A 72,089-nucleotide genomic window follows, 5' to 3' on the forward strand; every position below is an offset into this window, starting at 1 on the left:
GGGAAATGGATGGCATTAGAGCAGATTATGCTAAGTGAAGCTAGCCAATCCCTAAAAAACAAATGCCAAATGTCTTCTTTGATATAAGGAGAGTAACTAAGAACAGAGTAGGGTCGAAGAGCATGAGAAGAAGATTAACATTAAACAGGGATGAGAGGTGGGAGGGAAAGGGAGAGAGAAGGGAAATTGCATGGAAATGGAAGGAGACCCTCAGAGTTTATACAAAAGTACATACAAGAGGAAGTGAGGGGAAAGGGAAAAATAATACAAGGGGGAGAAATGAATGACAGTAGAGGGGGCAGAGAGAGAAGAGGGTAGGGGAGGGGAGGGGAGGGGGGATAGTAGAGGATAGGAAAGGCAGCAGAACACAACAGACACTAGTATGGCAATATGTAAATCAATGGATGTGTAACTGATGTGATTCTGCAATCTGTATATGGGGTAAAAATGGGAGCTCATAACCCACTTGAATCAAAGTGAGAAATATGATATATCAAGAACTATGTAATGTTTTGAACAGCCAACAATAAAAAATTAAAAAAAAAAAAGAAAGAAAGTGCCTTTTTCTCTAAATGGTCTCAGTGGAGGGGTGGAGAAAATATATCCTGTTGAGAAATCTACTACTACTCACCCCCATATCCAAATACCTCATGATTTTTTTGCAAATTGGCACAGCACATGGAAGAGTTAATCACAAATGAAGAGGAAACGGCATCAGATCTTTCATGGGGGAGATGGTCTCTTCTTGTTTCCACCATGTCCTATGAGAAGGTTCCTAGTCTCTCCCAGGAGACATGTCAGTTTATAAGCTCAGCCCCATGTCCCAGACAAACAAAATCCACTTTAAGCTTCACACCAGACATCCTCACTTTAAGTACAGCCCATAGTGAGCATTTCTGTGCCTGGAGACCCGTGAGCTGCATGCATTATACAAATTTAGGCTCTATGATCTTCTCCTTCTTACAGGTGAAAAAAAATGGAACTTCAGAATGATTGAGCTATTTCAGGTGACATCCATTGTAAATAGTTTCACTGGACTGTATGTAGGGTTAGGTCAGTCCCAGACCATGCCTCTTTTTTCCAAATGAGGTAGTCCTTAGATCAAGCATTGACATTCCTATGTGTGCTTACTTAAATGTCTTTGTTATAGGGGACAAATCAGGGACCATTAATTTATCACATTTCATCTTCCATAAGATAACAAGCTGCATTCATAAGAAGTTTTCTATCACAGGTTCCTGTCTCAGGTGGGAGTGAATGGAGAAAGGAATGAAAAAAGGGATAATGAACAGTAAAGAAGAGAGAATTATCATAGGATTTTCAATTTTGCCTTAACCGGCCCTACTGAAGGCAATACTCGCTGCTAAGGAATTAGAGAGGTAAACTTCATCAAGATGAAGTTGAGAGATTCTAAGGGTTAACATCTATGTTTATTAGTTAAGGTAACTACTAGCCATTTAGATTTCAGGATATTTTGTTGTTGTTCTGCATTCAATAAACACAGAATACACATTTATTGAAGTGCAAATGGAACATTTACCAAACAGACCAGCTGCTTGGCCATAAAGTGACTCTCAACAAATCAAATCGCAAAGTATTGAAATCACATCAAGTATGTTCTCTGACGAGAGGAATTAAGTTAGAAATCAATTAAACAAAGAAGATGTGTAAAAATCCCAAGATATCTGGAAAGCAGGCTTTAAAAAATTTAGGTATAATTTACACACACTAAAATTTACCCCTTTCAGTGTTCAATCTGTAAGTATTAACAGATATATCCAAGTATGTGTCACCAGCATAATCAAGATAGGGGACAGTTTCATCGTCCCAAAGCCCCCCTGCACCTCTTTTTAGACAACTTGTCTCTACAAGCCCAGCCCCTGGTAATCAGTGGCCTGATTTCTATCCCCATATCTTTGCACTTCAAATCTGGTTTCCTTTAGTTGGGGTTGAAGTTCATTTCCGTTGTTAAATACATTCCTTTCTATTGCTTGATAGTATTCCACAGATGGATATGTTAGTGCGCTTATCTGTTCAGAAGACAAAAGGCATTTGTTTTGTTTTCAGTGTTTGGTCATTATGAGCAAAGTCAAGATAAACAGCCATATGTCAGTCAAATTGCTGCGTGTAAGTGTATACTTCACCTGATAAGAAATTGCTAACTTTCCCTAACGTAGCTGTCCCCTTTTTCTTTCTTGCTGCATTGTCCCACACCCTCATTTCTACGGACCAGTGTTAGTGACCTGTCTTCTGAGGTAGGAGCAGTTACATCTAATTTAACTTTAATTTGCATTTTGATAATTATTGATGATCTTTTCATGTCCTTTTGTATCATTGGCACACCTTCATTGGTGAAGATTTTGCTAAATTTTATTGCCCATTTTTTAAGTGGACTATGTATTTTTTTTAGTATTGTTATATCCATTTAACATTTTTTTAATTCCCATATTGTGACTTTTGTATAATAAGAAATCACTAACTACCACTAGGTTGTAAAGAATTTCTTTCCATTTTCTTACACAATCATATTCCAACCTTTTTCTTTCCATCTTTTATACTGTTGTTGTCATCAATTTTTATTTCTGCAAATGCTGTGAACACACATATTTTGCTAACCCTTTTTACTTTAGACAATGACCCTTTTATGCATAAATCTAAGTTGCTGCCTACTATAATGTTTCTTCTCTCCAAAGAACTTTTTAGCATTCCTTTTATGCAGTTTCCTCAGTAACCACTTCTCTCAATTCTTGTCTAAATGGCAAAAGTTCTTTATTTCCTCTTCATTATTAATAATTTGAGGGCAAATTCTGGGTGTAGTGGTCAAGGCTGACATTGATTTTTGGTTTTGTTTCTTTTCTTGGAGTACGTTAAAGATGTCATTTGATTTTCTTGTTGTGTGTGTAGTTTCAAACAACTTACATTCAAGTATGTTCTCCATTTTTTGCACGAGAACCCTTGTTATGTTATTAGTTTTTTTATATTTCCAGTGGTTTCAACATCTGAGTGATATTTTAGTCTTATTCTCCTGATTGTTAAATAAACATCATAAGCACATGTGTACAAGAATCTCATAAATACAGAAACTGAGGCTACCTAAGGCTAGATGAATAGCTCAAGACCATGCAGCTGAGAATGATCCTCTCCTGTGCTCTCCTATAACATGGACACAATAAAGGGCTGCTGAACAGATTGTTAATAGCCTGGAATTCTCAAGTGTACAAAACAGGTTCGACAGGGAACCCTAATCTTGGGGGGAGATGATGGAGAGGGAAACCATGAGAATCTTGTGCCCATGTTCTGCTAAACCATTACAGAAGACCAGACAAGAAGGTAGACGTGTTAGTGACTGTCACTGTGGTTAAGTGAAGAGTATGTTCATATCCAAGCTCGCTCATATGGCCCAAGTGGCACAGGATCTGGAGCAGTTGGAGGAATTGACCTTCATGACAACATTTGACATAAGTCATGTAGATCCTGAACTCACCCTCAGTCTTCACTGGGAGAATACTATTTGTTTCTTCATTGAATAATCCTTTGTAGCTTATAAAATAAGCCCTGTGATTTGTTTCTTCCCTTATTAAAACAAACAAAGCATGCAGCCCTGTTCTGTGCCACAAGCAGGATCCACTGGCTATCAGCCAACCTCACGATTCTAAAAATCAAGGCACTGGAATGAGCTGGGATGAGGCCTGGGTTTTTTCTAGTTCCAAAGACACAGCTGTCTACAGATTCTTCATGGATCAAGGAATTTAGGGAGAGGCTGGCACACATGGTCAATGGTCTTTGAATACTTTCTGCCCGTTCAAGCCCATAGACAGTATAGCACAAGGTAAAACCTTTTACATGAGGGTGCTTTGTCCTGGTTCAGGCATTGAATGAGACACATCATCTGAAAGAAGGTGAAGTACAGAAGAGAAGGGGGCCAGCCTCACAAGGTGTCCGAAAAATTCGTGAATGCTGTCAGGGCCAGTCTGCCTGCCATGGGGCACAGTTTTTGCGACATGAGTTCCAGCAGAGAGCAGCCACGGGTCCCACACTTAATTCTTCTGATTGGAAGATGCCCTTCATAGAGGGCTTCTGATGTCAGAAGTCTCAAGCAAGTATGCTTAAAATCTTCAGGTCTCTGACCTAATAAATATTATTCCTGAGAAAATAATTCAAATAAAGAATAAATGTGTGAAAATGTTACTAAGAGCAAACCGAGTTTGCCACAGAAGGAGGATGACATATTTAATGAACTCTCATGCAACAAAATTCTACTCTATATTTGAAGTTCTAGAAAAAAGAAAAACCAGAAGGAGTGAAAATATCAATCAAAACAGATGACAATTTCCCAGAGATAATAAAGGTCGTGAGTACTCATACTGAAAGTGTATGTTAAGTGTCTAATATAAGAAAGGAAATACGGGTATATTGCTATCTAAGTTCAAGAACTAAGCATAAATAGAAGCTCTAGAACCTTTCCCAGGGGCAGACTAATCACTTATGAAAGAACAAAATCAAACTGACTTCAAAATTCCCATCAGCAATACTGTATGCTCAGGGCTATGCTATCCTGAGACATTAGCACAGTGCAGAAGGCCCATAAGTTTCTTAAGTTATAGAAAAATGTTTTATAGAAGGGAAGGTTTATTACAGAGATATGCTTACTCTCTCTTTCTCAATAGATAGATAGATATGTATGCATATATGCATATATCTACATATAATATATGTGATACAATATATAGATAGATATAGGATATATTCTTGAGGTATAATTAAAAAATGTATTATATATCTGAAGAGAGAGAGAAAAAAAGAGATTTTTGTCTTTGCATGATGTTGCATATTATGTTGTGATAGTGCTTTGTAGTATGTTTCATATGACAAAAGGTGGGACCCCAAAACTGAGAGTACTTAAAATCTACAAAATCTACAACATTTACAAGACTTCTAAAAGTCTTGAAAATTTGCTAACTCTTGGCTCCATAACCTAATAATTACATTTACAAATAATTACAATTATAAAAGGAAGCATCCCCTTTTCCTATATTTGTTTCCCCAAATGAGCCATTAGTGAAGTGTATGGATAGAGTAAAGATGTTTGTAGATGTGGCAGAACTCAGAAATATTAAGTTAATTTTAAGTTTTCTGTTGGGATTTGAGTGGTAGGGATTAATTATACTTTTCATCTATCCCCCAAATTAACAACCAATTAAGAAATAGAAGCAAGAAGCTGAATGATGAAAAATTATCATTATTCTTGGTAGTGCTGAGCTGAATCCATGGCCGACTGGGTGTCTTACTAAATTTCAAATGGATCCTAAGACCATCCCACTAGAATCACTGCCTTCTCAGCATAGAGTTTAGAAGGGCCACCAGCTACACTTTAAAGTCAGGCTTGGTCCCTGGCCTATGCATGCTTCATTTTTTTGAAATAGATCCAGAATTCCAACAGCTATCCCAGGCCAACTTGAAACAGAAATCCTTGGACTGCTCATCCTCAGGTGTTGATGAGTTCCTTCTTTCTGCATTACTCACACACACAAAAAGCGAGACCTTCTTTACTGGGAACCAGGAAGTAAAGGAGACTGAGACAGAAACAGGCCAGAAGTATTTCTCCCGTTCACATCCTTTTTCTCTTAGCATAGGGGTTTGCTAAGTGTGGTCCCTGGACCAGCAACATCACTATATTACCTGGAAACTTCTTGGAAATGCAAATTCCGGAGCCCCAAGATGGAACCTTACCAAAGCAGAAACTCTGGAGAGGACCCCAAAGATCTGGGTCTTCATCAGCCCTCCAGGTGCTTGTGCTGCACAGTCATCTTGGAGAACCACTGTCCTAAATCATCTAATTCACTAACTTTTCTGAAAATTGAAGGCTAAGGAAAGCAGTCTCCACCCAGCAGCCTCTTGAGACTCTCTGCCTGAAAAATAAAGTCATAAAATGGGAAAGAAGTTTGTATGGGCATCTATTAAAGAGTAGCTGCGACCCAAGAGAGCATTTTCTGGAAGCCCCACAGTGACAGGTGTGGATTAGCCAGGAGCAGCCTGCCTCGAGTTGAGTAGGGGGGCGGGGGGGCCTGAGAAAGGAGCCTTTGACAGAGTGTTAGTGCAACTGGGAAAGGCTTCTGGGTCTACAATAAAGCAGGAAGGAAGGAAGGAGAGTGGAGTGGGGGGAGGGAAAGAAGGAGGGAATAGAAGGAGGAGAGAGAAAACAAGGAGGAAGAGAAGGAAAAGTGAAAGGGAGAGATGGTGGCAAAAAAGTACAGAAGTAGGGGAATCAGAAACCGCAAGCACAACAAAATATATCACAAAGGCCAGTGGGAATCAAAACTCAACATGGCCTGAGCCTGAGAAATCAGGGTTGTGTTCACAAGAAAGGAATCTCTATTTCTTCTGCAGTGCCATCAGGGTGGTGACATTGGAAACTTAGAGGAACAGTATTTGTCTCTGCTATGTCACGATAATATAAACATTGGTGTTGTTCTCCAACTTTTGGAATTAATACATAGGAAATGGAGGAAAAACTAAACCGTAGTTATAAAACATTTTTTTTTAATGTGGGCAATTGAGATGGTGCATAAAACAAAATACAACTAAAAAAGTCTGAGAGGTCCGAGGAGCAAATAGGCTGAAATGAGTGGAAACGCAAGCATCTCTTGATACCTGTGCAAGAGGAGTCAGTTCTAGGCAGGTTTTTCAATTTTTTAAATGTTAGTGGGGAAAAAAATGTATCAGAAGACATGGAACAGAAAGAGGCAGCAGGGTACTGCAGGAGCGCATGCACAGGTAACATGGGTAGTGTTGGTAAGCTTGCTATCTAGGCTTTTTACTTCTTGCATGGACTGATATGTCTCTGAGCAAAGATCTTAGTTACTCTCTGTGGGTTTCATTCAGTTAAATAACTATCAAGGCTAATTTGTCTCTTTGTGATAATCTGCAACGTTTAGAGATGTCAGAGGTACTACTTTGTCAATTTCCAAAACTGCTGCCATATTAGCCCAGAAGATAATGCTGTCGGCTCAAGCATCCTTTAATCCATCTGGTCTGTACTGGGGACACATGTGACGTTCAGGATGTATGCTACAGTTCCACTGTTTATTAGGGACATGTTTTGGTTACAAAAGAAAAGAAGGACACAGATTCTCCCAGACTTCTTCTACAAAGCCATTCTCAGACTAATTCCAACTAACCTGCCTCATTAAGTCTTTAAATTGCATAAGTATTTACAACATTTCAAAGCAAAGATCTGAAGGGAGAATTTACAAACTTTCATTAGACCATGCTACATAAATGGAATCTCTTAATTCTTACTAAATCCTAAATGACCAAATGTCCATGCCATGAATTTTGCGGGGAGATAGAACCATGGGAGTCATTAGCTAGCCACATGGGGATTTAGCTTTTTGACTCTGGTGGACTCTTACTGGCAAAGCATCCTCTGGATCCGAGCCCTTGAAGCCCTACTTCATTTCTTGTGTACGTCACGTTTTGTGAAACTCATCCCATGGAAGTTCCATCTGGATTCCTTGTTTACCAATACTGGATATGGACATATTTTTCCTTTTCTTTCTAGCATTAATAATCCGATAATATTGTATCAAGATCCGATCTTGCCCACAAAATGCATTCCTTGAATTCTTTTTTATTGAGTTGACCCTATAGTCTTCTTTCTCCTCCCTGGTTCTTGAAGTCTCCTGGTAATGGAAAGAAGTCCTAATATCTGGATTCAGGATTCCAGTCAGTATTCATTAAGAAATCTTGGGCAAATTTTCCTTTCTTTTGTAATTTTAAGAATTTGGATATGTTTTCAAATTTAAGCTGATTCACCCTTTTTTGATTTTATCATTTTTTGCTTTTTAAATTTTTTTTATTTGTTCTAATTATTTATACATGATAGTAGAATGGACTTTGATACATTATACATAGATGAAGTATAATTTCTCATTCTTCCACTTGTACATGATGTAAATAGAATCCCATGGCTGTATAGTTATTTATGTGTATAGAGTATAGTGTCTGATTCCTTCACTTCCCTTTACATAATCTAAAGTACCTCTATTCTTTCCTAGCCCCACCCCCTTATTGAGAATTAGAATACATATATCAGAGAAAACATTTGTTTTGGGGGGGACTGGCTTATTTCGCTTAACATAATATTCTCCAGTTACATCCATTTACTGGCAAATGCCATAAATGGGCTAAGAAACTGAACAGATAGATATTTCACAGAAGAAGAAATACTATCGATCAACAAATACATGAAAAAATGTTGGACATCTCTAGCCACTAGAGAAATGCAAATCAAAACAATCCTAAGACTTCATCTCACCCCAGTCAGAATGGCAATTATCAAGAATACAAGCACAATTAATGCTGCCGAGGATGTCAGGGAAAAGGCACACTCACACACTTTTAAAGAGGAAAAACCTATCCTGTTTGAGTTTCCAATTAAACTACGGAGATGAAAATACTATGACAACTTTAAAACCTTGAACAAATTCAGGGATGCAAGATGAAGTCACACAAAGGGTGGTTTAAGGGGAAACTTGTAGTAAAGGCGGTGAAAACAAGAGTCACAGCATCTCTTGGATGAGAATTTGTTACTGAAGTATCTGTGATATTCCTGTCCCCAGCCCCTCAGGAGGGGGAAGTTCAGCAAATGCTTCTAATTTGGTACCATGGGCTAGGCACCTCAGCTATGAGGAGAAATAGTCTCTTTCTGCCAAAAAAGCAGAACTTCTGGGAGGTAAGTCCTAGCCTGCCAACCACATGAAGGGTGCTTGTCCAGGCAACGCACGGTGTGTGAAGAGCCCCAAGCAACTCACTGGGCAAAGACAGAGAGCGCAAGAGGGCCCAGAAGCCTGGAGTAGGTTGGGAGTTGATTGATAAACAGAAAAGAGACTACTAAAAACCTTTGAGTCACACAGTTAAAACATTGTGGTATGTAAATTACATCACAGTATGGTTGTTTAAAACAAAGCAGATGGTGTGGGTCAAGAAGACCTTGTTTGTATGAAAAGGTCAAGGAATTACAAATCCTGGGCGAGTGTTCCAACCAAAATAGTCATATCAATAGCTTTTTATTTTACTCAAAGTACATGCACTATATATTTTCTTTTAAAAAAATTACAATTTGCCATTGGAAAATTATACTTTTGTTTCCAGAAAGTTCTTAGCTGGCTGTCACCTCTTTATGTGTAGACTTTACCAAAAGAAACTTCATCAAATGGCAGAGGACATTGAATCTTAAATTCCTTCCACCAAGGCACATGTCTCGTTTAGCATATGGTAGGGGGCAGGTTCCTCTCTAAGCTCACCTCTGTCTACCCTTTCCTCCGGCTAAAATGTCAGTTCAGTGGTCTGGTATTTTTTTCCCACAGTCATCTATCAAGAAATTTTTCCAGGGTAGGCAACTACCTCTGTGCTGTTGAAATTCATGGTATAATGTAAATCAAAGTCTCCCCATGCCACCAGACCTGCAGGGTCAAGGGTGGGTTGGCCACTTGCAGAGTGAATCCCAAGCATAGAATGAGCAGATGGGTGGCAAGAGGCAGAAGGGACCGGGAATCACTGCCTGTCTGGCTGCAAGCAGGCATAGAGGAGGCTGGGTCTCCACAGTAAGGACAGATCCACGTTTAGGGGAAAAGCTTCTGAAAACAGGATTCCAGGAGGAGGTGTGGTTTGGAGGATGGATGACCCTTTAACAAAGGTTTTTAACCTCTACATCACAAACTGTCCTCCCTTTCCTTTAGTGATGTCCTCATACTTGACTTCAAATAGCCCAGTAAAGTACCATCCTTAGGACTACACTAGCTTTCCTAGTCAGGGAAAATATCAGCCAAAGAGAAATTTGAGTTCTGATCTCCCAGGAACATGGAGACAGCACGTCTATTAACCTACACCCTGTCCCTATATTGCATACTTGCCAATCTGTTCCAGAGACTGAACCCATGGGTGCTCTACCACTGAGCTACACCCCCAGCCCACTTTTCACTTTTATTTTGAGACAAGGTCTTGCTAAGTTGCTCAAACTGGCCTCAAAACTGCTTGCCAATCTTAAAAAGATGTATTATTCAATTAATACATGATTATGCTATTTCCTAAAAATTCAGACATATGGACATTTTCATAGTCAAAACCCACAACTATGACATGTTTACATCCTGCTTTACCTATTTTTATCACAGTCTTCTCCTGGATTGAGGAGTAACATCAATTTGGCATACATTGTCCCATACCTTTTCCTATGTATTATAAATACACATATAAATACACAGTTTTGCTCTTGCAGTTTTACATAAATAAAAAGAGATACTATACATTGTCATGCAATTTACTTTTAAATGTCAAAAGCAATTCTTATAGTGTTTTGTCCTGTGGCATACTGACCCATAGAATGGGCGTGTCCTAATTTATTTTACCATTTCCTTAATCATACAGAACTAATTGCCTACCCCGTTTTCCAATATTATGAACAACTCTATAGTGAAAATTCTTGTATGCTCTGTTTTTGGAGCCTGTGTCTGAACTTTATTTTTTCTGGAAAATAAACTAAAAGGCCGAGATTTAGCATTAGTTGGTGTTATGGCCTAGATTAGGCGTCCCCCAAAAGCTCACGAATAAGACAATGCAAGAAAGTTTAGAGATGAAATGATTGTTTAGAAGAGGTTTAACCTAATCAGTGCACTGATACACTATAGGGATTAACTGGATGGTAACTATAGCCAGGTAGGGTATGGCTAGAGAAGATGGGTCCCTGGGGGCATGCCTTTAGGGTTTACATTTTGTCCTTGTTGAGAAGAGCATCCCTTTCTTCCTTCCTTTCTCTCTATCTCTCTCTTTCCTGGTGCAATGCTCCCAGGGTTTTCCTCCACCACACTCTTCTTTCTTAATGTCCTGTCTTACCTTGAGCTCCAAGAAATGGAACCAGAAGTCTTTGGACCTAGATCTCTAAAACGAGCCCCCAAATAAACTTTTCCTCCTTCATTTGTTCATGTTAGGTCTTTGGGTCACAGCATCAAAAAAGCTGACTAAAACTAGCTCATTGCTAATTTTAATAGACATTGTCAAAATTTCATCATTAAAGACAGGATCAAATCATATTTCCCACATATGAACCAATTCTGGGAGAGCCATTTCAAATGGTAAGAAATTTAGACTCCTAGATCTGAGTTCTTGGCTTTCAGAGGCTTTAGACTATAGAGCTCAGAAGGCCATGTATACTTTCCACCTGGGAGACAAAGTCCCCAGACCCACCATACTACACAGCTCTGCAAAGACATTGGTGAGGATTGTGTTCCCTCACCAGGATGCAAAGGAGGGAATCTGATTTCTTCACGCTCTTCGTAGGTAAATTATAACCAAAAGCAAAATTTGGACTAAAATTGGCCTTATTTTTTGATTCTGGAAAAAAAATCCCTAATTCTAGAATGGGAGAAGAGGGTCATAAGAAAAAAACCCTAAGAAAAAACTTTAGCCTGTGTTTAGAAGAGGTGAGGAAGGTCAAAGAGCTCATCTCTTCTCCTGTGGACTGCATTGCTCTCTGGCTTCAGTGCTGAGAGCAGAGACCCTTGCTCACAGGGTCAGTTCTTCCTCTCTGGGGATTGTCAGTTTAGGGGATACATTAGGCTATTGGAATTAGAATGGACTTGTCTGGGATCAAGTTCTTACTCTGTGTATTTGGCATATGACCTCGTGCAAGCCACCAGGGCCTCCTCGTCCAGCTTGCACCTTTTGCATGAGCTGGGCTCTTGGTATGGAATTCTCTTCTTGCAGCTTTCTCTGAGGCTGGCTTCCTCATCTTTCAAGACCTCAGTCATGTACAGGTCTCCTCTTCCTAGAGGCCTTTTCTCACTACCATATCTCAAAGCACATCCTGAGGATATTGGCTGAACTATTTGTAAAGACAACTTACATTTTGGTTAACTTTCTTGAGCCTAAGACCAGGCTGAGTACAAACCCCATACAAGATATGGAGAGATGCAGATTCGTCATAATGACTTCTGAGTGGCCGTATCTTCAAGGGGCCCCTTTTCAGTCCTACCTGTTTTCACTTTTTATGAAGAGAAGCAAAAAACAGAAAAACAAAATAACCACTCTATATGGCACAATGGTTTTCACCTGTGGCTGCTCCTTATAGTCACTTGAGAAATTTTAGAAATATCAGTGCCTGAACTCCATCCCCATTTGATTCTCACTTAATTTTTTGGGGATGTGTGGTGGGCAGTAGGGTATTTTGAAGCTCCCCGGGTGATTCTAAAATGTATTGACAAGGTAGAGAACCACTGGCACGTGGGTTCTCAAAGGCAGGCTTCCAGAAAGTAGCATCTGCCCCCTCCACACCCAGCTTGTTAGAAATGCAAATCACAGGCTTTTCCCAAGGTTTGCTGCATCAAATACTCTGGGGTGGGGCCAGGCTAGTATGTCTTAGCTATCCTTCCAGGTGATGCTGATGCATGCTCAAGTTTAAGGTCTTCTGATCTACAGAGATGGTCCCGCAGTGTAGACACTAAAGGGTTTTCTGCCATTGTCAGAGAATTGCCACTGTGAGATGAGATGTGGGTGAAACTTCTTGAGCTCTGGCCATGCTGTGGAGCAAGGGAGCTGATGGTAGGTTTCCTGCTCCCTGCCAAGATGAGGAAGGGAAGTTTGAACAAGTCTACTTCAACGCAGGACATGTTCAAGAAAAAATTTTAAAAAGAATTCCCTCTCAGAGCAAAGTGAGTATTGCAACAAGGGTGGTGATGATGAGGAAGAGACTGGAAGAGGAGCTGTGGTAGGGGTGGGGTCTCTGAAGGAGGTGCACCCCACCCTCTGGTTCAGTGGAGCCAGAAGAAGGTCTCCAATGTTAACCCGTCAGGCCAGAGAATAGCCTCAAAATGCTCTTGCTGGGTGCTGGGAAGGAAAGAGTGTCCATGTGGATGTGAGTTAGGAAGCCAGAAATGAGGGTTCAGTTCATTGTGGTGTGACTTCGCCGTCTCCTCAGCCATGCTTTCCATAGTCAGAGAATCATGTGTGTTATGATTTGGATATAGGTGGACCCCCAAAAGCTCATGCATGAGACAATGTAAGAAGGCTTCGTGGTAAAATTATTTGGTTATGAGAGCCTTAACCCGATCCTTGATGGGATTAATTGAGTGGTAGCTGAAGGCGGATATGGTGTGCCTGGAGGAGGTGGATCATTGGGGGCATATCTTTGGAATATAGAGTTTGTATCTGGCACGTGGATACTCTCTGCTTCCTGATCATCATGTGAGCCATTTCCCTTTGCTACACTCTTCTGCCATGATGTTCTGCCTCACTTTGAGCCCCAAGGAAAATTCAATTCTTTCATCTATGAATGAGAATTAATAAAACCTACCACACTGGTTTATATAATACTGAAAATAGCCCTTATCATAGGGTCTAGCAACTATTAAGCTATTAAGTAGTAACTTCTGTATTATAATTATTACTATTATTTGTTGAATACTTATTAGGTTCATAGTCTGCCAGAGACTGGTGAAGACCCTAAAAATATTGAAGGAGAATAGACATAGTTATCTTGCTTGGAAACTATAAGTCTTATATTTGAGACTGATATTAATCAAATAATGATTATGTAAATAAATAGTCTATAATAAGTGACATAAAAGGTAGGAACACAAATCTAGGAGTACAAATGACAGGGACTGTGATATAATCCTGCAGGAGGGAGGCAGGAATCATAGGTTCCCTAAGAAAGTGCCATTTAAACAGAGGTCTGAAAGATGAATAGGAATCAGCATGAGAGAAAGCAAAGCAAAATAGTTTCCAGTGGTAAAATTTTACGCAACAGTTCTGGGGCAAATAGGAACATCAAGGAACTGGAAATAGTCCATGGGACTGAGTTTAGAAAGCAAAGGGGAATATAGGTCAAGATTAATTTGAAGGGGAAAAAAGAGACCGATACAAAAGGCATCCTCTGAAGGTGTGCATAGGGTGGTGTTGCATGTGCACCTCACAATATGTTCCACTCCAGATTTATGTTCTTGCTTTATGGGGTTTCATCAAGATGAGTGCCCTGCCAGGTACACCATGGCGACACACTGGGGGCCGTGTGTCTGCATGCTCACATCCTGTGATCACTTGTCAATGGCATTATGAGAGGCTCAGTTTAACTGGGGAGCAGTGGATTAGGTAGTGCCATCATGGCCATGAGGCCATACACTTTTCTCATTTTCTTTTTTGTGGGTTTGAACAGAGTACTTGGAGGTTTTTCTGGCTATGGTCATCTCCTGGAAAACTCTGGGTCTTGGGATGAATTCAACCCTTATTGTTTTTCATACCCAGTTCTCAATGCATTTACATATTTAGCCATGGTCTCCCAACATCCACAACCACTACTACTGGCTGACATGTTTTTTCCTAGATTATTTTTATTGCCAGTGTCCACCGTTGTTGGAAGACTTTCTAGGACCCAGCGTGCATATGGCTTTTGATGGAAAAATGCCTCCCCTGGCACGTCCTTGTAGGAACCATATATATCAAACTCAGTTCCCAGACCACCCTTCCAGCCAAACACTCATAAATGTCCAGGAGGAAAAGAAGTTATGCAGGAAGACTATGTCTCTTAATAAAATCTTGAAAGAGTTTCCATTTCATTTCCAATAAATCCTCTGTGAGTGAATGTCCTACAATCCTTTCTTAAGAGGCAAAATTGCCTCCAAATCTTTTCCTGGATCAAGACCACAGAATCATCTATACCCATCCAACACATCATAATCCATCTTGGGCTTGACAGCAGTAGATGCAATGTTTTATTTCATTCATTACATTATTCAAGCTCACTTTAAATAAATAGGTTTTCACTGAATACATCTTCTTAACATAAAAGTCTAATAACATTGAGCATAAATGTCATAGCTTCTCCTCCTAGTATACTTGTTCTAGGAGCCTCTGTTCTACATTTTTAGACTCTAGAAAGAGGCAAAAATTTGGGGGGACTTGGCATAGCACTGGGTAAGAAATTCTGGAATTATTCCGACATCTCTGTTTCAAATCCAAGCCTCTCTCTCTCTCTGCCTGGAGCAAGTAACTTTGCCTCGCCGAGCATGCTTCTGTTTCCTCATCTATAGAATGAGGATAATTCAAGATCAGCTTAAGAATTAAGAGGATAATGACCTCTGAGCGTAATGCAGAGCCTGGCATATCACATACACTCATTATATTTTATTTTATTATTTCCTCATGGCTTCTAATCTAATAATAGCCTCCAGTCCTTCTATTCAATTATGATAATAGTTCCCATTTTTTGAGCATATACTATACACTGTGAAGTTCCAGGTACTTTACGTGAATTATCTTGTTAAATATTTTCAATAACCCTGTGGGTAAAAAAGAGTTGTGATGGTCATTACCATTTTACAGATGAGGAAATTGAGAGGCAGGGACATTAAGCTTCTGAGGCAAGGTCACATGGCTTGTGAGCAGGGGAATTGCTATGCTAGGGAGCTGTGCTATGCATATGGCTTTTGAGAAAAAGGCCTCCCTTGGCATCTCCTTGTAGGTGCCACTGACTGGTCCCGGCTATGGCTGAGGCAGGGATTCAAGCCTGTCCAAAGCTCCTCCAAAGAATGGAGGCAAGCAGAGTAGATGAAAGGGACTAGGGAGAGGGAGGAGGGAAGAGAATGGGGAAACACTGGGGAATGACACTGTTATATTGTGTGCACGCACAAATATGTAACAACAAATCCCCCCATCATGTACAACCATAATGCACCAATAAAAATATGCAAAAAAGAAAAAAATGGAGGCAGAAGAACCTCCTTATGGTGCTGTAGTCCTCCCCAGGGACATGAAGCATGTCTCAGACATTGGTGCTGGGGACTGGCCACTTGACCAGCGCTACCCCTAGAGGATCATTTTACGATCAAGTGAAATTTCCAGCCTGCCTGGAATTTTGAGTCTGTCAAGTCTCCACTCAAGTCGATTGAAGAGGTCAATAACCTCCTTCAGTTGTTCTAAGTGTTCTGACAGCCAGTTTCTTTACTTGTAAAATGGAGAAAGGAATACTAACTAGCTCCCAGGGACCCTGGGGGGGGGGGGGTTCACTACATGGAGGGGGCTGAATAAAGAACACAGGGTCTGGAATCCAACTGCCTGAGGTTGACCCCCTTCACCAGCTGTGTGACCTTGGGGAAGTTACTTGATCTTCGAACCCCAGTTATTTCGGCATTATTATGACCCCTTCCAGAAACAGAGAACGGTGGCCTTGTTACAATAACATCAGCACCATAATAGAACCGAGGCCGGGAAAGGGACTGAAATTTCTTTATGTGAAGAATTCTTCATCACGCCCCAGGTGCATGTTATCATGTTCAGGGGATTTTATTAAATGGCCAAAGCATAAACTTAGTTACAGAAAGTTCTAAATGACAATGACGGAGTCATCCCAGGCCCCCAGCACCACACATGGCAGCTTGCGACAAGAAGGAAGTACCAGAGATGAGTTCTCAGCTGAGCTGGCTTGGGAGGCCCATGGGTGTCTGCACCTCTCCCCGCAGTGAAGCAATTCAGAATTCTGTTTATGACATCTCTTAGAAAAATGGGAGCCTTTAGTTGATTCTCTCCTCAATCAGAAGTCCACAAGTGTTTCTGTAAAGGGCGACATAGTACACACTTCAGGCTTCATGAACCCAATGAAAACTTATTCTCCCTAAAGAGCCAATGGTCTTTTTTTTTTTTTTTTTTTTTTTTTTTTTTTTTACATTTTGTATTGAAAATGTAAAACAAAGCAAAACATTCTTAGCTCACCCAACTTAAGGAAAACAGGAAGCAGGCTAGATTTGGTCTGCGGGTTGTACTTTGCCAATCCTTGTCCCAGAGTATAGTGGTTAAGGGCATGGATTCTGGAGCCAGACCACCTGGGTTTGTATTCTAGATTTGTCACTTTGTAACCAGATGACCTTGGGCAAGTTATTCAGACGCCAAGCCTCAGAGTATTCATCTGCTTAAAGGAGATAAATATGTCAGGAGAATGAGCGTGTAAGCACTTATAATGGTGCTTTCCAAGCAATAAGTGTTAATTGTTTCTCTCTTTTTTATTTTGGTACCAGGGATTGAGCCCAGGAGTCTTCAACCACTAAGCCACATCCCCTGACTACTACTACTACTACTACTACTACTACTTCTTCTTCTTCTTCTTCTTCTTCTTATTATTATTATTATTATCATTATTATTAGTTTTGAGACAAGGTCTTGCTAACTTGCTTAAGGCCTCACTAAGTTACTGAGGCTGGCTATGAACTCATGATTCTCCTGTCTCAGCCTCCAGAGCCACTGAGATTACTTTATTAGTCTCATCCTTCCCTGATTCACCCCGCTTGGGAAAAACACATTGTAGTGTTTTCTGTAGGATTCAGACAGGTTTTCTCTATTTGAGCTTCCTGGCTTCTTTTGCATCCAAATCATCTGAGGAGCTTGTTACAAATGCAGATTCCTGGGCCTTCCCCTCAGAATGAGAATGAGCATTTGGTACATTTTGCTGGTGGTTCCCCTGTACAAAAAGTTTAGGGTCGACTGCTCCAAGAGTTGCCCACAATCTCCTTTTGAACATAGTTCCAGGCTGGGAGATGGATGGGAAGGGTGGATACCAACCACTGAATTAACCGTAAGTCCAGTCCCTCGGCAGCCCTGTGTAAGACTCCAAATCCAGTGGTTGAGTACATGCTTCCCAATTTCCTCCAAGATCAGGAGGGGAAGAAGTAACTGATGATTGGGAAAACTAAGCACTTCTCCTACCCAGATTGTGTGGTTGGACTCTGGGGAACTAATTCTATGCTGAGCTTGAACTTAGTTGAACCTTGTGGATTTGGAAATACGCATGGAAAGGCTGACCTTATGGTGGGCCAGGCTTACTTCCAGAGCAGTAGGCTTTGGGAGACACATAAGCACCTCTGAACTTCCTGAATCTCCACAATGAAAAACGTGTACCCCAGGATGCCCCTGCTCAGGGGAAACACTTCAGGGTTTTAAGTATAGCAGTTGTCGTTTCCTTCTCAACGTATGTATAAAGAGTGAATATGTGGGGGGTAAATTTTTTTTTTAAGTATAAACTTCAAATAGTACCAATTTGCATAAAATAAACTTTAAAAGCTCTTTTTCTTACCCTTTCTCAGCAAAGGTAAACATAATTATTATTTTCTTCTCTGTCCTTCTAGAAATATCTTAAGCATATACACAGAAACTTGCTGGATGCAGTAGCCAGAAACACATTGATTCGCACGAATAAAATCATGCGATATTTACTCAGGCAACTAGCTCTTTTGACTTAAATTATACCCTGCACCAAATGTTCTCTTTTAATTCCAAATAACCACTTCGATCATTTTATTATTTCTAAATACCCACCTTCTTTCTGTTCTGTAATGTCATTCTCTGTATTTAGAAATGAGTTATAGATATTGTATTATTATCATCCAAATAGAGATGAATAACTATAGGCAGAGAGAGCTTTATCAATACAACCAATGCAGAGGCAAAGCTCTCCACCCACTCTCTAAACCTGTCTGATGTTTCCCTGGCACTCTCAGCACACAACCCTTATTTTTTCCTACCCAACTTTCTCCTAGCTCTATGGAAAGCTCCCCAAATAGGTAATGTAGCTACAAAACTAGGTTGCACTTGGTTACACTACTTACACTTGGTTGTGTAAAGATATGCCCTGGCACCCTGCCACATGAGGGGTCTCCGAGCTCACAATTGGAAGTTCATAGTGAGGTCTGAAAAGCTCACAAAATCTACTTCATCCTAGATGCCACTGCCCATTTTCAATGTGGTAGGAGAAACATCCCCAGTGGGTAGTAGTACATTCAGAGGTGAAGATAGGAAAGGGTGTCAGGGTTTATAAGGGGAAAAAGGGAGAAGGTAGACACCCCCCACAATATACCAGGAGGCCTGCTATCATTTATCAGAAGAATTTGTGGGCAAGTAGAATGAAGCCTCATGAGCAATCAGGAAGAGAGAAGCCAGCATGAAGTCACCAAGACAATGCCATTTCCCAATGCCCTCAATAACCACGTGTCCTTTCTTGGTGCCATTGCTGGACTGATAGACCAGGAAAATATCATAAACCTAGGGGATCAGGAATACAGAGGAGGGTTTTATAAAACTTCGTATGAACTTAGGGTGGTGTTTCCTTTGATTGAGCTTGTTCTCCGTAAGTGCTGATGAGCACATGGACATCTGACTGGCCATGAGTAACTGGTGTGGCACCTCAAGGTTCACTAGCAATGTTATGGAGTCTCACAGGTCGCCTACTCCCTAGTAGAGGAGCACCAAGAATTCTCCTTAGGAAAGCAAAAGTCCTGAGTAGGCTGGACAAAGAATGACCACATGTGCACTGGAGGTCACATGGAGCCGCAGAATTCAGTGAGCTCCATGATTAGTGATGGAAAAAGAGGAAAGAAGAGTCCTTCTGTGCTGGGGCAGATGGCATGGTCATCTTATGATTGACCTCCTATGATTCTAGTCACAGCCTCACAAGAAAGAAAAGAAAACTTTCAGATACTGAGTAAGTAACACTGTTTTTCAGAAATAAAGTTTACTCAACAGGGAGGGGAACAGAGAGTTCTCATGGATTTCCAAAAGTCTGTCACAAAGATTAGTCCACACAACTGGGACCCAGAAGGCCAGTTGAGACTTTGGGATCCTCTGGACACTTGACTTCTGACTGTCTTTATTTAATGATCCCTGGATGGATGAAAAGAGTGGGTGACAGGGACATTCATCCAACCTTCTCTCTCCAAATATCTGTATACCCTCTATCTAGCCTTGTGACTTGTACGAGACAAATAGAAATGTGTAAGAACCACCTGTTATCTTCAAGGGTCTTGCAGCCAATTTTCCTAAGGAATGGTGCACAGATTCCAAATCAAAATCAAATGAATGCTTGCATTAAAATGCAGATTTCTGAAACACACTTTTTGTTCAAAAATCATTTTAATAATTCTCATGGTCATGCTTAGAAAGTTTAATAACCGCTCTGAAGGAGGCATGTAAGAATCTGGCTCTGAGTGTGGGAGTAGCTGCACATATGTGGAGGTGGGTGAAGGCATGCATATGTATATGTTGCATGGCTATGAGGAGACGCTGCATGGTACATGTGAACACATGGCGGGGACTCTGTGCCACTTCATGAGCATTGGACTTTGTACTTGATTACCTAATCAGAAGAGAACAAAGGTCCAAGCCTGAGTTTCTAAAAGTACAAAAGACTCACACCCTATTCAGAGGAAGCTTAGCTAGCAAAGGTGTGAAGCAACTATCTTCATAATTTAGTCCATGACCCATTGGATAGTAAATTAGCAAACATTTTTAAGACTCAATATGTGATAGCATCAGCAGTTTTTGGAGTCACACAGATCTGGACTTGTACTTGGATCTAGACTGTGACCAGGATCAAGAAGTATGCTTGCTGAGCCTTAGTGTCCTTGTATGAAGAATGGAGGTGGCAGTGCCAATCCTTCAAGGTATTGTAATTCTGACATCACTTTGTGTGATTCATTCCCAACATCAGATGCATAAGACTTGAGGAAGGGCAAGGTGTCACAGTTTGGGGTGTGAGATCCAGGAGGTGGAAGGATTGCCTTCTGATAAATACAGTTCTGGGGTCTTGGGCACAACCTCAGGAGTTCACCATCCTCTGATAAATGCTTAGCTTTTCCCATTCTTAGTGGTCCTTCAAGTCATGGGTTTCCCTAAGAAATGCTGTTAATTTTCATCAACAGATAGATAGGGTCATGCAGAAGTTGGACCATGGAGCTGCATGCCCCATCCACCAGCAGGACATTGACTTAGGGCACCTGTCAGCTCCTAGCATTGAAATCCTTAGTTCTGAGACCCCCAGTGTCTCTTAGCTTCCCAGTGTCTCTTTTATCAGCTGAGTCGTGATGATGTGCTTGGGTTCCACAGCAGGGTCTTGATCTTGCCCACTGCACCACTAAGAATAGCTTTTGAAGTCAATCAGAGGTTGGCAGGAGAAGGTCATACACACAAGCCTGGGTTTCCACCCAGCTGCCCTCCCCAGTGAATGTGCCACTCAGGTTGGAAGAGACATGGCCTCGCAGCAGGACCTTTTCCAAATGCACCCCAGAACACATTGGGGGCAGCGTTCAGCTCAACTTACCATGTTCCAACGGCTCCTTACCTACCAGGCTGCCATATGTTCAGACTCATCCTATTGCCAGATGCATGTCAAAGTTTTCCTTTTTAAAATGTAATTTTCCCCAGAATTTATTGGCATCCTACAATGCTGCTTCTTGGCTGCAGAAGCGGCTTTTCTTCCATTTGGGCCAAAAATAGAAACCACACGCAACCTTGACAGTAATCACGGCCAAGGAAAGAGAACACACATCTATTCACGAGGCACCTGAAGGTGAGCCCTTCTTCCTTTGCTTCTGCTTGGAGGACCTATCAGCAGAGCTGGGAATAGCAGTCTTGTGGACTGTGTTACCTTCTTCAATCTGATAAAATCACAAACATATGATAAAGATTAAAAATGTTGGCTATAAGTTATTACTTTGGATTTTTAAGTATTTGAGATATTCCTAAGTTAGAATTCTGTTTAGAAGTTGCATACTGTGCTCCTTGTCTCATTCTTCATTTCTTGCTGCCCATGTCACATGTGAAGAGAGATCTCAACATCTCATGACTTGACATGCACCGTGGTATCCAGAAGTGTCTGTGTTTGCATGGACGAGTGCTCTGTGTAGTCGGGAGAAGAACTCTGAAAAATTCTTTTCAACAAAAGCATATTTATTCAAAAATATGGTTTTGGCATTTAGGAAGCACTTTTTGGAATAGAAATCACATTCATATTCAAAATTTTTATTCATTCTCATTTGAAGAGTTTGGACAAATAATTGACATTTTTGTTTTTTCCCTTTCAAAACCCAGAAGTTGGGATGGCAGCCTTCATGGACCGAACAGGAATAGGCAACCTAGCACTGGATCCTAAGGTCACCTTTATCTCATTGCTTCTCAAAGCTGGTCCCTTTTTTTCTTTTCCCCTACTAGCTTGGCTAGTGTGTTCAAGTAGCATTGGATGGAAAAACATTCTGTCTATTCAAAACTACAAAATAATTTTAAAAATCTACCAAACACCCTGGGGTAGCTACTGGAAAATTCAACACTCTGGGACTTTATCAATGCCAAATTCAAGTACTCTGAAGAAAACACTTGTTCCTAGCAATGATTTGGACCCTAAGATAATGTCGACCTGTTCATGCATATGCCGTCTCTGCCGAGAATTGTGCTGAAGACGAATTCAGAGGCTCTAGGGCAGGGTCTGGCTGCCAGCTGGTGTTGGGATGGAGTTTTCCCTCCAGAGTAATCAATTATAGTTTCCCAAGACGAGCTCGTGGACGCCTGCCAGCACAGTGGGTTGAAGAATCTGGGAGCTGGAACTCTTTCCCAGATGTAGGGGTCATCCCATGTATGTGTGGTAATGATGAACCAGAGAGGTACAAAGAAGAAATAGTGGCTGTCCCATAGATTATAAAGAAGGTGACACTGATATTGCATAGACATTTTTCAGCTAGGTGTACAGATTTCCAGGGAACAGTAGAAGAAATGGTTCTTAGATTTAATTTGTTCTAATTCCCTAATTAATAGGCAAGAATTTTGATGAAGACAAGTTTGTTTGTTTGTTTGTTTGTTTAAGTAATCATGCCACTGAAGAAAGACACAGAAGTAACAACTCAGACTCTTGCCTTGAGGAATTTACAAGATCTAACATGTTAATGAAATCGAGCATATTAACCCTTATTAATACACTGAGGCAACATACGAGATAGTAATACATTTTTCTTTTCTTTCCTTTTTAACACTTACAATGGATGAGGTAGTTTGCCAAGACTTTAGGCACACGATTTCCATTCATCATTAAAAAAAAACAAACTACAAGGCAGACAAATTATGATTCCCACTTCATAGATGAAGAAAGAGCTGTGCTGGAATTAGACAAAGCAAGAAAAGCATTCAACTTGCTGGTGAAGTTAAAGGAAACACTAGTAACCTCACAATCAAGATATCTGAAGAAAAATCAAAAGCAAAAAAAAAAATCACAATATACAAAATATCATGTTTTAGATAAAGACAGGATCGGTATTGCTGATATTTTTCCTTTTGCTTCGGGCTCCAGGCTGACTTGTCAGGGTGATGGTTCAGAGCATCGGTGAGAAGACTTTCCAAAGCTCCTACGTCAGTCCTTGGTGCATTTGTCCCAAGAGATTTGGTTTTACAGCTTGAACTTTCAACCAATGCGCTACAAGTGGAAAGGTCGAGAGTATAGAGTCCTGCTGATGGGGGTCCCAGGCAGGAGCTGTCAGAGGAAGCCTCTCTTACCCAGGTTGTAAGTGGGTTAAGACAGAGCAGATGTGCACAGTGAGGAGAAGAATGGCAGCGAGCCAGGTCCCAGACACTGGAGGAGAAGATCCAGCTGGGCCTGGGGAGCGGATTGTGAAATCCTGAGATTGAAAGGCTATTGTGGGGAGCAAGAGAACAGCAGCTGAGGAGTCAAGAGGGAGTCAGGACGGTATGTATCCCTGACCTAGGAATGGGCTTTTATGAACTCCAAGAAAAATGATGAGCACTGGAGCAAAGTACTCCAGGAAGGGACCCTAGAATAAAAGAGACAGGCATCCTGGACCACAGAGCTTTGGCTCATAGTCACTTGAGACTGGCAGTCAAGAAAACCAGGACTTGCTGCTTAGGACCACACCACACTTTCCCGTCTCCAGAGAAAGCACGATGGCCTTATTCACTTACATAATTCTGCCCACACCCCTGCCCCCACAAATACTTGGCCCCTGGAAGGGACAGGGTGGGTTGATAGGTCCCTGAGGATAGGGTGGACCCTGGCTTCTAGACACAGAAAGATTTCTTTCCACTGAACCTTTGACAGTTTGGAAAGAGTATTTCACTAATCAGAGCTCCTTACCTACTTTTCCTTTGGGTTTTAACAGTCTCTGTCCTTTGCGGGTGTTCAATTGATTGAGCTAGTCTACAGAGGGGCAAATGTTATTGCTCAGAATCCAATGACAGACCCAGCAAGGGGTTGCAGGTGAGGCAGGGTGAAGGTACGAGATGGATTTCCAATGGAGGAAACGTGGAATTTCACTTAAAAACTAATGGAATGCAAAAGCTGTTGGAATTCCATTCCAGAGAGCACCCCAGTGAGTCCTTCCCAAATGTCCTTACATCATCTTCTGTTGCAGTTATATCCAGACCCATGCAAGAGACGTTTCCCCAGACACCCAGGTAATCTAGAAAACATGTTATTCTGCTTTCAAGGAGGATTCACCTAACAGGCCTGGAGATGTGAGGCTTTAATTTTCTTTTTTTTTTCTCACTAGTCCACTGACCTACACAAAAGAGGTGACTTCAATGAGAACAATCCTATTTTTATTTTGTATCAGCAGACTTCACAGCCCTCAATACTACAAGAAACACCAGAGACCTCCCTCCAGCTCCACCTCCCACACACAAAAGCTTGGGCACTGAGCCAGCTAACTTGCTTGGCTATTGGCACCTTGAAATAGAAGTAAATCCCTACTCTTCTGATTTATTATTTCCTGTTCTTCAAAGAGGGGGAAAGGCTGCAATGCTTGAAGTATTTAAGCAGTTAGTCACTGTACAAATCCATCTCTTGTCTCACCCCCAATTCAGGGGAATAATATTTTTTTTCCCTGAGTTACATAAGGTATGATAGAAAGCATTTCAGAACCTGTCTGCCTTAGGACCAATTTCTTGTGGTAAATCTCTAGAAAATACTTCACAGTTTCTAAAGTAAGTGCCCAGGCTTTTGAAATAGGTCTTACAGTGTGAGCAGGCTCTGTTTCGTTCATATGTTAACCTCACATCCTTTCTCCTTGCTTTCTTTGTCCCTCTTCAGTTTCATCCAAATCACAGGTGAGCTGTGTGTGTTGGTATCAGTAGAACAATGTTTCAGACCTGGGAAGTTTTGCTATTCAAGCTCAATGTTAAGTCAAAAACCCAAACACCATGGGAACAAGGTTAAATTTAATGTGAATTGGACAATTTCACAATTAGTCAATGCACTAGACTCATTACCAGCTGGAATTTCTCTAACAGATATTGTTCTAGCTGCACAAAGCATCAGGTAACGATGGAAATCCCTTGAACTTGTATCCATATTAGTGTATGTGAGTATGTGCTGACACTAAGTGACCAAGGTACACATAGGAACCAAGACAAATTAGCACATCCATAATAGTCCTGCCTATTGGTTGTATAATGGAGAGTGATGCTTCTTAAGATTAAGATCTTTATTCTTGTAAATGGCTGGTTGCTCTTGGCCTCCATCATATGTTCTGGGGCAGGAACCATGGGCCATCAGCCTGCAATAAGAGGGAGAACTGAGAGTAGACAGAATACCTTCCTCTTCTCTAATTTGACTTCAAGCAATTTGGTACTCATGTCTGGCTTTAAACTAATCTATTTCCCATCAGCTCATCTCTTGACTTAGGTTGGGTCTCTGGATCTTAAAGTTCAAAGCCAGAATACCACTGAATACTTAAACTTTCAACTGCCATCTTGGCTGAATCCTTATGGCCTTCACTCAGATCTACTTATTGCTTCTGAGAATGCCAATTCTATCTTAATCTATGGCTATTCAGCTTGCAACTACCCACATACGTTAATATACCTAAGAATATTTTAAAGTAGATTCTAGTACACACACACACAGAGAGAGAGAGAGAGAGAGAGAGAGACTCCTTTTTTAAAATCATAAACAGAATATACCTGGGAAGTGATTGAGACACAATTGCCTTTGTAAATGCAGAGGTGCAGTTCCCAGCTTTGTGAGTGAGCATCTTCTAATGCCAGTATAATATGCATCCTAATACTCAATTCTAAGTCACATGATTCATTTTACCTCTATATCTGGGACCACTGAAATTTCAAAGCTAGTGAACCCTTGGGTTTCCATTTGAACTTCATTCAAGTCCAAGTCCATCTAAAACCTCTATCTATCCTCCATGACCTTGAGATAAACCTCCTAAGAAATGATGGTCATCTGCTGCCTGGACTTTAACCCTGATGGACTGTTTGGGATTCCAGGGACTCACAGGGACTCACAGCTGTGCTGATTATACCTCTGCTACTGGCCACAGATCCCTTGCTGGATGATTCAGACTCTGTGTTAATTTGATGTTGAACTCCCAGGCTTGGATTTTTACCAGTGTAGTCCTAACCCTGCTTAGGGCCACTTATCATCCAGAAGTTCCTTCTCGTTGTCAGGTGGAGGGAGCGTTACATGTTCTGAACACTGTGATAAAAAGAGAGAAAACCAAGAAAGACATTTTAGCCATTATCTTTCCTCCCTTCCATCTTTTTATTCATTAAACATAGCATGGTCACTCTGTAATTGGTAAGAATTTGCAAATCTGATTAGAAGGGAAATATGTGCCCAACTTTTCTCAGTCTCTTTCTTTATCTTCCCCCAAGATACACACACACACACACACACACACACACACACACACACTTGGACTTGAATAAAATTCAAATGGAAACCCAAGGGCTCACGAGAGAGAGAAAGAGAGAGAGGGAGAAATCATTACAGGAAATATAACATTAAGTACCACTGAAACAAATAATACACACAGAGAAATGCTAATAGTTTCAACCAAAGGAAAGCATAATTGCATCTGGGTGAATCTTGGCATAAAATTCATAAAATTTAATAATAGAAATAATAATATCAACTAGTTATTGATATTGTAACATAAGACAAGGCATTTTTTTACAGCAATTGTGTCTTAAGTATTTTCAGTCCACTCCATGATATGTGTGTGGTGGGTTTTTTTGTTTTTGTTTTGTGTGTGTGTGTATGTGTATGTGTGTATATATATACAAGCACAAGTACCTGATGGTGTTTTCTTTAAGACTTCTCTGAAACTCACATCACTTTGTGCTAAGAATTGTTCTTAATTTATTAATGAGGGCACCAAAGCTTAGAAAGACCAATGGTAGGGCTGAGCTTGTTTATCCTGGGGCTGATATTTCTTGACAAAAGTAATATCAGGGAGATGGGCATTAAGTATGACCTGGAGGGATATTTAAGATGTTTATAGTTGAAATTAAATGGAGGATAAGAGGGAGGAAAACCATGATATGAAAACTGAAATGGAGACAACATACAAGAATAAAAAGGGTCAATAAGCGAACAGAGTAGAAAGCAGATGAAAGCAATGAGCAATGACACTAGAAGGTAAGTTAGGAGCCATATGTGGGAGTTCATGAACGCTGGGGTAAGGAATGTGAGCTTGAACCAAATGCAATAAGGATGCCCAGAAAGCGTTTGGTGGGCAAGCAATCCAATGACCTCATTTTTAAAAGATGTTTTGTTTATGCAGAAGAACCAAATGTACTGTGATGGAGAAACCACAAATAAGTTTAGCAAGTGACAAATGACATTAATGTAGACCTACCTTCCTCAGCCATTCTACACACTTAGAAACAGAGTGCATGACCTGAATAAACTGCCATGGAAAATCCTGCCCACCCCCCACATTTCTAAGGAAACCTTTTGGTTTTTATCTTTTCTTCAGTCATTTGCCATCAAATCAATGCCCAACATGATTTTTTACCTCCAATTTTAGCCATTGAAGATGTCATACAGTTTGCAAGAATGTAAGAAGGAATAAAGAAAGGAGAGAGAGAGGGAGGGTGGTATCTATCAAAGCAAAATAGGGGTTCTCTTCTGATCTCCCACTATGTTTACAGAATTCAGAGTCAGTATGGGGTAGGGACCTGGTGCTAACAGAATGAAACATACTCAAAATTTCACCAAGAACCTCTGAAGATGGAGCGTGGCCAAGGGCTGCTAAGTGGTTGCGATGTTTTCACAACTGTTTTTAAACGGAGAGAATTCCAGGGAAGATTTCAATTAAGCTTCTAGGAAGCCCCCTTCCTGAGGTCCTAGAAAGGGGTTTCTAATGACAAAGAATGAGTGAGCTGGTCCCCCTGGAGGCCAATGGCCTTTTCCAGAATTGTTATGTCCAACAGTATCTCCTAGAAAAGGAAATGATGGAGTCAGGGATGGAGGAGCCTGCTGACAAATCTATAAAATCAGGGCCCCAGGAGGGGAAAAGTTGAAATCATTTATTTACAATTAGAGAAGCAATGGACTGTGTGACTAAGAACTTCATGATTCAATGTTCTCAGGGAAAATGTTCAATAATGATTAAGAAAACAACCAAAAGCTTGCCAAAGAAATATTTGAATTAATATCAGGTATCCTCTTCTCAAGCAAGACCACTACAGACCTTCAGATAGTCACCACTATGAAGTCTAAAGTAGAACAAATTTAAAAACCCTCCCCTTAGGTTCCCTATCTTTACTACGGTTAATATCATTTAGGGGGTTTCCAGGATGTGGTGGGGTATGGAAAAGAAGGTGAGACTTCCCAGGACGTGCTGTTGGAATTAAGCCTTAGTGAATATGGTCCCTGGAATATCAGAATCTAGAAAGAAACATAACTTACTTTATCTACAACAAGAATTAGAGACCAACTCCATGTTTATCACTAGAAAGATTTTTTTCAACTTTTGGCCCACAATTTTGATTGACAACAAGAAAATATGCTTTCAATAAAATTTTTCAATTGGAAAATATTTTTTTAATTTTTTTAATCAATGCATTATAGTTATACATAATATTGGGGTTCATTTTGACCTACTCATACATGCATGAAATAATATTTGCTCTACTTCAGTCAATATAATGTTAAATGGAGAGAAAAGCAGAATAAGCACCTCACTATTTCAAATAAAATTGCAGGTGGACATGATTAGGATAGAATTTGCAAAAATGAAAATAATTGTCTAAGAAATTAAAGAGAAATGTTTTGTTTTTCAGAACAGTGTCATTCAGTGTTGCTGTTTTATTGAGTTTACATTTTTTAAGTGGATCAAAACCCATCCATTGTATGGAATTTATTTATCATCAGCAGGTGGGTTTTGTGGAGTCTGGGTTAACCTTCAGCCATTTTGTTCACAACAAAAAATATGTTGTGAACAGCAAGTCAGCTCATGGATAGCAATTAGCATGGAGCTCAGCAGGCTCATAGTGTACCATCTTAATTATTAATAGTGGTCCTTAGCTCAGGTAAAGCCCAGTGTGATCATATCTCCTGTATTTCTGTACCTGATTTGGTTTCCTCAGAACAAGTCAACTCCAGTCATGGTTCTTTCCCTCTTCTATGCTGAAATCCCATGCTGCCTTGCGTAACTCTCCCTAAATAAATTTTGACAACTCTGCTTACTCCTGGCACTGCACATGTGACAGGGTATAATTAAAGTAAACTAAGTAGCTTATTAAATGACACTGGGAATTTACCAGAAATAAGATGAATATCCTGAGAGAATATGCACTTCACAAGGTGCCCACCTTTGCTACCACTATTGTTGAAAATATCTGAAGGAGCTCTCTGTGTTTGATCATTGTTGTGATGCCTGCTGTTCTGGAACAGTCCAATAGAATCCTCCAACCTCCAAAGTAAGGAAACACTTTCAGCCCTCATCTGATGACTCCCGCAGGGGATCTTTGCCATGTCAGAAAAGTCCTCTGTGGAAGGTCCAAGTTGACTGGTAAACATCTTCCATGGGTTCCAAACCCTTTCATTCTAAACGTTAGATATTAAACAAATTATTTTCTTTTCTCTCCTGCCTTCTCCAGAGGCCATGATTTTCACTGAAGACTGCTGGCAACCTGAAGCCAGAGCACACCGTTATTAGAACAGAGTTACCTGTTGCTGGACACTGCATCAGAAGAGGCGGGAGTCAACTCAAGATGTTCAAAGAAGCACAGTCTTGGATATTATCAAGCCCTTCCATCATCAAGGTACATGGCATTTAAGATATTGTCAATGTATTCAATTAGAGCCCCGATTCTGGTACACCATGGGCAATCAGAGATGAGCTCTTTGAAACAGAAGCATCATCAATCTTTTATTAATTCACCACACTTACTGATCATTACTGTATTTCACAGACCTAATACATAATTGTTGTGCGTTTGGTTTTTACTTTCACATTTGAAACACCTCTCAGTTATGCAAAGAAACTGAGAAGCAGATGGCCCTCCCTGTTACTGCCTATGTATGATCTTCAAAAATTTCAGAATGAGCATCAATAAACATGAATCAATGAACAGGGCTTAGAGAAAAATCCCAGAGATAAGTGGCAAGCCTTCTTTTAAGAAGCACTTCTTTACCAATACACTTGAAAACCCAGTGGACATATCATGTGGGAAAACCTAGACAACAGAGTTTCCTAATCGAGTTTTTACACTTGAGTCTGAATCTTCTGACCAAGACTCAGACTCCAGTGTAAAATGCTTTAAGAACACCTTAACCAATTCACTGGGCAATTATTTCCCTCTTTATATGTGTACAGTCATGAGATGTGGCATAGAGCTATATCTAAGTAAAATTAAATGGTACATTAAAATTAAAGTATACTTATATAGCAAAATAAAAATAACAGTTCATAAATAGGAATACCAGTTTTAAGATAAGCCTTGGTTTTAGAATCATTCCCTTGTGAAGTATATTCTGTTCTCAGGTTTAAGGATTCCATGAGTCAATGGTATGAAAAATACATGTACATTACATCTGGTTAATTATCTAGAAGACAACACATTAACCAATACAGTGGTCATCCTATAAACACCCCTACACCTGAGCAGGGATGACTGTGATTCAATGATCTGATGAGTCTTCTACCTTATTTGAGAGCAGCGATGTCCTTTCAAATGAATTTTGGAGCAAGACAATTTGAATGGACCAGTAGTAATCAAGTACTCAAAAGGCACTGGCTCAAAAGAAAAGGAAGAGAAATCAGAAAAGCATCACACTTGTCAAACACATGCTACACATTATGCCAGGCATTTTGGATGCATGTGTTTATTTCTTCCTAACAAGAAATCTATGAGGCAGATATTAATACCTCTAAATAATAGATGGAAAAATATTGACCAGAAGATTCATCTACTTGCTCCAAGTCACACAACCGGCAAAGCACAAATATGGGGTCTGAACTCCTAACACTGTGTATTTTACTATATATTCTTCATATAAAGTATTGAATTATCCCTTAATCAATCTATGCCAAGAATCATCCCACACACAAACACACAAACTAAATTGCCAACCCCGCAAACTAAGAGCAAGTAATGAAATGTTTATATAAGTCAAAAGAAATATTGAGCCAAGTAATCACTTATTTCATCAGAGAATGCATTTAAAACATAAAATGATTGATGATGATGTAAAAGAAAGTGATCAGTGGGCCTCAGGATCTTGACATTGTGTGATACATGAGCCAAACTTGTTATGGAAAGTTCTGAAATTGTTTAACCTGGTGTGAACGAAGTGGGGTAGGTCACGCTTTTCAGATTAGTGACAATTTTTTTCCATTTAACAAAGAAAATAAAAACACTTTCGTATATGTGATATTCTTCTCCCTAAAATAAACTCAAGATTCATGGGGAGGGAAACACTTTCACAGTGTGGACTTAACCTCCATGAGAATGGATTCTGATTGTAAGGTTTCAAAACTTGAAATAGGCATTATATAGAATAGCTCACATTTTAAACACCAGGTGCAATTGCTGCTGATCTAAACTACAATTTTGGACTCAATAGGCCAGAGGAAAAAGTTTCAACAGAACAGAAAAAAAAATCATTCAGTGGCTAATGCTATTTTTAAAAAAAATATTTTAAAAATGTTCAGCCTTGGCCATCATCATTGAAGAAAAATTAAATTAGCAAAAATAAAATTACTAATGCATAGTACAAATAAGGATGTAGTGAAGCATATATGCATTTATTTTAAGCTACAGAGAACAACTTATACTCTTCATAAATACTGATTTTTATGATTGAAACTTCAGCTTTCTAGTCCATCATAACATACTATTTTTTTTTTTTTTGAACATTGAAGGACCTTCTTTTGCAAAAGGGCAGAGCAAATAGTTTACTATGTATTAAGTAAAAAAGAGGTCCATAAACTCAGGCTTAGATCAGATTGACATGAACCAAAAGAGAAGGTTAAAGCTATGGATGAAGAAAAGCAACAAGGATCTAGGTTCACATACATAATTGAAATTAACTGGATACATCTCACTAGACTCAGAAGATAGGTCTATGACAGCAGGATATCATTCTATGGCTGAAGGTATAAACAAATTTGTGCAGATTCTCTTGTGAAAGAAAATGGCAGAGGATCAGGGAATGGCTGAATAGATCTGGCCTCAGAATACCAGAAGGGAAATGGAATACTCATCAGAAAACATATTCAGAAGTCCAACTTCAAGATTTGGGCCAAAACAATGAAGTGCTGCAGGAAAGGGTCAAATGAGTCCACCTCAGAGCTTCTAGAGGAGAAGCAGCAGGAATCACTCTAAACTCTTTAAGTGTCCTGGATACCAAGATGAGCACCCTGTCAATCTGAAGCTGTAGTAGGAGACCTCCCTTGTGCCGAGTGGAAAACCTGTTGTTAGAGTGATCTGAATTCAGTTATCTTAGGCATGGTCCCTTCACTTTCTATAACATCCAGAAATGCACCTTTGCTTTTTTGTCCTGTTATCTCTGTTGAGTTAAAAGAAGACTGGCTGCTCGGTGGCAGATCACTTGCCTAGCATGTGTGAGTCACTGGATTTGATTCTCAGCACCACATATAAATAAGCAAAATGTAGGTCCACTGAAAACTAAAAAAAAAAAAATATTTAGGTAGACGGAAATGATGGGAGAGGAGGGAATGGGATGATAGGAAAGATAATAGAATGAAACAGACATTATTACTGTATGTATATATGTGACTACATGACCAATGTGATTGTGCAACATGTACACTCAGAAAAAAGAGAAATTATATCCCATCTATGTAAGATATATTAAAGTGCATAAGTGTGTTCTACTATCATGTATAACTAATTAAAACAAATAAAAAATTAAAAAAAGAAGACCACACAAAACAAAAGCAGAATAAGGAATCACCTACACCATGTGCTTCAAAGAAGGAAAGGGAGACATTTTTACCTTCCAGTTCCCAACACTGGATATACAAGCACCTGGTATTTCCTACCTCTTTGGGTATTGTTACTTTCCAATGATCTTCCTATCTTTTATCTATCTATCACTAGCTTACCTTTACTCCTATCTTAACCTTCAATAAATTCTGAGGAAGATGGTCACTTCAGTCAACATAGATGATTTTTGGCTTCCACAGAGATAATTTGTCATGATAAGAAATAGAACAAGTGAAATCCAGGCTTTTAAAATAGAAGAGGAGGAAGTATAAAAATGTGAGGATTCCAAACGAGAGGGGACAGAGAGAATACTAACTACTGTGCTATTTGGTTATTTGGAGGAACTCTAAGAACAGTGAAAAAATAGTGCTGCTCCTGCCCTTTTCGGCTTGGCTACCATTTATCAAGTGACTGTTATATGATGTTCCAGGCTTTGTGCCAACTGCTTTATATGTAGCATTTCATGGACTCCTCTCTCTCGTAGTTGTGATTTCCTCTATTTTAAAAGATGAGGGAATCAAGGAACCAAGAGGCTTACCTGTTACCTAGTCAGAGGGAAACAGAAGTAAGATTCTAACCAAGTTCTGATCTCTCCAAAACCTTCTCTTTCCTCTGTGTCGGTCTTCCTTCACAACATCTCTGCCACTCACCCTGCCCCGTGGAATCACAAATGACAGTTCTGAAAGCTTCCTACTGTCTATTCCTCCCCTTTGGCAGATGGGAGGCCAGGGAAGTTATGTGAATGGCATACTTAGTCTTTCAGCTGGACAAGAAAACCAGGTCATTTCCACTCAGAAGTCTTCTGGGTCCTTATTGGGTTTCAAAGGAAGAGTCAAGACCATAATCAGGAGACGCTTACAATACCTACCTGGGTTTTTCGTGGCCATATTCCGACTTCAACATACATAGATTAAGCTATCAACTTTAGGAGAATTGCATTGAACATTTTCTAGGAAGTTATTTCTTTTTGTCATCTTCACCCTAATGCATTTATTTGTAGAAATTATCATTTTCTAATTGTCTATTTTTTTCTCTTTATATAATACTGGATAAATATTGACCATACCCAAAACAAATAATCAAGCAGCACCAATAATTGGCTTGCTTCTGCTGCTACTGTCTCTTTGCTTTTACCCTTGTTTTCTCTCTAGTCAATATTCTTTTAAACTAAAAAAAAATAGTTACCTTCAGCTTTAAAAGTTTGCTTATAAGTGTTCTGAATAAGTTTACTAAGGAAAAATTTAAATAAAAATCATTGTTCAGATGTCACTCATATCAATCATTCTTGTGCAGTAGCAGTAGAGTAGAAATAATTGCAATCTCGTGCCCTGTACTTCAAGGATGTGAAGAGACAAGAAAAACAAAATACATTATTTTAACAAGAGGCTGAAAATGTCCAGCGCTTCCAAAGTCTGTCTTCTGCCTAGCCATTTCAAAAGAAATATCAGTAACTATTCCTCCAACAGTATTTCCCATTATACAAGACCATATCCCTAATAATCGTGCTCTCCTGTCATCGACTTAAGCATGCCCACACAATCCCACTCTCAGCTCTGTTCCTAGGCCACACACCCATGCTGGCAGAAGGACCAGGCTGAATCGAGAAGAGCTGAAGTAATGGCAAAACCAATCCGCTATCATATCTGAACTGTATTTAGGCTGTGGGAAGGTGGGGCAGCTTTTCATGACCCTGTGAAATTTGCAAGTGTTCCAAGTAATGTCTCTTTGTGCATAGAGTAGTCTTTGAGGAGAAACTAGGGGTGAAAAGAAAGAGAAGATGGGATTCAGGGGACTACAATCATAAGTTTTTGTCCTGGGCTGAGTCACTGGGTTTGATTCTCATGTGTGAGTCACTGGGTTTGATTCTCAGCACCATATATGAATAAGCAAAATAAAGGTCCACTGAAAACTAAAAAAATTACTTAGGTAGAGGGAAGTGATGGGAGGGAAGAGGAAGGGATGTAGGGATAGGAAAGATAGTAGAATTAAACAGTCATTATTACTGTATTTTTATATGTGACTATGTGACCAATATGATTCTGTAACATATACACTCAGAAAAAAAAGAGAAATTATATCCCATCTATGTATGATATATTAAAGTGCATAAATGTTTGATTTTCATGTGTGAGTCACTGGGTTTGATTCTCAGCACCACATATAAATAAGCAAAATAAAAGTCCACTGAAAACTAGAAGAATATGCTCCAAACCTTTGTTAACTTTGGAACTCGGTCACCCACTAGAGTACTGAGGATGACAAATACATTAAATTATTGTCTTAGTCTGTTTCTGTTGCTATTAGACAATACCTGGATGTTTACTATATAAAGAAAATAGATTTATTTAGTTCACATTTGGGAGGCTGAAAGTCCAAGATTGAATGGACCTATCAGTTTGGCCTCTGGTACTCTATCACAGCATGAAAGATGGCATCATGGTGGGAGATAGAAAGCAAGACTTGGGAGGGACCAAGCTTGCTCTTTTCATAACAACTCCCTCTCATGAGAATTAAGTAGCTTCCCACACACACACACACACACACACAAAAAAAAAAAAAAAAAAAAAAAAAAAAACCACCTTAATCCATTCTGAGGGCATTCCACCAATGACCTAATCATATTTGATTAGGTTCCACCTGTTTAAGCATCCTTCACCTCTCAACATTGCCACAGTGGGTGGGGACCATGCATCCAGTACATGAATCTTTGGATCACACACTCAAACCACATGCAAACCATAGCAGTCATTTCCTGGTGAGCATTTTTCCCACCTACAAAAGAAAAATTTCCTTCTCTCTCTTCTCCCTTTCCTCCATGTACCCAAGAGCTTCAAGAATATAAGAAGCTCAAAATTCTTGTACTTGTTTAGCTGTCCTCTTTCCCTGCAAGTGGAGGGGTGCTGTAGTGTTTGAGCAGGAATCTGGAAGGGTTAATATTAGACTTTGCATTGGGGTCTATTTTTACATTTTATACCACCAGCTGCTGCAAGGTGATTCAATAATCTAAACGTATTTCTTCTCTAATCAGAACAAGTACCAGCTGGATTTTTTTTTTTGCAGTTACCTTCATAAATAATTTCCACAATACCCCATTTTATGAATGAACAAACAGCTCAGAGAGCTTCCCATGTCTTATATAAAGTCTTCAATAATCTACTTCTTTGATGCTTGCTATAGACACAAAGGTACTCCACCCAGATCCCTGGTCATGGGAAGACTTGAAGCCCAGCTGCAGAGAATTCAAGGAGTAGAGAGCCTTCCAGGTGTCTGCTCCTTCAGGATCAGCCTCAGCTGCAGCAAGCCACCTTTGCCCAGCATGTCCTCCTCCCCAGGGCAGTCACACCCAGTGACTAAGCAAGGTTAAAAAATAAAGGCTTGATCATTTGTATCAACACTTTATGGCAGTTTGACTTCTCCTCCTGACCAATCCTGTGCTTCCTCTTTTTCACAGGTGTCTGTCTCCAATGCACATCTTGCATCCCAACCTCTATTTTGATGTTGGCTTCTGAGTGTGAATTTTTGTCATAAGTCACAACTGTTTGTCTTTATTCAGATCCAGTCCAGTGTCTGTAACTCAGCTTTCCCCTTGCAAGGGACATACCAACAGTACTTAGTGAACCATTATAGCCAGCTGCAATGGGGGCTTCCTAAACTGCAGTACCTCAGATCCCAGGGCACAGCTTCTATCCCGGAGTAAATCCCTGCCTCCCCGCCAAGTTTCTAGTGACTCTGCCTCTACTGAATTTCCAGCTTCCAAAATGATGTCTTCTCATAAAGGATTCTCCAGTATTTGTTCAAGATGCTATTTATAATGTTCATTGTCTTATCAGGGGCCTCCAACGCGAGTGTCTGCTGGAGATCATCCAACAAATCTAATTTTGAAGCTGGCCAGGCTCAAGACAAGAGGCGCTAAATGTCTTGTTTTGCAGTTAAACGTAACAACTTGCTACCTCTCTAAATGCTGTGCTGTGATCCACAGAGCCTAGAAGGTTCTCCCCACTGCTGACCTCTCATGTCACTCCCCATCCCCTTCCTCAGCCCTCTGCAGCCACAAAGACCTTCATCCTGTTTCTCCAACAAGCCAGCACTTCAGCTTTGCTATGTTGGTTTGCATCTTCCTCCACCTGGAATATCCTCTCCCTGGTTATTCCTCAGCCATCAACTGAGATGCCACCTCCCCGAAGAGCTTTCTCCAGCCTCCCTGTCTGGAACAGGGTGCTTGCTTTCTCATCCTGTCATCTTCTCTTACATGCCTGTGACCTCCTTTTATAGGACATCTATTATTTCATGATCACCAACTATATTCATTTATTTAGTTCCATTTCCTGCACTGGGCTCTGAGTTCCAGAAGGACAGGCAGCATCTTTCTTACTTGTTGTACATTCCTAGGGCCTAGCACAGTGCCCTGCCCATGATTTTTTGGAGGAAGGAATTTCTACCTTCTCAAACCCCCTTCTCCCCACTCCCCATGGAGTCATGGCCACATTCCACTCAATCTCCCAGGCCCTGCAATTCATCTTTCTGGCACTGCCTGCCGGCTTTCAGCCCCTTCTCTCCACCTCCCATGCTCCGGTCTTAATTCAGACACTCATCATTCCACACTTAGACACCTACCACACTCTCCCAGCAGGCCTCCCTGACTCCACTTTCCCCCTCTCCATCCTCCATACCCTGTCAGAGTGACCTTTCCAATATGCAAATCACTCCCAGGCTTAAAACCTTCCAATGGCTCCCTGTTGCCTCCAGGATAAAGTTCAACCTTCTTAACATGACATGCAAGATACTCTGAGATCTCACCCTGTCTTCCCCTCTGGTTTTATCTCCTAGTCTTCTCCAGTAACCCCCACTTCCACAATCTCTGGACATTCTTTTTCTGCCTCCCACCATCTGGTCTGTTCTACCTCCTAACTTCTTCCCAATTTGTTCCTTTCTGTTTCCACAGCTGCCGTGTGTACTCATCCCTGACCTGGGCAGCCACAACACCCTTCTTTCTAATTGCAAGTGCCCCATCCAATTCGTTTTCTAAACAGCAGCAAGCAAGCTGTTGCACTCCCAGTTTTAACCATGGAAACCCTGCCTCCTACCTCCCTGGCTTACAGTGCCTCTGTGGGTGGAGGCTAAGAGGTTCTGTAGGGTCTGCTCACAATTATTCCTGTAACTACAGCAGCCCTCCTGCCCTCTGTCCTCAGACCCTCTGCTGCGCTCCTTCTTCCCCCAGGGCCCATGCTTCTACTTTCTCCATCTGCTAACACACACAAGGAAACTTTCTCCTTCTGGTTTCCCACACTTTCATCTTGTAGCTCATCTTCTTCCCTGGGCTATGCCACCATTCACTGGATGCCTTCTGTATCTCACTGCATTTGTCTTCAAAGCTCGTATCCATCCACAGAAATTTGGGATAAAGGAGTAAACATAAATTCTCAGGAAACAAACTGGGAACTTTGGACCATGGGTTTGGGGAATGAAAGGTGGGTCTTGGGACACTGGATGCAATACTCTGTCAGCTGGTCTTTGGGCTGGGCTTGTTCTCCGTTTGTCAGGAGAGTTTGCCATGGAAGTTTTTAAGTCTTTGTTTCATTTTTAACATAATTTCTAGGAGCTATATATGCTAGAAGGAGGCTATAGTATATGCTCGATTCATACCCTAGAAAGAATTTAAATCAAGGATATTTAGTTTTGTGTAGGTTTATTTATTTTTTTAAATTTTATTTGTTCTTTTAGTTATACATGACAATACAATGTATTTTGGCATATCATATACATGGAATATAACTTCCCATTTTTGTGGTTGAACATGATATGGATCTATACTGGTCATATGTTCATATATGAAAATAGGAAAGTTATGTCAGATTAATTCTACTGTCATTCTCATTCCCATCCTCCCTTCCTTCACTCCACTCTGCCCCCTTTTAACATTTTCAGTGTAACCTGCATCTCTATTTTATTTTATTTTTGTCTTATATACCAAATGGATTTCCCAGCAACTCCCATAACCTCCCTAACCCATCCATTCATTCCTTTGTTCACCTGCTCAGCAGCTGTTTGTCAGATGTGACACAAGAAAAGGGTCAGGGGCAAGGAGTGGAGCGTGGCCCTGGGACCCTCTGACTGTGAAGCACAGAGGGAAGAAAGCTACACTTGCATCCTGAGTTTTGCTAGGGGGAGACAAATGGAAGTCAAAATTTTCAGACCCAGAGCAATAGGTAAAAGGAAGAGTCATGTGTGATGGGAAAGGTGGCCAACAGGAGCAGAGTCAGCAGCCAAGGATATTAGGGACTAGGGCCATAGCTAAGGGATAATTCAGTCAGAGGCAAAGGTTATCATCCCTGCAGCCTTCTACCTACAACAAAAGACCAGAGTGCCAGAGAGGGACACTGGAGCAGCTTCCCAACCCTTTGGACTTCATCAGCAGGACTTTTGTCTATCAGTAAAGCCCAGGACTCTCAACTGGATCAATTATCATATTCAATCATCTATGAACCCAGTCCCCCAATATAAGCAAGCTGAGACTCTAGATCAGATGCTCTGCTCTGAGTAGAACTGGGTTTCACCGAGCAAGACGAGGCTGAGGACAGACGGGCAGGGAAAATGGGGTTGACACTGCCCACATCACACTGTCCCCTCGCTCTCTTCTCTTCCTGAAGAAACCCCTAGGGGAGAAAAATCATCTCTGTGAATCAGGGGCTTCTGCCTCAATTTGTTAAGACCTTCCTTCTGTCCTTTTTAAATATCACTGTTAATACCCTCTTGTGGCACTGCCTCGGTTCTTTACCCTTTCATGCAGATATTATTAAAAACTAGTGTCAAAAATGGAATTCTCCAAAGACCGTGTAAAAGTCAGCTGTGAGGCCTGTAAGGGAGGAGCGCAGCCCCTTCACTGGGAAACAAGTCCCGAGCCTTGATTTCTGCACCTAACGCTTTCTTTCAGACCCATGATGGAAAGCCTGAGCCAGCGCCCCTCCATCTCACGCTGCATAGGTCCTGGGCTGGAAACCATTCGCAGAAGAATTCCACTGTGTTTTTCATCATTAACTATAAGCTTCACACTTAATCCTTCTATATTTTTATACATAAAATCCTCCCACTCTCTTACTTCCCAACCCCCCAGCAATGATCCTGTTTTTCTGCGGACATTTTTAGAACATCAGGGATGTGCCCTCTCCTGGGATCTGATGAATGGCCCCTTTAAGACTTACTGAAGCATTTTGGTGCACAGCTCACAGATGTTTTGAAGGAGTCGTTTTAATTTAGCAGTTTTGATGTGGAAGCAAAATATATAAAATGGTGTTATATTGCTAGGTAATGTGTTGCAGCGCCATGAATTTAATCCACAGTAGCCAGGCGCACACAAAAAGAGGCATTACATTTATTTTTTTCCAAATTAAATTAAATTGACTTCAATATGGTTAAGAGAGAAATCAATCCTGGTTATATATTCAGTGAGTGACCCCTCCATTTCTCTAAGGTTATAAAGATTATTACTATTATTACTATTTTATTATAATTAATTAGGTACAGTAATCACATAATACTTGCTGTCTTTCCAACACTATCCTCAGCATTTTATCTTTGTAAATTTACTCATTATCACAACTTCCTTATGAGTTAAGTGTTATTATTTTTATCCTTTTTACAGAAGAAGATATTGATACACAGAAATCTTTAGCCCAAGTTACACAATAGACAGAGAAAGTGGCATTAGAACCCAGGGCCAAATCCTGGAATCTGTGCTCTTAACTAAGGAAAACAGAAATCCTACAACTTAGTTGGCTAGAAAGAGGGAGAAGGGCCTTATCTTCAGCCCAAGGCATTTGCCATCTCTTGCCCAGGGTGGCTACTCTGTCTGAATTTTCTGCTACCTTTTGGCCTCTGGCCTTCCATGGGATCCTCTCCCTGACCTCAAGCTCAGCACAAAGGTTTGGATCACTTTTCTCAAGGCTGTGGGACTTGGTGTGCAGATTTCTGTGCACCCCATTGTGATCCCCACTCCAGGGCACTGGGCCTGTGTGCAATTAAAGCATAACTATTAATTTCTTAGAAAACTCCTAGTGATCACCTTTTTCTTAATTCACATACCAACCTTTTAGAAATGAAAGCTCTGGCTCCCCCATCCTCAACTCAAAGGACCTGACCCTTGCCTTTCTCCCTTTGTGACAATCAGAATCCCCAAGGAAGCCTGGGGCACAGGGACTCTCCTTCCTGCTAACTGTGGGCTTGGAAGAGGAGAGTGCTGAGATTTCTCCTTCCTAGTAGGGTTGGAGGTAATACCTGACTTTGTCAATCTTGGTGAATTCATAATATTTACTCATTTTTAACAGCAATAGATGTGGAGCAGCGCTCTCTGAGCCACGCCTTACACCCACCACTCACCAAGCCTTATTCTACCTCTCACCTCCCCAAACTACTGAATCCCCCCCCTCACCACTAATTTCCACTTTCTTCCTCAACTCCACCCCAGCCCTCACATGCACCCCACATAGTAAGTAGAGCTGCAGAGTTGCACCTGCGTTTTCTTTTTTTTAAAATTTTAATTCTTTTTTTAATTTAATTTTTAAAATTTAATTCTGACAGCAGAATGCATTACAATTCATAATACACATATGGAGCACGATTTTTCATCTCTTTTTGTACACAAAGTAGAGTAACACCATTCGTGTCTTCCTTCATACATGTACTTAGTGTAATGATGTCCATCTCATTTCACTGTCTTTCCTACCCCCATTCCCCATTCCTTCTCCTCCCTCCCCTTTTCCCCTTTGCCCTATCTAGAGTTCATCTAATCCTCCCATGCCCCCACCACCACATTATGAATCAGCATCCTTAAATCAGAGAAAACATTCAGCATTTGGTTTTTTGGGATTAGCTATCTTCCCTTAGCATTATATTCTCCAGCTCCATCCATTTATCTGCAAATGTCATGATTTAATTCTCTTTTAATGCTGAATAATATTCCACTTTGTATATATACCACATTTTCTTTATCCATTCATCTATTTAAGGCATATAGGTTGGTTCCACAGTTTAGCTATTGTGACATTGTGCTGCCTAAAGAAAGAAATTAAAGAAGGCTTTAGAAGTTGGAAAGATCTACCTTGTTCTTGGATGGGCAGAAGTAATGTTGTCAAAATGACCATACTACCATACTACCAAAAGCACTATACAGATTTAATTCAATTCCAATCAAAATCCCAATGGCATTCTTCATAGAAATAGAAAAAGCAGTCATGAAATTCATCTGGAAAAATAAGAGACCCAAAATAGCTAAAGCAATCCTTAGCAAGAAGAGGGAAGCAGGTGGCATCACTATAACAGAACTTAAACTACACTATAGAGCAATAGTGACAAAAACAGCATGGTATTGGCACTAAAATAGACTTGTAGACCAATAGTACAGAATAGAGACTAACCCACATAATTACAGTTATCTTATATTAGACAAAGGCTCCAAAAACATACATTGGAGAAAAGTTAGCGTCTTAAACAAATGGTGCTGGGAAAACTGGAAATCCATATGCAACAAAATGAAATTAAACCCCTATCTCTCACCATGCATAAAACTCAATTCAAAGTGGATCAAGGACCTAGGAATTAAACCAGAGACACTGTATCTATTAGAAGAAAAAGTAGGCCCAAATCTCCATTGTGTCGGATTAGGTCCCAACTTCCTTAATAAGACTCCTGTAGCACAAGAATTAAAATCAAGAATCAATAAATGGGGTGGATTCACTAAAAAGTTTCTTCTCAGCAAAAGAAACAATCAGTGAGATGAACAGAGAGCCTACAGAATGGGAGCAAATTTTTACCACACACAGGTCAGAGCACTAATCTCTAGGAGACATAAAGAACTCAAAAATCTTAACACCAAAAAAAACAACCCAATCAATAAATGGGCCAAGGAACTGAACAAACACCTCTCAGAAGAAGATATACAGTCAGTCAACAAATATATGAAAAAAAATGTTCAACATCTCTAGCAATTAGAGAAATGCAAATCAAGACTACTCTAAGATTTCATCTCACTGCAATCAGAATGGCAGCTATTAAGAATACAAACAACAATTAGTGTTGGCGAGGATGTGGGGGAAAGGGCACACTCATACATTGCTGGTGGGACTGCAAATTGGCGCAGCCAATATGGAAAGCAATATGGAGAATCCTTGGGAAACTGGGAATGGAACCACCATTTGACCCAGTTATCCTACTCCTTGATCTATACCCAATGGACTTTAAAACAGCATACTACAGGGACACAGCCACATCAATATTTATAGCACCTGCATTTTGAAAACTGGTAAATAAAGAAAAGGATCAAACAGTATTTTTCCATATATATTATATATCTGTTACTTTAAGTAAAATAAATAATTGGAGATTTAGATTATCCATTTAAAGAAATATTTAAGATTACAAATGAAGGTAAGAATACAAAATATCACCACTTAGCCAGACCTAGTTAATTAGCAGAGGTAAACAATGATGATAAATACATGACAAATTTATTTAAAAGTGACAGACATTCCCTACTTCCTGATCAATCCAACAATAACCAAAAAGAAAAAAAAAGGCTGGAATCCAATCATGTGTCTAAACCTACACTTTTCAATAAAGAATCATCAGCTGTTGTGTGGCTATTGAGCCCTTGAAATGTAGCTATGTCTGAAGTGTGCTGTAAGTATAAAATTCTCATCAGGTTTCTTAGATTTATTATCAAAAAAATTTAGGAATCTCAAAAATGTTATCGAGCACATGTTGAAATGAAAACATTTGGGATATATTGTGTTATATAAAACAATTAAAAACAAACACATATGTAAATCTCATCAAAAGCCTCCCCTCTATCTGATTCTGGAGCCAAATTCACTATTAGAAGCATGAGCAAAGCTCAAAATTAAGGAATCAATGTCGGTATTGGGGTAAGACTTGATAATAAGCTGAAGTCCAATATTGGGTCAGATTTTATTTGTTTTTTAAATATGAATAATGCATCAAGTTCTATAAAAATCCCCATGTTTCAAAATGGCAATATTCAAATACCCCATGCTCATAGATCTTGTGATAGAAAAGAGATAGAGACAGAAGGAAGAACCTTCAGGGAGGCCCCTAAGCACTGGGAAAAGACCAATAGGAATGGTCTGGACTGTTCAGGCTGCACTGACATCCAGCCTTCCCCTCTGCTCCCACTGGTTTTGACCTTGAACTGGTTATCAGTGGAATATCATCTTCCCACTTCCCCAGCTGTGCTCTGGGCCCGTGATGCATCCCCACCTCTGCAATAAGGAATATCACTTGGATATTTGTTCCAAGACAACAGTAAAATTCAGAAAGACCCAGAGAAAATTTTTATTTGGCCTGAACATTGTGTAACCCATGATGCTCAGCTCAGCTCGGGGCTGCAGGTCTCTGTTGGATTCTAGCAGGCGGACTGCAATGGGCGTGCTGCAGAATCACCCAGGCTGCCTCTAATGCTTGACCCATCACTTTGCAGATTTCTGAAACCAGGCCTTGCCTCAGCTTTCCCAGACTTGTGCAGGGGGTGAGTCATGATGACGTCTGCCTGGTGCCTTTCACAGTCTCTGGTTCAGAGATGGTTAATTATGACACTCAAGAGATTCAAGTTTCAGAGACCCTCGGGAGCCATGGCCTCTTCCTGGGTCATGGGAGGTATTTTATACATTTCAGCAAATATTTCGTATCATTTTTCTTAGAGGACTTCAAAAATTTCTTAAGCTCGGATCCCACAAGAAAATGGATCTGCCCCTACTTTGGCCCATTTTAATTCCTAATAAATGTGTCTTTGTATGCTGTCCTCTTTCAAAGCTCCCTCCAACTTCCCATATTATTCTTTCTTGCACATCTACAGGATCAAACTGCCCCTGCTCTTCCCACTTTCTACTTTTTCTAGGTATTGTTTAGATAAGTGGTTGTTTATATCTTATTTTGAGGTAAGTGGGCCCTCAAAGATATCCACACCATCATCCCTGGAAACTGAATATATTACTTTAAACAGGAGAAAGAGTTTGCAGGCATGATTAAGAATCTTGAGATGGGGGGATCATCCTGCTGTACCCAATCTAATCATACGAGTTCCTAAAACACAGAAAACTTTTCTGGCTGCTAACAAAAAGAGATGCACTATCGTTGGCTTCAAAGATGAAGGAAGTGGCCAGGAGCCAAAGAACGTGGGCAGCCTCTACAAGCTGGAAAGGCAAGACCAGAGAGTCTCCCTAGAGCCTGCCCAGGGAACACGGACGGCCCTGATGACAACCTGATTCAGCCCATCAAGACTCCTGCCAGGCTTCTGACCTCAGAAGTATAAGTTAATCAATTTGTGTTGTTTTAAGCTACTACTTTCATAGCAATGCATCACAGCCGCAATCAGAGATATGTACGGTGAAAATACTTGTCTTTCTCGTTTCTGTTGACTTTCTGCCCAGTGATCTCTCTCGTTTTGTCCTCTAGCCTCCCAGTAATCCAGTTTTCTCTTTGAGTCAGGCATAGAGGCGCCAAGGCTTCCTTCTGAGCACGACCCGACCCATTCCCTGTGGTTTGGAGTCCTCCTCAGAAAAAGATTGAACTTAGCACACCCTGATATATTAAAAACTTTATGGGAATATGCCCCAAAGTCAGAAAGATCTTCAAGGATTTTATCCCAAATTTCCACTTCCTTCTAACATGATCTTTGGCCACTAAACTAACCTCTTGGAACCATATTTTTCCTCCTAGAACACCAGAACCACGGGGTTTGCATTTTATTCCCTTGACTGATTTATGAAGATACCCATCTACCCAGAGGAGATAGATGTTTTGCATTCTTTAAGACTCTGAATTTCAAACCTGCTTCATGTCTTCCTCTTTTATTTGTATCTCGCTTGATGACTGTGCTTATGAGGCTCCTCGGGATGCATATGGAGAGCTCTGAGGGCCGCCCCCTATTTAGTAAAGCATGTTTTCCTAAAACTCTTTGAGTTAGACCTAATTAAAGTTTGACATGCCACAGTGGTGGTGATCTGAAGGTTGGATAACAATCCTACTGTCACCAAGTTGTTGCACAAAATAAACAGGACAACTCACAGAATTTACGGGGCCTGTGCTTGGAAGGCTTCAGGGATGGAATGACGAGACAAGAAGTGAGCATATCCATCTTTCTTTGTTCAGAAACTCGAATGTATTTAAATATTTACAAAATCACCCCTTTGCTTTTGTGTTGGCAAACTGAATTATCTGAGTCCTCTTCGTGGGTACTCTAAATGAGAATCTGTATGTAAAAGCACTTGGGGAAAGTAACAAATGCTTGATGTTACTGTAAATTCAATTTTTTAATTATATATTCATTTTTGTAAATCTTTCATTCCCAGAAGGGAGGCACCCTGTTAGTCCAATGTGATATGAAATGATATATGACATGTTGGGAAGATAAATGTTTGTTTTGTTGATCAGTTTCTCCCCCCATGATATCTGAAGCCCACTCCTGGGATGCTGGGAAAGCTTTAGAGAAAGCTCACATCCTTTTTTGTTGTTGTTGTTTTGCTTTGTTTTCCTAAATGAAAAGGAGACAGACAATTTGTGTGTGTGTGTGTGTGTGTGTGTTTAATTGAAGTGTCAGTGACTGTTGAAGAGTTAATGCCAGGCAATTGTGTATATTGACATCAAGCTGACCTGAAATCATGCCCCAGACCTATCTCTTGAAAGATAATGGGAACATTGACTAGTGACTTTAGAGCTTTAATATAAAATAATATAAAATAAGAATAACAACCAAAGACTTCCAAAGGATGTTAAGGGTAAAATGAAATAATTTGGGGGAGAAGGCCTTCACAAGGGTGTAACATGGATATTATTGTTTTCTTTATTTGGTCCTATCTAGTCAGACTATTCAAACCAATAAATCCTTTCCCAGGCTATTTAGAGAAGGAGCAAAGACAGAATACTGACTCCAATCTGTGACTTTATAAGCACCAGGCAATCTGATTCTCCTACAACAAACTTGGTCATCAGAGATACCATCTCTACACTGATTTGTCTGGTTTTAACATCATGATCCTTTTCTCAAATTCAGAATCACTTGGAGAAAAGAGAGGAAGTTACCATCCTCAGAATTGACACCATTCCCTGAAATGCAGTTTCTCAAAAATTTCAATGTGCCTCTCCTCTTAAGGCACTACATGATAAGTGTACCTCTCTGAGCCCTGATGCTGGACGTCAGATTCAGTAATTCACGGTTGTATTCTGGCTTCTGAATTTTTAACACTTCCTAGGTGGTACTGAGGCACAAGGTGATTTGAGAGCCCCTGTCCTGAATCTTGCAATGTAGATGTGTGGAGTTCTTTTACAATCTACACAGACAATGAAATAAACAGGTGACCCCTTTCCAGCCATTTCTGAAAAATGCATCCTCTAACCTGTTAAGCAGCACTGAATTTACCTTTACTAAGTAGCTGTTATGGTTTGCCCTTATGGCCCCCAAAGACCCACATGCTAAAGGCTTGGTCATAGGCTGTTGGGAGGTGGGGCAACTATTTAGGAGGTGTGGCCTAGCGGAAGGAAGTTAGGCCATTGGGACATGTTAATAGAAGGGCTATTGGGACCATTGCCCCCTTCTCTCTCTGCTTCCTGATCATCATGAAGTGAACAGCCTTGCTCTACCACATGCTTCCCACCATGTTTTGCTTTACCACATGCCCAGAAGCAATGGAGCCAACTGATCTTGGACTGAAACCTCTGAAACAATTAATATTTCTCTTTTTAAGTTGATTTTTCTCAGGTATTTTGTCACAGTGAGGGAAACCTGACTTACACAGTAATCCTGTGTTTCTGTTGTGGACCATAAAGATTTCCCAGCTTAACTCACAGCTCCTTATATTTATAAACATTTCTTTTTGCATTTGTGTTCATGATTCTGCATATGATATTTTGCAGCCGAGTGTACTGTATATTTCTATGGTTGTATGCAAGCCATGCAGATGTGTATAGTTTTCACCAGAAATGGGAGAGGTGAATAGGTCCCCAGATAGCCTCTCTTTTCTCATGGGGATCTTCTCTCACTTGGATTCAAGAACCCACAAGAAAGGTCCCCTGTTATTCTTGCTCTATTGCCTATAACAGTATTTTCCTGCCTAGCATGTGCCCCTTCTAAAAACAGATGTAGTTCTAATTCCCATCAGAAATTTGAAGTGGCTTGCCCAGCCCCTACTACCTACCAGTTCACCTCTGAATTTCACACCCTTGATTTAGGTCACAGGTTGAGGAGGCTGTCTGCAGGTTGGTGTGTGCCCAAGCAGAAAGGAAACGTCAGCATAAAAGGAACCCCTCCCTCTTTTGCAGCTATGTGGGCTGACCTCAATGCATAACAGAGAAAAATGAGAGTCCTGGCTGGATTTGGAACTGCTCAGTTCCCTAGTTTATGAGAAAGCAGCACTACCCATCCTGCCTCTGAACTGGGGGGAGAAGGTTTGGCGAGATACTGATTGGAAAAACTGTCTGGAAACAGAGATCACAGGCCATGAACCTGGCAGTAGGTTGGCAGCACACTGCCCACTCTGCTGGAGTCCCAGGACTGCATTCAGACCCACTGACCTCCTGGGGGCTGAAACAGTCTCCAGGCTGGAACCGGGCGAACTTGGAATCAGGAAAAGTCAAAACAACTAAACAAAGCAAACTGAGACTTTAAAAATGGACAAATGCTCCATAGGTGGGGATATGATGGTAGCACATCAATCCCCTTGGGCTGAGGAGGACTCCCAGCTCCTTCAGTGGAGTGGCAAAGCTCAGATCTCCCTGGAGTCTGAGATCATGCAGAGACAGAGGACAGAAAAAGAAAGCAACCGCCACCCTCAGGAGGGACCCACAGACAGAGTTACAGGATGAAGCCGAGGAGTCTCTTCTGTGCAGCACTGAGAATCCATAGGAACAGTGAAGAGTGTAAATCATGGAGGCCATTTGGTTTTGTGGACAGAGCCTTTTGCTTTCATCCCCGGATTTCAAAGCACCTCCCAGCCATTAATTAGTTGTAAGCAATTCAGTCCTGTCAACTTTTCACACCTAATCAAGGGCTGATATATGTCACCCCAAGGGATCTAATCAATAATTCCTCAGCATGCTCTCCCTCCCTTTACCCTTCGCCCAGGTCAGATTTTTATTTCAAGGCCCTTCCCTCTTTTTCTTTTATTCTTTTTTTCCCCTTTTTACAGTCACCACCTTCCTTGGCTTTATCTTAGCTTTCTTTTTTCATTTGCCTCTTCCAAGATTTCCTTTCTTTGTCCTTTTTCCCTGAATGGAATTGGGGAAATTTGTAAACCAGTGGAGTCTATGAATTCCTGGCTTTTACAGAGAAAGGCCCAAATGAAGAGAAGCTCATGGTCATGAATTTTTATTTCTCATGAGGGAAGTTGGGCTACAAATCATTCATCTACACCCTGACCCCCCAGGCAGATTATCCACTACTGGTGTGCAGGCTTCAGTAAAGTTATCGGGGCCCTGATTATAAAGACAGGTAAAAAATATGGCCCTGTGTCTTTAACATACTTAAGCCCTTCTCATGCCCACCATAAAGGCAAAGCTCCATTCTGTTGAAATAAACCACTTAGTACAGAAATGATGCATCCACTGCACACATTCTGACACCCCTGTTTCCATAACCATGCAGACATCACTAGTGGAGCACAGTGCTTCACCCGGGCAACCACCCAGACCCGGAATTCCCTTCAAAGAAAACATGAACCTTCTCTGTCATCTCCAATGTAGGCTCTTTCATACATGGTTACTCACCATACCCACTGCCCCTTCCCTTTATTTTATTCCCAAGTTTCAACTTTATTACTTTTGACATCCTTTTATTATAATGTGTGATATTTATGCAAATGAAAACCATTTTTGTTCCAGGTACTGTGAATATTATTAGACTTTTCCAATAAAAGTCTGCTTGGGAAATTCTCACTTTCATGGTTCAAACATATAAGGTGAATTTTTTACGTACATATTTCAGAGTGAAATTCTGTGTTTCAGAATTTGCAAAGGCTCCAATTCACCAAATAGTGCCAAAAAAAATTGATCAGAGTGATCTGCACACCTACAATTAAATCGGCAACTTTACATCTCCCATTGATGCCATTCTCTTAAATACTTATTGTTTTCATATATTTACTTCCATCCTGATCTAATAAATGTAAAATTATTTCTCTTTATGGTATTTATTGGCATTTCCAACATTAATAAAGAGGTGAGGCACATTTTTATCAATTTAAGTGCCATTTTTTGATGCATAGAAAGGCAAATATTTTTATTTCAGTTTTAGAGATAACTATATTATCATCAATGCTCTTATTATTTCTAGTAATTTTAAAATTAATCTGACTAAACAATTATATAATCTGTGTTTCTTTTGTAAAACAGCTGTTCATGTGTTTTTTCCTCTTTCCCTTTCAGGGTTTTTGTCTTTGTCTTACTAATATCATGAGTTGGGGTTTGTTTGCCTACTTTTCAAATTATTCTGGGTTTTAACTTTTTGTTAGATAGCAAATCTTGAAACTGTGTCTTGTATTATTACTTTATTTATGATACCTATTAATAAAACAGGTTACTGAACTTATCATTTTCTTACTAATAAGTAGGGGTTTAAAAAATATATACTAGTTGTTATTCTTTTCTTGAGTATAACATCTCTAAAGTTGTGACTTCTATTTTCACTTTCTCTTCTCTGTTGAATTCTTTTCTTCTCTATAGTTTGTTCTATTTGCTGTTACTTTAAATATCCTTTCTAACTCAAATATAGTCTAGTGAGAAGTTATGGAGTTCAATTCTAGAAGGAAGAAAGCAGTTGTCAAGAGTCGAGCTGACAAACACTCTTTCCTCCAGTTTGATGACACCTGAAGACTTAGGTAGAGATGTTAGTATCAAAAAATGTTAGATCCTCCGTCAGCCTATAATCCTAAGTGACTATGTTTGGCACAGTTGTGCTTTCCACCAACTGAGGTTGAACATGTAGACTAGATAAGACTGATATTTAAAGCCACTAAGAGGTGACAGTCGAGAGAACTTAGTAGATTAATTTTGATTAAAATTGGCATGTTTTATACTGACTCTATCCATTAAACATAGTATAAATTTCTGTGTCATTATTAATTTTTAATTATTTTAACAAACTATGATTTATCACATATATATGATTTCTCACACACACACACACACACACACATATATATATTAGAACTATTCCTTTTATGTAGCTTATATTGTTTATTGATTTCTAATTATTAGTGATAGTTTAATTATTACTTTTTCCAATTATTTTAAAAATATTTTTAGTTGTCCATAGACTTTATTTATTTATATGTGGTGTTGAGAATTGAACCCAGTGCCTCACACATGCTAAGCAAGCGCTCTACCACTGAGCCACAACCCCAGCCCCCAATTTTTTTTGATGCATAGGAAGGCAAATATTTTTATTTCAGTTTTAGAGCTAACTATATTATCATCAATGCTCTTATTATTTCTAGTAATTTTTAAATTAATCTGACTAAACAATTATATTATCTGCAAATACTTCTACTTTGGCACTTTCCTTTTGAGTCCTAATGTCTTCCTTTCTCTTTCCTGTTGCACCACCTTGGCTTCTACTCAGGTACAGTAAAAGCAATTGCATTGAGCTTCTCATCTTAACTCTCAGAAAAATTTTTTTTTTACCTCACTATTAAGAAAGATATTTCAATGGACAAGAGAAAAACAAAGGATGGAATTACACTAACTCTGTTTTTCATCTGTGATGAATTAATGAGGAAAGGTAGTGTATATCTGTGATTTTTGATTGTTAGCATCACAAAAAAGAGAGATCAAACATGTGACTCCCAGTTTAAAAACAAAACAGAACTTCAACATTTCTCCTGCTGAAAAGCTGAAAATTGAATCTGATTCTGTCTCTGTATCTGCATATTCTGAAAAGGTAAAAAAGAAAATGTTGAGTTACACCTGAAGATATAGTTGACAAAATCCAGAATATAAAAGATTCCATAGGTTAAATGTGCTCAGTTCTTCAGGAAATAACTTCATAAGGAATACAGAAAGGAAGAGAGTTCTGTAGATTTTTAAAAGGCTTAATGTATTACACAGTTTTTTTAAAAATATGCAAGACTAAATTTAGCATCTAGGACAATATAACTGTCAGTGAAGATGTATATGATTATAAAAGTGAGAACAGAAGTTATCTTTACAAAGATAGCAAAGGTTGATATACAAAGTACAAACATGGGGAAGTTCCCACGCTGGGTGACAAAATCCTATTTCATGACGGTATGGTGATTACAAGAATATTTGTCTCATAAATGAATCATTAAAATATATAATTAGGTGGTTTTCAGTATTCATATTTATTCTATAATAAATTAAAATTGTTTACATATATAAAATCTGTAGATATATTTATCTATATTAAGTTGAGGAAGTCCCCTCTATTCCTATTTATAAAGGTGTTTTTTAAATTAATTAAGGATGCACATATAATTTATCAAGTGCTCTTTTTGCATATATTGAAATGACCACATGGACCTATAGCTCCTTAGTAAATCTACCACAGTAATGTGTTGAATTACATGTATTGATTGACTAATGAGTTAAACCATTTTACTTTCCTGGAATAAGAAAATTTGGCCATTTTTAAAATTATGTACTATATTATTTAAATGCTGCTGGATTCTGTTTGCTAATGAGATTGTCCTTTACCGACTTTGGAAGAAAGGGAATATTGGCTTTACAGAATGAGTTGGGAATAGTTCTGCTTCTCTCTTGAATTTTGTGTGAGACTATCATGATCTGATCCTTTAAAGATTGGTGAAGATCACCTCTAAATCATCTGAGTCAGTTATTTGCATCATTAAATTATTTTTAACTTCTATTGCTTTAGAAGTCTTGTGTTAATAGATATGGTATAATTAAAGATTTTTATTTCTTCTTGAGTCAATTTTGACGTTATATTTTTCTAAAAGATTTTTCTGTTGTTCAGTGTATTGGCCTAAAGAGGATTATAGTATTTTTTTACTTTTCAAAAAACTTCTTCTGCAGCTATAGCCTCCTCCACTCTGGTCACTTTTAGTGTTCAGTTGAGCCTGTCCTTTTACCTTTTCTTTATGGGCAACCTGGATTCTTTTTCTTTCTTTCTTTTTTCTTTTTTTAGTTGTTAATGTATCTTTTTTTAAAAAAATTGTATTTATTTATGCTGAGGATTGAACCCAGGGCCTCACATATGCCAGGCAAGTGCTCTACCACTGAGCCACAAACCCCAGCCCCAACCTGGATTCTTATTGGCTTCAATCAACTAAGAGCACAACTTTGGTTTAGTTAATGACTCTCAATTCAGGGTTTTGTTGTTGTTGTGTTTGTTTGTTTATATTTTCATTTATTTCTTCTGTATAGTTATCACCTTTCTGCCTCATTTGTTTGGCTGTGTTCTTTTGCTAACTCCTTTTGCTAAATACTTAGCTCATTAATTAAATTTTTCAAAATTATTTTATTTCTCATTTTTTAAAAAATTATTTTTTAAGTCTCTAACTTATCTGAGGGAATTCTGTTGCATCCCATAATTTTGATAATTTTCTAAGTAGTTTCATATTTTCAAAATGATCCTCATTGATCCCTATGTTAACAAGGAGTTTTAAAAGTTATATTTTTATTAACATCTTCTAATGTAATTACATTTTGTATAGAGAAGAAATATGTTTAGTACCAATTCTCTGAAATGCTTTAGATTTGTCTTATGGCGTAGTACATTTTGATAAATGTTTCCTCTGTGCTTTAGAGGGATGAATATTCCCTAGTTATTTGTGACTGTTAATGCAAGTTTTTGCCCTAATTTACCAAAATCTCTGTATTTGCTATAGCTTTGGTCCACTTTACCTATCAAAAATTCTTTCATTCTAGTGACTGATCTGACAATTTATTTTCTCAAATTTCATCAATTTTGCTTTACATATCTGAAGTTCTGATAATGTGTATTTTCTTTAAAAATGATTCTTCCTGGTGATTTGAGTCTTTTCTCCTGGCAGTACAAACGTCTATGTCTTTAGAGAAGTGCTTTTTACTTTAATTTCTATTTTTGTCTTTTGATCATATTATAATTACACTAGTGTTCCTTCGGTCGGTATACCTTACTTGAAATACCTGTGTTTCCTTAATGTTTCAGGTATACAACCTGAACATTTGTGTACAAGCAGAACAAAGTTGAAGATCTTTAAAAAAAAAAACAAACTAATTTTATTGTTTTTTGTTTATTTGGGTCCTGGGGATTGAATCTGGGGTGCTCTACCATGAGCTACATGTCCAGCCCTTTCTATTTTCATTTGAGACAGGCTTTTACTAATTTGCCCAAGCTGGCCTCAAACACACAATTCTCCTGCTTCAGTCAGCCAAGGAGGTGGGTTAGAGTACGTACCACCCCACCTGGCTATTTTAACCCAATCTTAAAATCTTTAAATAATCACACTTAAAACATTTTGTTTATTATAATCCCCCCATATTTAGAAATTTTTCATAACAGTTTTATTTCTCATTGCTTCACTTTTCCCATTTTCCTTTTATTTTCTAGTGTTTTCCAATTTATTGAATTTTATGTGTTTTTGCTTTTTCCTAAATGTTGTCTGCTGGTTTCGAATTTGTGCAATTCATCTCTAGCATTTTGATGGTTACTCTTGGAATTTTAGACTTAAATATATTTAACTAAATATATTTAACTCTGTAAACCTTAAAGGTAATTTGTATATTACCCCCTTGTAACTAAGAAAAAGACCTTGGAACACTTATGGTTTAGTCATTGTCCATCAGCCTTACATGGCAATCTTGCCCGTTATTTAAACCTTACCCATTTAAGCACAAAGTGGACATGATTTTGTTATTACTGAATGGGGATATTGATCATTTATATTTACATGCATATCTGCCATTTATTTGTTCACTATTACTTCTTACTTCAGAGACTGTCTTCTGGAATTTATTTATTCCTAAGGTGCATCATTTATCAGTTTCCCTTTTGATGGTCTTTCAGTGGGGATCTTCAGTTGTGTGTTAATGTATGTGCTTGTGTACGTGGGTGTTCTAGAAAGTGGCTGTATTTCATATTCATTAGTGACTAGAAGAAATGCAAACACATGCTCAAATTCTAAAGGCAAAAATCAAGGCAGAGCTTAATATTTAAACAAGAGAATAAGGTATAATAAAAATAATACAATTTTAAATAAGAAGGCAAGGGTAAGGTTTAATTTCTTCTTTTGGCCCTGGATAAATTATTCAGTAATATTCATTCATTTATGTGTGAAATAAACATATGGTGCCTATCTGCTAATTGCTTGGCTCTGTCTTAGGTGTTCATGATTAAAAACATAAGTACAGTTTCTGGCTACAGTGAACTCAGCCTGTAAAGAGATTCAGACACATTTTTTCAGACAGTCAAAAGAGAATTTTGTATATAGAGCAGCTGGAATATCTATTCGTAATTTCTTAAGAAATATCCACAGGGATGTCTACCTGGGTTTGGGATGAGGTTTGGTGAGGGCTGGTTTCTTGGAGACCTTTTGAGTAGAGTTGGGAAAGTTATTCCTAGGCGAAAAAGAAAAGAATAAGGCAGAACAGGCACAGGACAGAATATGGAATGACATTATAGCTAGCTGATAGCGAGAAGGTTGGCACAAGTGGGAGATTGGAAGCTGTTAGAAAGAAAGCTGGAGGTTTAAGCATGGCCCAGGTCACCAGGGTCATGGATGCCGTGCCAGAGTGTTTAGACTTCATTGTGTGGGATCATGAAAGCTCATTAAGGAGGTGAAACGGTAATGACAAGGTCATATTTGTGTTTCAGATGGTCGACTCCAGCGAGTGTGAAGAGGTCAGATGGGGGCGGGGGAGAAAAGGTTGGTGTCCCATCTGGCTTTGAAACTATTTTATAATCCAAGCAAAAGATGATGAAGACTTTCAAAGAATCAGGGATGTTGTTGATGGACAAGAAGTGTTCTCAGAAACAAACTCTGGAGATGTCAGTGTCAGAGCCATAAGTGGTGAGTAAAAGGGGAGAAGAAGGAGTGAAAAAATGTCCCACTGATTTATGGCTCTGGAGTCTCGGGTGGATGGTAGGGCCACTCACTCACCAATGAAAAGAATTCAGCAGATGTACAGTTTAAAGCAAAGGAGGAAAGTGGAGTATAAAACGTTTGGGTGTTAGATAACAAAGGACATTAGAGTTGAAATCTTTAAATCTGAAATTCTGGTGTCCAAGCCTTAATTTTCTGACTCCTGGAGCCACAACAAAAGTCAAGGCAGCGACAGTACGTAATTCTTGAAGAACATTGGGTTTCTAAGTTCTTGGTATACTAGACCCCCATGACTGGCTCTATGGTGACAAAAGCCAAGCCTCTTTGAACTCTTAGAGCCAAAACATGAGCAGTATTTTCTCTCCTGTATTCTCTGCTCTCTAAGAGTGGAAATTCATTTGACTTAGTTGGTCTAGTGAAAGGCCATCTCTATTACATAAATTGGGGTCTAAAGTTGTGTATGCTGTATCAGGTGACTTGCAGAATTACCTGCAACCGGTTTAACTGGTTTCGTGATGTGGCTTTACTCATCTGGTTGGGAATTTTGTGTGGCCCATAAAACATGGCCAAGAAACTATTTTATAAGCCCACTTTGATATTCTTTACAATGCTTACTTCTTGTTTCTTGAGAACATCTCAAGCCGTTCTCTCTGAGATATGGACCACAAAAAAACCAACAAATATATCTACCTCTACTCAGCCATACACTAGGAATTACCCAGTTCTCTCTTTGTTATATTGTTATACACTTATCATACTTTACCAGAAATCCCCCCTTGATCCAAAATCCCTTCCTACAAAGTTAATCCAAGAATCAGAAAAGTGGGGCTACCCTTTCCTCCAGAGTGTGAATCCAAGGGCATGCTCCTGGGTCTTCACTGCTATTGCAACATTACTTTAAAAATATATATATATATATATACACACACACAAATGTTACCCTCTTTACCTTTTGTAAACCACAACAATGCAATAGGAATGGTAACTTCAATGCCCCAGTCAATTTCTTATTGGACCATCTTCCAAGCAAGGAGTTACCAATTTAAATATTATTCTTTGATAAAAGTTCTGCTGAGAATTTGTGATTATTGGAGTTTTTTTACAGTGCACTTCATAAGCCATTACATAAAACACTAATTATCCAATATTTCTACCAGCAGGGTCTCTTTACTAATTAAATTAACACTGAAAACTGCTAACATCATTGATTAAGAGTCCAAAGCAGTGTGTATCAGTAACAATCAGGACAATTTCATTTTGGGCAAAAATCAAATCTGTCCTTTCTTTATCCCAGGAGTTTAATTATCACCTTTTCCTAATAACCAAGACTCTCACGTGGGAACAAATGCCCTTGTTATTTCTCTCCATTTTGGCCTCTCGCTATGGAGCCTGATTTGGTAATGGCAGTCCTCGGGTTAATAGAACGGTTAAGATCAACAAGTTTGGCTTCTGATTTGGTTGAATTCATTCAAATCTCCATCCTGCCACTTGGCAGAGTATAATCCTGAGCAAAAGATGACCTTCAATTGGGTTCAGTTTCCTTTTCTGTGTTGTGTTGATAAGAATAGTCACTACCTCAAAGAGCTGTGATGGTTCTTAATGAGGAAAGTCCCGTAAGAGTTAATTCTGAGCCTGACACATGAAAAGGACTCACTAAATGGTGGTTATTATCATTACCAACTGCGCTTCTCATTCTCTTGCGCTGGTGATTTAAGACACGTCCAATATTCCTTCCTAAAACCTTACAGTTGGAAGGGGATCTTGAGAGGATTGCTTTAATGAATCTTTAACTTTACTGAAAGGCAAAAGTGCTGACATTAATAGGATCCAAAAGAGACTCCAGTGGTGGATCATTAGACCGGGCAATTTCCCTTTCTATGAAAACCTTGTGGATGGATAACACTGAATAACAGATGACCATGGAGAATCAGAGTCAAATATTCCCAAGAGCTACTATGGGAAAGGGGAAAAAACATGGAAGTCGATCGCAGTTACTTTGTAGACAGCCTTCATGTTCCTTTAAAACTTTTCTCAGAGATATGACATATACCTGGAGGTGTTTAAGAGATATAATTTTTGAGCATTATTCTTATACAATATCAATTTTTTAAAAGCCAAATTTAATCTGTCACCTTCTTTGTGGAGACACTGTGCTAAACAGACCTGCATTATCACAATCTGTCTTCATAGGAAGAAAGTATCACAATTACATCGAAGAAGAGGTAATCAACCCGTTCTTCAGATGACCAAACTGAGCCCCAATGAGCATAATTGACTCCTCTGAGGTCACCCAGCTAGTACATAATTAAGATGGAATTTTAATCCACATTTTCCTCATTCCAGAACCCACACGCTGAATGACTACACATACTACCTTCAGTGGTCTAACGATCCGCCACTGGAGTCTCTTTTGGATCCTATTAATGTCAGTACTTTTGCCTTTCAGTAAAGTTAAAGATTCATTAAAGCAATCCATTAATTCAATAAGCAAGAAGAAGACCTTCTTCTTTCCAATGGATATTCCTGCAAGACATCACATCCAGAAGCTCCTAAGTACCATTTCCTTGGTCACTGTGATGCCTAGGGTCTTCATTCCTAGGCCAGTTTGACATTTTTCACAAAATTCACAGCAGCCCCATTGCAAACCAGTACAAATGAGACACCAATCAAATGCCCCAATCTACCCCAGCCCCCTCTTAGAATTTGAGTATCAGAAGGCAGTCCCCATGCACCCAGCTGTTTGGAAACTATAGTGTCCCCTTCTGAACTTCCCTCCTTCTTTCAGAGACCCATTCTTCCAAGGCCCCAGTTTTCACACCTTCTAAAGCCTCCTTTCCAATTCTGGCTCCACAAGAAGCTCCAAGAGTCTTCTTCTACAAATTGACCTGTTCTTCATGAGTTCCAAATCCTCCCCATTCCTCCATTTCTGTCCCAAACCCCTTTGCAGGGCCCCCCTTCCTCAGATTCTCTTCCTTGGTACCCCATTCCACACTCCCATGATCGCTCAGCCTCTCTCCAGGCCTCCCCATCCACCCCTCCCACATGCTCAGGCCCTAGAACTAAGCACTCCATCTAATGGACCTTCTTACTTAGCCTCAATATTTGCTTTCCGATACATTGGATTTATAGAGTGTTTGCCTGAATTAAAATGAGAAATGTTAGAGCAAACGAAGTCTTCTCAGCTGCTAAGCTTCATCATGTACTTTAAATAAGGAGAAGGGGGAGTGTGTGTGGAGGGCAGCCTGATGCATCCATCCACCCCCTGAATTACCATTTCGTTCCAGGCTGCTCACCTTCCAACCCAGCTGGTGCCTACCTGGCCCTGCTCACCTCCCCCAGCTAAGTTAACAAAGCAGTTACCGCTCATCCGCAGAGCTCCCTCTAATCGACTCCCAGTGAAATAATATTTGCTTTCCATGCCTACTTTGAATCCCACTCACTTTGTTAAAAGATTGCCTCTGGCTGTCTCCGCTGGCCTAATCTAATAGTTTCTAGTTTGTACAAGCAAAGCGTTTTCAACCACCTATATAAATAACTTAAGCAAGAGAGGACACTTGTGTAGCCCCAGTGCAGGGCTATCGGACATGACAGATCCCAAAATGACGCCTTGGCCGAGCTCCTGGGGGATCACCAGGAGCTGAGCAGGAGCAATTACCATATTGCATCAGGTTGAAAAGACACTCCATCTTCCTGTAGACAGGCTGGTGGGGGGAATTCTGTCTGGTTTCTCCAGCGCAGGAGATCATCCTGAGCATTTCCGTTTCTTCAGGGCTTCTCCATGCTGCCTGCACCCCTGGAAGTAGAGGGAGCCTATTCACAAAGGGACATCTGAGAGGAGTTTAATCAAACTATTTTTTCTGCGAAATTTTTTAAATCAATCAACTTTTTAGTTTTCTAAAGAGAAAATGCAGTAAAAGAAATACAAAGATTTACCTTTCTAGCCTTTTTTAAGTACACAATTAGTAGTGCTGAATATATTTATGTTGTTTTTCAACAAATCTCCAGAACTTTATTCTTCTTGCACAACTGAAACTCTCTACTCATTAAATGATATCTCCCTGAACCACCACTCCACTTTCTACCTCTATGATCATAGTTCACCTAGGAACATCATATAAATTGAATCATAGCATAGTTGTCTTTGTGTGACTGATTTATCTTGCTTAGCATAATGTCCTCCAAATTCATCTGTGTTGTCACAATGACAGGATTCCCTTCCTTTTTCAGGCTGAATAATATTCCATCACATATATGTACCATATTTGATTATTCATTCATCCACTGATGGATAGGTTGTTTGCTTCCCCACTTTTAAGCCATTATGACTAGTGCTGATACAAATATGCCTTTATAAATATTTCTGAGACCCTACTTTAACTTCTTTTGAGTCTATATCCAGAATTGGAATTCTGGATCGTATGGTAATTTTATTTTTAATTTTTTTGGGGAACCACTATAAGATTTTTCATAATATTTACACCATTATACCTTCCTATCAGCACTACACAAGGATTTTCATTTCTTTTTTATTTATATATGATAGCAGAATGCATTACAATTCTTATTACACATATAGAGCACAATTTTTCATATCTCTGGTTGTATACAAAGTATATTCACACCAATTTATGTCTTCATACATGTACTTAGGATAATAATGATCATCACATTCCACCATGATTAATAACCCCATGCCCTTTCCCTTCCCCTCCAACCCCTCTGCTCTATCTAGAGTTCGTCTATTCCTCCCATGCTCCTACCATACCCCACTATGAATCAGCCTCCTTATATCAAATTCATACCCCACTATGAATCAGCCTCATAATATCAAAGAAAATATTCGGCATTTGGTTTTTTGGGGATTGGCTAACTTCACTTAACATTATCTTCTCTTAACTCCATCCATTTACCTGCAAATGCCATGATTTTATTCTCCTTTATTACTGAGTAATATTCCATTGTGTATAAATGCCACATTTTTTATCCATGTATCTATTGTAGGGCATCTAGGTTGGTTTCACAGTTTAGCTATTGTGAATTTTACTGCTATAAACATTGATGTGGCTGTGTCCCTGTAGTATGCTATTTTTAAGTCCTTTGGGTATAGGCCAAGGAGAGGGATAGCTGGGTCAAATGGTGGCTCCATTTTCAATTTTCCAAGAAATCTCCATACTGCTTTCCATATTGGCTGCTTTCTACTCATTCTTGTCAACACTCTTTCTTTTCACTTCATTTTTGATTATAGTCATCCTGACTGTAATCCTGACAGATATGATCAAACTGTTTTATAGAAGTCTATATTTTGGGCTGAAATAAAAACATAATCCAAAGCCAGTCAGGTTGGAAGCAGTTTTCCATGGTAGTGAAGGGTAAAGTCATCTTCTAAAACAGAGGTTGGCAGACTATAGCCCAAGGAGCCTGTTTTGGTAAATAAAGTTTTATTGGAACACACTCTGCTCATTTGTTCACCTATTACTTAGGACTCATTACTTAGGACTACATTAACACTATCAGGACAGAGTTGAGAGACTGCTACAGAGGCTGTGCAGCCCACAAAGCCTAAAAGATTCAACATATGGTCCCTCACAGGACGTTTACCAACCTCTTCTGAAACAGAGCCATATTGTGGATGCCCTCATCAGAATCTCAGAACTTCCTACAGCCAGACAGTTAACACTCAAGCACAACCTCCCACAGGACATAGCCCTCCACACCCCCCATGTGCGCAGGGAGTGGGAAGGTGTGGGAAATAACTCCTGCAGAGGACCCCAGGAAGTAGAATCCCGGATCTCAGGAAATGCTAAGGGGGAGAGTCAGTCTTGGATGGAGAGGGTAAAAAAAAGCCTCCCTGGGTGAGCCAGAGAGCAGGGGCTGGGAATGGGTTGAGGAAAGGGTCAGGATTAGGTTGGCAGAGGGAGGAACTGCTCTCTTCTTGCCATGTGGATAGGAGGGGAGGAGGGAGAGAAATGGTCTGGCTCAGTATGAAGAGGAATGGACCCTCTGCACAGGACTGAAGAACTATGCAAAACTTAGTGAGGGTACGTCTGAGACATGATGGGGAGAGACCACAAACACAGAGAAGGCCAGCCCCTGGGGGGTAAATGATGCAGTGCTACTTAATCATGTTGACCTTTAGCACAAGTATTCTGGAAGATTTTCTGACCTGTGAATTAGAGGTGACCCCATGTTAGCCTCCATCACCCTACTTATCTGAGAATCAAGAGAAAATGATTTGAACTCTTATGAAACAGATGATGGGAAGCATGATGTCCCTCCCAACGTTTTAGACACCCACAGGTTGAGGATTAAGTAGTCCTCAACTTTTCTGTGCCGTGTAGACCCTCAGTTCCTGCTTCTCCTGAAAGAGTTGGCATTGTAATCTTGTACTTTAGATGTCCAGTCTACCTTTTTCACATAGCAGCCTTCCTTTCCATAATGCCACCCCTCACTTCCTTCCTTCCTAGTATACCAGGGCCCCGACACTAAGCGGGATAATAATGAAGATCATAATACCATTAATGTCACTATTAATAAAAGTTATAGGATATGCCAGGAACTGTTTCAATGATTTTAGAACTCTCAACAAAACTGATGTTTGTTGCATTTATTTAAATAGTACTGAAAAAAAATATTTAAAACATCATCAATTGAGTTGTGTTGTCAGGAAGAATTTTGCATGCTACACACGAGGCATTTTCCTTAGGTCTTTTCTCTCCTCTTAGATTTTCCCCTTTCTGCCTACCTGTCTTGGAGATTCCCAAAGCCCAGTTCATCTTCACAGAGGGGATCTCAACTCTTTTTGCCATAACATGTCCTCTTAGAGCACCTGCCTCAGATCTTAGCTTCCATCTCTTAACCTAGGTCATCCTAGTCATCTGTCCTTGATCTCCTGTTCTGTCCTCGTCCATAGCTTCTCCTAAGGCACACTTGGCGTCAGCTGGATGATGACAAATATTTCCCTCCCCTCTTTATATAAGTACTGAAAGTGAGACTTGCGGAGAATACATTTTCTAGGGTATGAAACATACATTTGAAACTAAAATTAGGGACCCCATGATTTCCATGCCTGAAATAAGAAAACAAGCACTCGGCTGTGACAAATGGAGAGGAACCTGAGAAAATTAGCAGAAGCCAATAGGTATTGACAGCTCACAGTGTGTCCCAGGCAGGGCTATGTTTGCATGATCAATCTGTCTTTAAGAAAACTCAGTGATGTTGGTAATACTAGCCAAACAGTGCAGATGAATAAAGCAAGGGTCACAGGGATTAAGCAACTTCCCTGAAGTCACATGTATAGTTAGTAACAAATTAAGATTTAAACCTCAGCCCTCTCGACTGCATCATGCTCCTTTGTCTAGGTGAAGAAAAGAGAGAAGATAAGAGAGAAAAATTTGCTTAAAGGCTTAAAGGGTGGGCCTTAATTTGCTGTGGTTACCACCCTTTTAGGGACAAAACCAAGATGTCTTATACTCTGTGTCTGACTCATTTTTCCATGCACCCTCACCCCATAGGAGTGAGTACATCAACTCTCCAACAGGATTTAATAGCAATCATTTACAATATCATTTTTTTCTAATTTCCCTTTTAAAAATCAATAAATGGTTAGTGATGCTGTTAATAGAGTGAAGGCAAATTTCTCTCTATTATGAGAATTGATATTTGTAGCATTTATCTCACACACTGAAAGAGAGAGAGGAAGGAAAACAGAACAACAAAAAAAAAAAACGCTATCCTTATGAGACACTAAATATTTGAGTTTCAATGCCTGCAGCCCTGACACAGCTCAGTGTCAGAAAGTCTAAATTTCAAGTTCTGGTGACATCTCTTCCCACCTTCCAGATTTCCATTCCATGTCTTCCCTAAGCTACTCTGTCCCCTGTCCAGCAACCAGCCTCTGGCCCTGATCCTCCAGTTTTCCTTGCTTCTCCCTAACTCACTGTGGGTTTTTAGGAAAACCAGTTTCATTCTCTCTACCCTAAGATTCCTCCCTTTTGGCAATTACTTCATTGCCAAGTACATCCCAGAAATGATCTCATAAATGCCCAGACATAACTTCCGATCTTCCTGAAATAACCCCTGATTGAATGAGAGGCTTTAATTCCAATAATGACCAAGGGGAAGGTAGGTTTTTGTAGCCTGGTCCTTAAGAGATGCATAACTTTCAAAGTGACTTTAGGAATAATGAATCTGCAACCAATATCAGGTGATTTGAAGGGTCAAGTCCTTCCTAATTATAGAGAGCTCACTCAGTCATGCCTAGAGAAGGCCATACCCATATCAGTATTTGGCCAACCAAGAGTATCATTCCTGGATGATTGGACTTTCAGAGATACAATGTAAGAAGAACAAGGTGAGATCAGAAACCAGAAACCTTGAGGAATATCCGCCTTCTTAGGGTGACGAAGTAAATAAGACACAATACTGGATCCAAAGGAAAAGGGGGTAGGGAGATAAGACAGCTTTAAGTGTTTTTTTCTCAGTCCAGTTAGAGAGATTGGACACACTTCCTCAGAAGTCTCCCTTCTCATGGTCTGAAAATAAGGACAAAGTGTCCCTGGAGACCTGGAGAGGATTCAGTGGCCCCCAGAAAGGCCAATGAATCTCCTTTCCTGACCCATACCAGCAAAAAAGCCACTTCTGAATTAGAATCTATGGTGCTAATTCATGAACATAGAGCAAGTCATGAGATAACCACCTTTCTCCAACTCAAAATCTGCAATTTCATATGTGTAAGAGAAAGAAATAGGAGAATGTCACCCAGGCTCTTCTGGGAAGGATGCTGAATTTACTAAGTTCTTTATATACACATTAAAGATGGTAGAGTCTAGAAAACCACCACACAATCATCAGCAAGGTCCAGTACCCGCAGCAGCACCCACCCCAATGGGAGTTGTCCCATTATTTCAGAGGAACTCCTGCTAAACCTTGGCTTCTTAGAATGACAGAATTGCCAGATAACTTTGGAAAGGGTAAAGAGGAAGAGGTGAGCTCTGGGATGGGCTTGGATAAACCAGACTTGGAGTGTAGGAGGGCCACATACAAATGACATGCCACTGAGAATGTACCCCCCAAGAAGATGGGCATCCTTGAAGATGCTGCTCACTGGTTGGTTTGGGACCCAGACATCTAAGTCACTCTTTCCTTCATACCTAAACAAGCAATCCTAACAACACTGTCCCCAAGAGTCACTGTGCCCTGATCACTCTTGGGTCCTTACCAGTTTTCCTTTCCTTCTACTACATATAGATCAAGAAGAGGAGAGTTGCCTCTTGTCTGAAAAAAAAATAGGTCTTGGTGATATGTTCAAATGAGTATTGTCAAGGGAGTCTCTTGATCTGCGTTTAATAAGGTGCACTGTAGAGACAAATCCTTCCCTGGCATGTATGAGGCTTGGCTTAGTCTTTTGCTCCAGTTATTGGGGTTTTATTGAAACTATTTTACCTTCTGTTTTCTGAGGCCCTCTTATCATGCTCTCTGGCCTCTGTAAGAGTTAGAACTAATAAAAAGAACAAAGACCTTTTTTTTCTACATCCTGAGTCAAGAACTGGACAAGCTGAGATGAACAAAGTCCTTGCCCTAGAATTCATAGTCTAAGTGACAGTGCTGAATCAATAGGACCTGTGGGTTATGCATAAGGTATTTGGGATTAAACTGTGAAGAGACTATAAACGGGTAACTATTTTAGGAATTGGAGAAAACAGAGGCAGCTGTCTGGATAGTTCAATAGAGGTGGTACTCCATGACCTGAGAACCGAATAATGCATGTCAGCCAAGCAGAAAGAGGGGAATGAATATTACAATGGGGTGAGATATTAAGGGTTGGCACATGATGGGAATCGCTGGACACCAGCAGCCCTGGAGGCACTAGAGGGATGAAGTCAAACTAGTTAGCTTGAGCCAGACCCCTCAGCACTGTGTAATCCAAGGAAAGGATGGTAGGGAGCCAAGGATAATTTTAGCAAAGAACATGGTCAGGATGGTCCATCAGTGAATGAAGCGAATGCATCTGGACACCAGGAGAACATAGGAAAGTGTATGTGTGTCCCAGGTGGAAGGTATTGTGCACCAAGACCAAAGCGGCAGCTATGAAGTGGTAGAGAAGGGGACGGGCAGAAGAGATGCAAGGAAGACAAGAAAAGATGGCAGTAAGAAATTGTGTGGGTATGGAACTGGAGATGAGAAAGAGCTAATGGTGATTTCCAGATGTCTAACTTGGGAGGCTACAGGATGAGACAAGGGAAGGGACAGGGCGTGGATGAAAAAGAAGCATCAAGAAGCCGCCATTCCAGTTTCTAGTTCCCCTTCTGCTGTTCTGTTGCCTCTGCAGCCTCACTCCCTTCCCCACCACCCTCTCTGCAGGGCTGAAGCTGTATGAGGGTCTCGGCACCCGGTATTTGCACAACTTTATTATGCCAATTGGAACAGCCCCAGCTATGGCCACAAAGAGTGAGGAGATTGCCGAGAAGGAAGAAAGGACGTTCTGCACAGGGTCTCTGTGACTTTCAAAATCTTCTGGTCCAGAAGTCCCTCTGTCAGGGACCTAGCATGTGACAGCAACTGAGAGCACCGAAGTCCCCAGTTTTCCAGAAATCACACAGGCCATTCAAGGAACCACTCCAGGGAAACCTTGCAAATTGTGAGGGGTTCCTTCTCTGAGAATAGGGCATGGCTCATTCCAGAAGTCAGATACAGAATTTAGTGATTGGAAACAAGAAATGGTGAGAGGGAAAATTCCCATCAGCAAGTCAGCAACACAATCCTGAGGATGTGAGCACAGCAAAAGGTCACACCTACCTTTAGGGTCCCCTGAACTCTCTGAGTCTCTGTGCTATAATCAGTGCTTGGCAAAAATGAGGTGTTTAGGAATTATTCTCTGAAATACTCATTTAACACAAATTCATTGAGTGACTACTCTGTGCCTGACTCTATGCTTGGTTCCTTAGGAACAAAATAGAGAAAGATCCTCACCTATGTAGAGCTTTATTCTAAATCATTTGTGAGAGGGAGAAGGAATCAAAGACAGCACTGAAGAAAAAATAAGTAGTTGTTAGAAACAGATTAGTGCTAAGAAGCAAGGGAAGGTAAGGGGTAGCTAGAGTGACCTTGAACTAATCATTTTAGTTATCTTAAGGTTCTGCTTCATTTAAAAATCAGATTCAACAATATCTACCTAGCATTGTACAGATAAATGAACACAAATACCTTGTACCTAGACCGCCATAGATATTCAACAGTAATTGCCAATATCACCAACAGTATTGAAAGATCAAGACAGGATCTATGGAGAAGGGGACATTTGAATAAAGACTGGAAAAGAAAAGGGAATGAATGTAGACTAGATGTCCCCTGATCCAGGAACATCTAATGAGACAGAGGAGGGGTACCACAGAGGATGTACCATTGACAGTCTTCCACTTGACCCCAACAGGGAGCTTGAGGAGACGTGGAAAACTAACCCTTCTTGAAGAAACTAAAGAAGGGGAAGTAGCAGCTAGAGCTTGAGTGACCCTGGGAGAATGTTATTGGAGAACTTGGCCGTTTCCACAGCAGCAAAAAGGGAAGCAGCAAACTTGTCCTAGCTGATGGGGACTGAATGGCGGAGCCTGGGCCATCTGTGATGATACCAGCTGTGATGAAGTCTGCTTCACATTGGTGTGCCCAGGTTTCTGCCCGCATCTGTGTGAGTGTGCTTGTGTCTGGGGACACCACCTTATGAATGAAGTTATGCCAGTGTGTAACTGTGTGTGAGTCAGCATACGTCTTGGTGTCTATCTGCTTGCTACTATATACTGATAGCACATATCCTGGATGTTGTTGGGCATGAGCCTTGTTGATGGCACTTGTGTGCATGTATAGTGACTTGGAGCAAGAAGATTCTGCTTGCTGAAGAGATGCATTTGTCCTGGAAAAAGGAAAGAGGGCGGGAGGGGGGGGGGAGAGAGAGACACCACGCTTTATTTCATATCCATAGGAATCACAATGAAGTGACTTAACTTGGGGGCCTTAAGCTCTACCTGCTCTCCTCCCACATACACAAGACTCATTAAATATGCCACAAAAATTTTAGACTTGCCATAAATTTAAATAGTCATGTGAGATGGCATTTATGAGACACAGAGCATAAGGAAATCACCCACTATCCATTCATCCAATTTTTGAGTGTTTACAGGGTCAGACCCATGTAAGCTACTGGGAATGCAAAGAAGAGGAGACATTGAATGCTGTGGTTTTTGGAAACATGATGGAGCTTGTGTTTCAGCTACTACCTCTTTACTGGCTGTGTGACCTTAGCAAGTCATTTTATTTTTCTGAGAGTTTTGTTTCATCTGAAAAATCAGATAGAGCAACCTCTACCTCAAAGGATTACTGTGAGGAATGAATAGTGCAAACTACCTAAAAGTTCTCTAAAACCTCATAGATGCTCAAGACTGATATTCAGTATCTTCACGGTTGTTCAACACAGTCATATACATTGTTACTGATGGTGTTCTCTGTCCTTGAGTGGCATACATATTGGTGGAAGTTGCAATGGAATTGCCAAGGTCTCTGATCACAGGTCTTTACCTAGCTCATTTCCTAGCTACATTTGGGCCATTGTTGATAAAACCCTCCTCAGAAGGGTTTCCCTGACCACCCACCAACCTGCTTTTTATTTCTGCACTGCATATGCCATTTCCTGAAATTATACCCATATATATTTTTCCTTATTTGTCTGCCTCCCCCAGTCAACATGAGCTCCCTGGGAGACCAGTGACCTTATCTCCCTCATTTGCTCTGGAATCAGGTGGAGTTCTGTCTTCTGTGTCTACGGGAGTGCCTGGTATCAGTGAATGAGCAAGTGCTGATTGAAAGAGCATGGAGTGAATGAATGAACCAACCAGATCCTTGCCATCACAGAGCCCTGGAAACACTGCGCACAGCTCTGCTGAGACTAAAGCGCTAACGTGGAAGGCTTCACAGAGCACCCAGCGTTTGATGGGTCAGAGTGACAGGGTTTTCCAGCAAATGGAGGAAAAAACATGAGCAAAAGCATCCAGTCGAGACTGTATCTTGTGAAACAAACCAAGATCGTCAATCTTGCTCCCAATCACCCTGGCAGCTGCTGCTGCACCTCTCTACTTGCCCAGGGAGTGTGTGCAAAAGAAGAGACACCCAAAATTTATGACTCTGCGTAATCCTCTTCTGTCTTCCAGAAGCATAGGGCCAGCCCTCATTTGCATATAAATGGTCATAATTTTTTAATCATAGATTAATGCCATTCTGTTTGCTTGTCCTTGTGCCTCCCTTGATGGAGAAACAAGAGTGACTTATGCTTTGTGAGTAATGGCAATTAAACACATAGATGTACAATGCTTCCTCATTCTTGCATCTCTTAAATTCTCTCTCCTTCCTCCCCTTAGTGGCTAAAAATGCCATCTTGGTTGAGAAATAGTAGTCACAAGTAAAGACTATTAATTCATACAGTTTATTGTCACACCTTAGCTCCTTCTCTTACTCTTTGTGCAATTTTGGATAATTCACTTCACCTTTCTTACACCAGCCTCAACGTTTGTAATATGAGTAAAATATAAAGGGATGTAGATTTATTGCAAGGATTCAAAGAACTTGTGCACCTAAAATATTAACATGTAGCAAGCCCTAAACACAGAAGCTATCACTATTGTTTTATTGTTATTACCATGTTGGATGACAATCTACAGGGCTGAATCAATTCAAATCAGTAAGAGAAATACAAGATCTCACTCTCTCGGCAGAGAGGAAGAGAGAGAGATATGCAGCCCCCCTACAGGAATGTTGACACAGACTGGATCTTGATGGCACTTGTACTGAGAAGGTCCATGTTTCCCGCTGGAGAAAACTTTATTTGGAAAATAGTCTAGCTGTCATCGAAGAGAACAGGTCCCTGCATCTCACTAATATTTAACATTAAGAACTGAGCCAGCACTAGAGAAATGAATCGTTGATGAATGGCCAGAGATGTATTTGAAGCTTGTTGGAAGGACATGTGTTGGTCCCTGCATCAGCTTTTCCACGCCTTTTACTCTTGCTCTGAGAATCTGATCGGGAAGGCAGGTGGGGTGGACTGGACACTTACTGGGCCCCTCTTGCAGAGGTTCTTCTCACTTCCTTCCATTTTCCCATTGCACTGGGGTGATATTTATTATCCCAGTTTGCAGATGAGGGATTTGAGGCTGAAGAAGCCAAGTAGTTTATTCCCCACGGCTGAGCCTTTATTTGAAGCCAGCCATCCCAGAATATGTCCTCCCCATTTCTTCATTTGTTTCTGCATTTGTGACGTACTTCCCATTTCTTCATGCAGACAGAAGGTGTGGGATTCTTTGTTAGCTCCATTTTGTGGACATCTTTTGCCAGAAGTTATCTCCTAAGAATCTAGAATCATTTGTCTGACTGATTGTGTAGCTTCCTGTGGATACACAACCCACATCGTGAACTCAATATGTCAAAAAACGAAACCCAACAGCTCCTCAATCCCTCATTTCCATCCACCATCTTACCACAGATCTGTTCCTTTTACACTTTTCACAGATCATTATCTGTCACCATGAGTCACCCTAGAGTTCTCCTGACACTCATCTCTCAGCATTCCCTAAGTCATTAGGCCCGTTCTTCTCCCTTGGAAGCAGTGTAAAATCTGCCCTAGCTCCAACCCATCCATTAAGTCATATTATCTCTCACCTGTAGCAGGTACTGCAGCCTCCTCCCTGGTGTTCCTGCCTTTGGTATTTGGCCATCTGGTCCATTCTTTAAGCTCTACCAAGGTTATCATAATCATAAAAACAAATGTAATCTTGCCACTCCTCTGCTCCAAAGCCTTTGAGGACTCCCCACTGTCCACGCGCTAATCATGAATCACTTTACCAAGGCATCTACAGCATAATTCATTGATATACTCTAGTCTAGTCCCCTTACTCCCAATACTGCTCAGAAATTACTAGGATTTCTCCAAAATTCAATGCTTTTTCATTTTCCTGTGTTTTCTTACAATTAAAAAAAAAAATCCTGCTCCAACCTTTTATCTGTTGAGTACAGCTTCATCTCCAAGTTCATAGTAAATGTCGCATTTATCTCACCAACTTCTCTAGACAAATTCAGCATTTCACATAGACTACCAACATTGCCCTTCCACCACAATAATTTTTTTTTATGCACAAACCTTACCCAGAGAAACCTGAGCTTCTTCCAGATAAACATTTTTTTTTTCTCACAGTGAGATTTGCCATGTAGGTACCATTTTGCATGTTAACATAAACATATCATAAATGTACTCCCATCAAGCTATGCAGTCTTCCTAATTATCCTTTTAATTGCTGCATAATATTTCTTCCTGTTGGTGCTCCATAATTACTTAAACATTCAATTCAAGTCATTAAATGCAACAAACATTTGCCGAGTTATCTTACATGTGTCAGATACCATCCTAGATGCCAGAGACACTTTGAAGAGAAAGAAGTGGCCTCTGCCTCCTAAGATGTCACAGTGCAGTGTAAACCACATCATGTAATGGGTACTCTAACAGAGTATGTCTCCATGGATCAAGGGATTGGGAACACTGGTGAAGGAGGAATTTTGTTTTCCTGAAGTGATTCAGAAAGTAAAAGAAAATGTGATATTTTGCTTGAGTTTTAAAAACGCATAGGAACCTAATAGAAAGAAAAAAAATAAAACAGGGGAAATATAAACTACTAAGCCCTCAAAACTTGTAAGAGGCAGATCTAGGAATTCAACTCAAATGGTCCGATTCTTTTATTCCCCCCAAAATGGTCTGATTCTAAGAGCCCACTGTCATCTTTTGTCTGTGGGCGAACTCCTACACACCCAACAATGCACGACTTCCACGGGCTCCACAAGGTTGGCTCATCTCAGCCCTCACACATTTCACAGAGCTGAGTCGTGCTGACAGATTTTTGTCCAACCCACGTTTTCTATAAGTCTGATAAC

The 72,089-nt window shown here is 40.1% G+C and overlaps 1 long non-coding RNA gene across 1 annotated transcript; it reads left to right on the top strand.

The window, feature by feature from the left end:
- The first annotated feature begins 23,283 nt into the window (after positions 1-23,283).
- On the top strand, positions 23,284-36,311 carry LOC139704597 (uncharacterized). Its single transcript, XR_011706472.1, has 3 exons — positions 23,284-23,542; positions 29,713-29,877; positions 36,244-36,311. It is a non-coding gene; the product is annotated as an uncharacterized lncRNA (long non-coding RNA).
- Positions 36,312-72,089: the final 35,778 nt, after the last annotated feature.

The sequence above is a fragment of the Marmota flaviventris genome, chromosome 2 (genome assembly GCF_047511675.1).
Source record: "Marmota flaviventris isolate mMarFla1 chromosome 2, mMarFla1.hap1, whole genome shotgun sequence".
Taxonomy (NCBI): domain Eukaryota; kingdom Metazoa; phylum Chordata; class Mammalia; order Rodentia; family Sciuridae; genus Marmota; species Marmota flaviventris.